At 46.1% G+C, this 64,198-nt stretch overlaps 1 protein-coding gene across 1 annotated transcript; it reads right to left on the bottom strand.

Annotated features, from left to right (window-relative positions):
* Nucleotides 1-40,396: 40,396 nt before the first annotated feature.
* Nucleotides 40,397-42,688, bottom strand: LOC126519783 (uncharacterized). The gene is made up of 2 exons (XM_050169097.3): nt 42,642-42,688; nt 40,397-41,256 (listed from the first exon to the last, which is right to left on the bottom strand). Exons 1-2 carry the CDS (start codon nt 42,651-42,653, stop codon nt 40,927-40,929), a joined length of 342 nt encoding a protein of 113 aa, XP_050025054.1. The 5' UTR covers nt 42,654-42,688; the 3' UTR covers nt 40,397-40,926.
* Nucleotides 42,689-64,198: the final 21,510 nt, after the last annotated feature.

Raw genomic sequence — 64,198 nt, 5'->3', positions numbered from 1 at the left:
GAGAAATTTTTCGCATAAGCCAGGAAAGCGCACAGGACTCCAAAGAAGAACGTCGTCGCCAGGAGAAAGAGTATCAACACGGTTATTCGAACTCTAACGATACTTGCGAGCATCCTGGGTGATGCCGGTGCTATGGCGGGCGAGGTGACGGCAGTCCGTGACGCGAGACAGAATGTGTTCCGACAAAGGAACTTTTGCAGGTACAGGAGTCGAAAGGAACGATGGTTCAAGAACGAAAGTTGGTGAGATATAGCCTGCAGATCACAGTGTCTGCCTATTGACTCATTTTGCTCGCCATTCTCACCGTTCCCCTCGTCTACCTTGAGGGACTCCCATCAAACTTCACGCATGACCGCCATGCTTGCTACGTATTGAATTTTATTTTTTCGGTTGCAAACACCAAAGCTTTCAAACCACCTACCTACAGCGAAGGCCGATGACTTTTCTAGAACGTTTTTTTCTACTGGCACGCGTGTTATTGATGTACTTTCTAGGCTTCGAAACGCTTATTCAAACTCCACGGAGTCGCTGGAGGAACCTGAGGCTATCGACCACCTTCGAAGCAATCCAGACATCGTCATTCTTCCGGCTGATAAAGAAGCGCAAGTGTTGTTGCAACATCGCAACCGGAAGCGCTTGTTTGTGGTATTTGTTTCCTTCTGTCCTTGTTTTATTCGCGCTGTTTAACCTCAGTTCAAATGTGAACCAACTAGCCCCCATCAAGATCTTATTAACCGTTTTGCTTGATTACGGCAAGTGCACCAAGACGACGCGACAACTGGTTAGTGACGCCACCACCTATACTGGCCTGACGCTTGATACCAAAGGAAAACTGCAACTTTGAGCTCATGCCTTCCCTTATGTCCCGCCCCAGCCCAAACACTTTATTACTGGCGGCGTTGCCACAACGAATCAGCTCCTGCACTTCATGGTCTACCAAATATACACAAGCCAGGTGTTACTATGCGACCCATTGTCGACTCCGCTCGCTCACTTCTGTAAAATATTTCCAGTTTCGTGCACCAGATTATTTCAGCAGTCGTTAGAAAAAGCTTCGTCCACCTGCACAACTCTAGTGACATTATTGAAAATGTACGACGCGTTCTTCCTACTTATGATGACGTCATGGTCTCATTTGATGTTAATTCGCTATTCACAATTTTCCCGGTAGAACTGGCTGTAAAGGTTTCCGCCACTGACCCCGAATCTGGCGGTTTCCTGCCGACAGGTCGCACGCTTCTTCGAGAAAAAGGGTGACAACGCTCCGTTAGTGTCCCCCGCGCGTTGCGCACGGGTATAAAATCCGGCTGAGATGTTGACCACGGCTTATGGTATCCCCGGCTTGTTTCTTTTCACCAATACCGGCGGCTGGTTCAGGTATCCTGTGAGTCTTGCAAGCGTGAGCAAGGTTTAGTCGTTTTTACGTGCACCTATATATAAAGCCGTGTAGGGTACCATGATTTCTTCTTTGCTATTTACCACATCTAGCGAACTTCTTGAACATATTTAAATTTTCAAAGGGTTGTCTCGCTCTGCTGCTAGATGCGCTGTGGTGTGATGTGCAGCGATGTGGAAATCGGGGAAGTATGTTTCAATTAAGTATCAAAAATGAAAAGTAGTTATTGTTAGACTCGGAATTAGGGCGCTGCTGCCGCCGCCTAGTAGGAACATCCACCTTATCTGATTATACTGAAACTTCATTGCTTCGAGCGTATCGTAATCCTATAACTAAGGGTACGCAAGCTTTCTGGTATTTCGAAACTCCGCCTGCCTTCTCAAAGTGCTGCGGAACCCTCCCCTTGGCTTCGGTATAGGCACCTTCTCCAATCATACCTCCTCGTGCAAATGCTATCTCTCGCATAACATTTTCGCAAAATTTGAGCATCACAAATATGGGAGGAAAGCAACTTCGCGGCCCCTTTGCGGATGACGGTTTTTATTCGCTGAGGTTTACTATAATACTTTTAGTGATAAGTTCATGACGATGTTGCGCCTGGTTGCGCGATCAAGCTACGTAGTGGATAGCGAAGAATACTTTCCAAATAACGAACAGGACACTAGCAATTTTCAATGGCAAAAAAAAAACTCGCCATATAAAAATATACGCTGCGGATATTTTACGTAAATATTCTTTGATGATTGTTCGCACATGTACAGCGCTTTCTGAGAAATTAAGACAAAGTTATCTAAAGATTCCAGGCCATGAATGGAGTTTGCGTAACGCAGCAAGAGTGCGAATATCATAAGAGGCTGGCTCCATGTACAGTGCGCAGCAACCGTCACCACTTTCACGTAAGATATAACAGATTGATGCAAAGGCACCTCGCCAACAAAGGTGTTATTTTGCTGCGCACAGTTACATTGACACGCGTCTAATCACCTAAATAGGAAAAGGGCACAAAATAAATCGCCCAAGGTGTTATTTTGCTGCGCACAGTTACATTGACACGCGTCTAATCACCTAAATAGGAAAAGGGCACAAAATAAATCGCCCACGACGTATCAAAAATGCACAAGATACGTTTCACTGGTTATGTAGCCATCATGCAAATGGGTATGTACCCCAGGAACAAACGAGCACCTGCCGGTCTTCAGTGAACCTTTTTAACGCGACAGCGTTAAGGAGCTCGTGTCGCAGAAAAGCTGGTGTCGTCGGTGTTGAGGTCAGCGTCCGCGGCGTTGGCGGTGAGCAATAAATCCCGGCAGGCGCTTCATGAATAGAAAACAACTTGCACTTCCACTCAGCTTCCACTCAGCCACGAGTTCGATGCTTCAAAGCGGTGCAAAAGCGCCTCTAGTGAATGCGGTGTTGCCTTAAAAACGAGCCGTAGAAAGGTATACTGCGGTGTATATCAGTAATTATGAACACGTAACTTACAGAAGTCGCAGTTAGACGAGTAGCGAAGTGCGTTTCCGCTACATTTCGTCAGCGCTTTCCGCACACGTAGAGCCATCTTGCGGCAAACACAGAAGACCCCCTCCTCTCAATGTACGGCGCTGCCCCGACAGGTGGCGCGCCACGCGCGCATTGGGGTTGTGCGGGGACAGGTGCGAGGCGCGTCGCGTCCCGGACTCCTCTCCCCTGACGACCTTTCTCCTTGCTCCCTCACGGGTTGCGTAATCAAGCGTCCTTCCATTCTTTAGATCACTATCTGTCTATCTCTCTGCCCGTGCCGATCACGACGTTTGGCTGGCGTGCATCGTTTCCCCGGGGCTCCGAGACACCGAGATCTTTGGTTCGTTCCGCTTGCTTAGGCGCACGTTTCGTTGCCGCGCCGAACGCTCCGTTGCTCGACGCTCACCGCGTCCGATGCGCCGGGGCGCCTCGTAAGTAATCGCTGCGCCGTAGCCCATTGTCTTACACCCCTTGGCGGGTCGAAGGGAACGCTGTCGCGTTCCACTCTTGAAGGCGAAGCTTAAACGTCCTTCAAATTTTTTTTTGTTGTCAACTTGGGTCACTGCAAGTATCACATCACACCTTCACGGTGACATTCACGTAAAGCGATTTTTCTTGCAAGTGAATGTCCTCGTCTAGGGTGGTTTATTTTCGCCTCTGAAAAAGCGCGTTTTCGCTAAATATGACTTTGAACATCGCATTTTTGATCTTTACAGCCTTTGCGTAGGAAATATAAAGAAGCTTTCGCTGCTACCGAAGCTGTTCAAGAAGGCTGTTCCGATTTTCTCTATAATCACACCATAACAAAGTATTTTTCAGAAGACTACAAAGGTTACCAGAGTGGGCGCATGGGTATGAGCGATAACACGCACGATTGTGCGTCTATTATTTGGCTCCGATATCATTGGATTCATATACCGTACCACTTCATATACGGTCGGCTCGAACCGCTGCACTACTCATGCCTACGCCAACTACACTCTAGGACCTCTATACTAAAAGTCTCTAGAACAGGATGACTTGTATAACGAAGGAATAACTCTGTCCCTGTTCTCGTGTGCGTTGTGCGCGGCAGGAACTTTACTATGTAGTGTCCGGTATAACAAAGAATTCCGGAGGACCCAAGCACTCCGTTGTAAAGGCGTTCAACTGCATTGCAGTTATCTGACCCGACTGGCACGTATACGTGACGTCCCACATAGCACGAGCTGGTGCACTTGTGTGCGTTGTAGCTTCCGTTCGGCCACTGGAATTAATGATTTTCTTCCTTGCGTGATGAGTGGGAGCTATGAGTTTGTCCAATTCTCATCTCGTGGCCGCTCACGCTTTGGGACGCTGTGTTAAACTGCAACACCGCCTTCGGGGTTGCAGTTGCAGTCGGCGCTCATTGCGCAGTCATTTCCTCGTAGCAGAATGTGACGAAGCCGCTGCGAGTCATTGAACCGCCTTCTTGTTCGGCCCTGGTTGTACCGTTCTTCTGGGGCAGAAGATTCACCGACGATTGCGGTGCTCCCTAATGCGAAGTACATGCGTGTTTTCATTTCGCAGTATATTCGCCGGCGCGGACAATCTGTCTCTTGCGGGAAATTACAAACAGAGCAAAGCCTAGCAAGACTACTCGCTAAACGGGAGATTGCGAGAGGTAGCACTTCAGTGAAGCTTAGGCGCGATACACAGCCGCCGCGCCATACAGACATTCCTTCATGCAGCACTTTGTTTCCGTATATGGTATTGGTGGACGCGCTCTCCACATGCCACCAGGAAACAGACGATAGCGCGCTATTTTAGTGCCATCTCGTAGCAGTCGTCACTGCCGAGCCCATCTTGCGCGGCACTATGATTTTTTTCGCACGCTTTCGCCATACCATCCTCCTCTGTTTTCTACCTCATGGCTTCATTGACCTCTTCTCCTCGCCCCCTCTCCGCAATCGCCGTCTTTCACACCCTGCTGTGCTTCGCGTTGGCTCTTGTATCCTTCCCTGTGCTAGGTTGCTCAGTAGCGCCGACGCTCAGCGCAGGAACGAGCGTCGATGAGCTCTGCACTAAAGTTATGGACAAAGGATCGAGAAGTACGTCTTCCTCTTTTGTTTCTTGAGCTGCTTCGCCGATCGCATATGGATTCGTAAGCTCGCGTTCGCTGCTCACTGTAATTACTTTTACCTTTATACTTCGTAATTCTTAACGTCCTAGAAACTAGCCCAATCTTCAGTCATGACACATTTCACACAGCTTAGGGCGATGACAGCCGTCGGTGGCGCCAAGTGTCAACACGCCGCTGCGTTTGTATTCACCGTCGATGCACAGCAAACAATCATGCGCCGCACGCAACTAGAGTTCGGAAGCACGGCCAAATAAAATATACCTTAAAAGGAAGCCTGCTGCTCTGATAAGATGGTGAAACGGCAACTACAAATCTGAGTCTTCGGCTTCGTAGCCCAAGCCTCGCAGCCTTTAATGATGCGTAGGGGAAGACAGCTAATTCTCACGGGACACGGAGTTGTTCCACATGAACCGCTATTTTAATATTGTTAGAATATTGTTAGTAGTTTGTCGACCAGGAGCTTAGATTCTTGCACACAATAACGGATGATTGGGGTGTTGCCTTTTCTGGCACTGAGATTATAACCTCAGTGTTTTTTTAGGTTCGTCAATGCTTAGTTCTGGCGAAAAGACAACTTCCAGTTTCGCATTCTCTACAAGACCGGCAAGTCAGCGAGCTGTAATATCCTCCGGTGTGGTCTAGTTACTAAGGTGAGTGATGATGACAGGAGTTTGATGACTGCGGTTAGTGATCACTACCATATGACGCGTCGAGGGCTTCCCATCCAACATCATTAAAAAGAGATGGTGAGCAAGAAGTTAAACCTAAACAACTAAAAATGCGGGAAATCGGTGAATAGCAGGTCGGTGTACCTGAGTTTAAAAGGCAGATTCCACTGGACAGAATAAAATGTTCAGCGAGTTGCACTCTTTGGTCAGTTTCGACACTGCCCCAAAGAGTACAATGAGCATTAAAATATCCAAGTAAAATAAATGGCTCTGGTAAATAATCTGGTAATTTTTTCTAAGTGTTTAGTCGTAAAATAGGTGTGGGGGGAAAATACAGTGAACAAATGGTGATAATCTTGTGGGACAGAATGCTGACGACTAGATATATTTAACTGGACATTTCGGGTAAGAGTGCCGCCCTGCACGACTATAGCGACTCCTCCTGAGAAGCGGCTGGAGTATTCGCGGTCCCTGGGGTCAACGGTGAAACCTTTCAAAATATTAGTATCTTTTGGACCAAGAATTGTTTCCTGAAGACACACTGCAACTGCCAAAAAATGTTGATGATGTCTTAGATGTCCCCTGTATTCTGTGTGACGTCTGCAATTCCAATCTGCAATCAAAGCCATGGTTCTATAACATTGAAGATGTACTAATGTGTGTGAACATAATACCTAAAGGTTACATGCGATAAGGACTACACCTTTGATGGACGGTAACCACTCGGGTCACCTGTCCCTTTTTCGGCGCAGTTACACGGAGCTTGTCCTTCTTAGAGCGCTCAAATGAACGATGTTCCTTTGGCGTCGACGAAGCGGGGGTTTTGTATCGACCTCCATCGCCTTCTCTGAGGCGCTGTATGATCGAAAGCCAGGCGTGGATACACGCGTCTCGGGCCTTGGTGTTCGGCTCAGTCTTGCGACCTGCGGAACAGCTGTCTGCAGGGCAATGTTGCATAATGGTGTAACATCAATAGCTGGTGCCACCCAGGGGGCGGATATAGTTGCTACGCGGCCACTGACTGCGACCTCTACAGTCGCCTGAGAGCGATGCGGTGCTGCCCTTTGCCGCACCACATTGGCACAGCTTATTTGAGGTAAGAGTGAAAGGCTCTTCTTCGGTTCAGAAATGAAATTTTCTCTTTTACTGTGAACGCAATCACCTCCTTCTCCTTCTTCCAACACGGACGTGATCTTGAATATGCTGGATCATCCCCATTGTAGTTTACACAGCGTTGGGCAGCGTTACAGTTTTCAGATGAATGGTCTTTCGTACTGCATTTTGTGCATGTTTCGTTGCCTCTATATGATTGTGATGCATGGCCGAACCTCTGTCACTTGAATCATCGCCTTGGGTTCGGCATATATGGTCTGACATTGATCTTTAGATATCCTGCATCGAGAGAGGTGGGTACAGTACAAGTACCGGATATAGGACACACGTGTTTGGTGCCAAGTTGTTCGTTTGTTTGGATTGCAATTGTTGAAACTTCGATCACATTTTGGTCTTGGAATCCCTCAAAGAGTTTCTCTTCACTCGAGAAAATCTTCCTCTGAGATAACGCCCCTACGGGTACTTAGGGAGCGATGGGCAGAAATTGTGACTGATTTTATCTTAACTGCGAGTCGGCCTAGTTGGAACAACTTCATCTTAAATCTTTCTTAAGCGCTCGTCCTTGTGTTGACCCTATTCTTCGTCCCTGTTTGTTTGCGCACAAAAAGTTTTAAGATGATTTTATCAGTACTGGTGTGTTCGGACGGCTTTCGCACTTGTTGTTTTTATTCTCAGTTCTATTAGCAGGTCTCCGCAGGTGATTTTCGAGGCTTTGTATTCTTTACCAAATTTTTCTATGAGGCAGTTCGCCACCAAGAAAGCGGATAGCTTACGCATACTTGTTGTTCCATGACTGTGCAAGGCGTGGTAACGTGCGAAGTTGTCTAGGTAGGTTCGAAGGGTAAATTGTGAAAGATGCATCGGTGCGACCTCTTTTTAGAGGCCGATATGAAAGTCAGGGGAATGCTTCTGCCAGAACATGATTTCAATATTCGGTGGCGGCGGTAGCCACCCACCGCCAAGCCGAACCACGGGACGCTACGGATTTCAAGAAACCTGCAGACGTCAGCTCTGGACCAGCGCTACAACCTAATGTATGTACCCAAGCCTGGATATATTACACGTGCTTAACCCATGCCACAAAGAAATTCCGAAGTAAGAAGAAGTGAAAAGAAGGCAGGAAAGATGAAAAGGCTAGAGAGAAAGACGAAGATTAACGAGGGGTACAGGAAAAGGCGTCTGCCTACTTCCACCGGGTGGATCGGTCTGGAGGTTCCGTCTACGTGAAGCAGACGCCAAAGAGGTGTGTTGTCCCCGCAGAAGGGCCTTCACGGTCCGAACACTCCGCGGTGGCTTAACCCTTCCGCCCATACCCCTTTCCCCGAACACGGCTAAGCCGCGCACGGCTACACGAGGGAGGGTCCAGTCCTCGTGTGCTCGGCTACGTCGTTTCGCAACGCACGAAACGCCCGCTGACGCAGACGCCCCTGCGAGGCCGATCAAGTGGAGAGGAACATAAGTAGGACTCCCCAACAGTCTTGCAATCAACGTCGACGTTTGCCCTGTTGCAGTCGTGCCACAACCAGGCTGAGGGAAAAGCACACGCGACTTCTACGGCTGGCGTTGTATGACGACTGGGACGCACAGCATCGAGACAGCACCAGAAGAATTACCGCTTTGTTTTCCTTCACTAAGGAGGCCGACTTCCTTCCTTTTACCTGATCGCTTACCCATATCCTAGGGCACTGGCCATCCTTTTGAATACTCGCCATGTTTGCTCAGTGGCTATGGTGTTGAGCTGCTGAGCACGAGGTGGCGGGATCGAATCCCGGCCACGGCGGCCGCATTTCGATGGAGGCGAAATGCGAAAACACCCGTGTGCTTAGATTTAGGTGCACGTTAAAGAACCCCAGGTGGTCGAAATTTCCGGAGTCCTCCACTACGGCATGCCTCATAATCGGAAAGTGGTTTTCGCACGTAAAACCCCATAATCTAATTTTTTAATTTATTCCTATCCAATAAAATTTGCAGTCAAATAATAAGTGAATAAATAGATTGTAAAGATTGCGTGATAATTTTATAAATGACCCTCCGATCTTTCCAACATATAGACTTAATGTATTAGACGCGTGTGCACAAGTACTACTCGTAAATGATTGTTGCTGGATAATATTTTAAATATTTTTATCATTACAAAATTGAGCCGTCGAAAAATGGCAGTTTTTTTCTTTACCATTAACGCGTTTAGCGGTAAAACCATTAGGACATAATACATTCGTTCTCTATCTAGCAACGTCGCGGATGAGGAGTAAATTTTGCAAAAATAAAAAAATAAAGAAAAACGTACAATTTTTTGCAGAAAGAGGTAATTACAGAATAAAGGCATAAGGTGCGAATATTTTAGACAAATTTGTTTTGATCGCCGTTTGCTTGTACAAACTAGCATACGAAAGATAAAGATAAAGTTATGAAGTGATGGCAGCCTATCTTTGGAGGTCTTTTTACGTAGCAAGACTGCGGTTTTCAGTGTAACTCCGGCTCCGTTGGCAGTAGCCCTTTGGCGTTCAGGGCGAATAATCTGTTCTACGGCGAGACTTGTATATATGTCTACGCAACAATACACTCCTCCCAAAAGCGAAACATTCAATTACAAATAGGTGCCACAAAGTTAAAAGGACGTCAACTGTCTATGCTATCGCTATCTCCTAGCGCTTAACCCGGCCTTATTACAAGCTTGTTTCGTATGAAGGAAAAGCATTAGGGCCCACAGCATAATACTTTTTTGGACACTTAGTGGATGAAGGGGAAAATGTGTGTGCACTCACGAAAATTTACTTAGGCCTGTATTAATAAACTGACCTAATTTTAACGCTAAAATGCGCGTTTATATAAGGGTAAGGACAGTATAAGTTTGAGGAAAATGCAAAGCGTGACACAGGAGTGTGTGATTTTTAGCGTGAAAAGGCACCCTTACGGAATGCGGCCTTATCATCATAAGAAATACGCATGTGAGAGAGGCTACGAGCTTTTCATAGCCTTAAGTTGCTCATTTATGAAGTCGAGAGTTTGACGACAGTCCGTCCGGTCCGGATGAGGCATACTTCAAAGGAAGAGGTCCGAACACCTACCAAAATGGTTCAAAATATATTTACGTTTCGGCTACCACAAAGTATGTTCCCGTCATAAGCGAGACCTTCGCACGCGTTCTGCGGTCATATGACCTGCAGTCTGCACACGTGACCTCCCCGAAACTGAGACACGAGCTCGTGCATGTGAAAGACCCTTTCGAAAAGGACAAGTTGTCAGGCGTGGCATAATTCCTTCCGTGTGGGGACTGTTGGTATGTCTACGTCGGATAAGCCGGCAACTTCAAAACAAGAATTCAACAGCACAGGAATGACGTCCACAAATGACGAGCTGCGTTAAATGCCCTGGCCGAACACTGCACAATCACGTTACATACGATTAACTGGAAAAAATTCCACTTGATCGCCAAGAAACGAAATCATTCTTCGCGTCTTTATGTTCAGTCCCTAGTCAACTAAACCAAGGCGCACAGGCTTAACCGTAACGAAGGCAGTCTGCCATCCGTGTATGCCAAATGCCTTAGTCATGTTTGGAGCCGCACATAAAAAGGCCGCCAGCCCTACCACATGTTTCATTGTGAACAAGGTTCCCGTAGGGGAGCCGAAACGTAAATATATTTTAAACCATTTTTGTCGGTGTCCAGATCTCTTCCTTTGAGGTATCGCTCATTTATAAAAAATGATCACATTGTGTTGCTCAAAATAATAAATATTAAAAAAATGCGCATTATGGCGCGTCATATGTGATTTCAGTGCTTGTAAAGAAATGTATTTTTTGACCGTTGAATTTGAATCAAGACACATTTCGTGAAGGTGCATAACCTTGAAACCATGTAGCAATTGATTACACGCGTGACTGTACACTTGCAGAGTACTTTATATATATATATTTATATATATATATATATATATATATGTGTAATACCGAGACCGACCAAGTTGTCCAGCGCTATTTATTCCCAAATAGGCAACGCCCCACCTCATGCGCGAAGAAGCCGAAGAACAGGGAAGATGATGATGGCTATGTACAAATGAAAACAACGAAGTACGCCAATAGTCTTCACACTAACTTCCCCCCGTCAGGGAAGCGGCCAGCCTGGCCGCAGATTAGAGGTTATCTAAACGGGGAGTGAAGGGCTTCATCCGCGAGACATGAAGAATTTCGGCATTCCGGCGGCGCCGGTAAGTGACGGAGTGTACTGGGTGGACGAGATAGTTCACTGCAGATGTTTCATCCGTTTCATCACGCATTTCATCCGTTTTTTCGAGCCAGAGTGACTCGTTCTCACAATACCCGTCCAAAGGTACCCCCAGGTAAGTGCTAGGTGTCGTGAGCCACCGAATATTTTCAAAAACACCGGGCGTGGCATTCCAATGGCCATGCCAGAGACCAATACTCTTTTGCTTATTGATTTCACTGCCGCTTTTCTCGCAAAACCTTTCAGTAATTCCTAATAATGAGCTAACACTCTCCCTATCTGCAGCTAATAGGGCAACGTCATCGGCATAAGCTAGAACACGTACATCACAGGACCATATCTTAAACCCCCTTGATTTCTGTACTATTAACTATATTTCTGCAGACCGGCTCCAAAAATAAAGCAAAAAGTAAAGGACTTAACGGACAACCCTGTCGAACGGAAGAGAGTACTTGCATGCGTTGTGATAGCTAACCATTAACAATTAAATTGGTACATGAGCTTTGATATGCCATCTTGATGCCTTTACACATGACGGAACCAAGCCCTACATAATTAATTACTAAAAAGAGCACACTATGTGGCACCATATCAAAAGCCTTAGCTAGATCTATTTGCAGCATCGCTACCTTGAGGAGAGCGCTATCGCAATATTCTAAGATGCTTCTAGCAGTATGAATATTTGTAAATATTTTGCTACCTCTGATGCCGCATGTCTGATGCGGCCCAACTAACTTCCGTATAACTCCCTGCAGCCTTGCTGCAAGAACTTTCATGAAAACCTTGTAGTCAACATTAGTCAATGTAATTGGCCTGTATCCCGTTACTTTACGTTGTATATTCTTTTCTTTGCCTTTTGTGATTAGTACTGTGTGCGCACGATTGAACGATGGAGGTAAAGTCCCCCGCTCGAGTGCCTCTGAAAATACTTCAGGCAGTGCTGTTGCCATGTCCGTCTTGAATGCCTTGTAAAATGCTGCGGTAATCTCATCTGGACCAGGAGATTTGCCCGAGCTTAGTTCCTCAATAGCCCTCTCAATCTCTTCCATACTAATATTCATTTCTAATCAATCGTTTCCTCTTTGCCTAGCGTCGGCATTTCTGTCAGAAAGTCATCCTCGTAGCCCGGAAACTTTGACTCACGACGAGCAAACAAATCTCCATAAATCTCTAACTTTCAAATGCTGTCATGATAACTTTCTCTTCTCTGAATATCGTACCATTATATTCTATTTCCAATATTTCATTTCCTCGAGCGTACCCCTTTTCATCTGGCAAAGCTCGCTTTGTAGGTACTCCCCCGCGAGATATTTTTCAGCTCGTGCTCGTAAATTGCACCTCTGTATTTATCCTCCTCTCAGCTTTCTAGTTTTCTTTTAATGACTTGCAGTTCTTGCGTCACCAAACCCGGATTAGCTGTTTCGATTCGCACCAAGTCTTCGAGCTCCTGCCGCAGCCCCTGTTCATGTTTTTGAGCCTGATACTTCATATGCCCCCACCTCTTTCTATTGCGTTCAATTTTACCCTTTGTTTAAATAACTCCCATTTCTATGCGGCACTGCGTAGTGCGTCATTAAAAAAATGATGTATTTTTTTTTTTGTGTCATCTATGTACACGTGCATTCAATTTCCATCTTTCCCATTCAAGTTTCCCTTTTTGTTTTTGGCCGATCTCGAAGGTCACTAAACAATGATCACTGAAAGAAACAGCCTCAACATCGCAGTTCTGACACAAAGGCGCGATCTCCGAACACACATACACTCGATCTAGTCGTGCATGGCTGGTGCCTTGAAAGTGTGTGAAATGCTGGCGACTTCCACCTCTTGCGAACTGTGCCACATCATTTAAAGAGAATTTGCTCACGCATTCCTTAAGCTACGCAGCACTTTCACCATTTAGACTAGCAGTGGTTGAATGGTCTTCCTGATTAAGGACACAATGGTAGTCACCCAACACAATCAAACACCTCTCACAATCAAAATACATACTGAATTCGCGAAAGAACAAATATCTTTCATGCGGCTTTATAGGTGCATAGACACAACTAAATCTAATTGCATTCCAGTGGATACCTGGGCACTGCAATATTCCTGGTAATACTGCAGCGGACGCAGCTGTGAATCAAGCGCACAATAACGCGGAGACAACCAATCTTCCTCTATTGCGCAGTGAAGTCCGTCTGCTCCTGAGACAGATTTCTTGTCGCCTCAGCCAAACTACCTGGTTTGATCAGCAAACTAAATACTCTGAGTTATACTTTATAGCCCCATGTATAAACTTATCAATGCCGGAAAATCTAAGAGACAGCAGAAAATTCGAAACATTGGTACACCGCCTGCGTCTTGGTACTGCATTCACTAAACACTTTATACAGGATAAAACGTGTCTCTAGTCCACAGTGTTCTTGAGGCCATCCAGACGAAGATGTACATCATCTTCTTCTCGAGTGCACAAATTACGATCCACAAAGAAGGGTACTGCAAGCAAATTTGTTGATATTAGACAGAAGACCATTCACTCTAAAAAAGATACTTGGCCCATGGCCAACTGCGGGCCTTCAAAAAAGAGCGCTTCTTGCTCTGAAATAGTTTTTGGAGGAGACCAACAGCTTGGGAAAATATTAGTTATCATATGATCCGAAGACGCTAAATGAGTAACAGAAACGTTGTTCGGGGTTCATAATTGGTTTAAGTGGTGATCGCAACTTTTACGCAATATATATAGTTCTGTACTTGCAGTGCATTACATGTGTTGTGTGTTTTGGCTGTTCGAAATATCTGACTTTATATATGCGTGCGTGGACTGAACTAATGCACAGAACTTTGCGACTCATCTACTGTTGGACTGTACACTTTTTATTCATCTAGTGTTCTACTGAGTGCCATATTTCGTGTCGCTATTCTCCCTTTTTACGCAAATTTGTTTCCTTTGCCAAGTGACAAGGACTACCCGGTGCCACCATAAAGGCGCCAACCTCTCCTAATATTCATTTCACTAAAAAAAAAGGTTGTGTAGCCCTGATAGAAAGATGGAGCAAGCTCACCCTATTGAAAGGCTTCCTCCAAAGCTGCTCAAGAAAAGGACACAGGAATTCCTGAAATTTTGTATAAAATTCAGCAATAATGCCATCAGGGCCAGGCGTCTTGTTCTTCTGCAGCGTTTCCATGGCAAAATTAATTTCTTCTCGAGTGATTGGCCCATCAACGCTGAGGCGATCGTCTTCTTCTAAGTGTGGCATAAGCGAAATAAACTGATCAGCGTTTTCTTCGTATCCATTCTGAGGCTTAACTGCAGTGAAAAGCTCTTTATAATGAACTTCAAATAGGCCTATTATTCGGGATATTTCTGTGTATATAGACCCACCAGACTCAATTTCCAATATTTGCTTGGAAAGCGCGTATCGCTTTTCATCACAGAGAGCGCTTTTTGTGGGCTGCTCTTCTGTGAAGCGAGTTGTGTGTGAACGCACCATTGCTCCTTTGTACACTTCTGTCTCATATTTCTGTATTTGTGCGCGAACTGTGGTTATTTCATCACTATACAACCCTGGTTCCTGGCTTTCGAAAGCGTGCAGCTTGTGCAGTAGATCATGAAGGTAATGCTTTTCAGCTTTTTTTTACTTTTAGACAGCTGCCATGAAATGGCAATCGCCTCATTTTTTACTCTATTTTTGAACATTTCCCATTGAGCAAACAATGGAACCTGATGACATCGTGTTATTTCTAGCCATAATTCTAGCTATAATTTATAACATGTCCTTGGGGGGGTACGTTTTGGCCATGCCAATAGTACGAATCTCTGTCTGCGCTGATGTTTACATTGGCATTTTAAGAGCGAAGATCCGCTATTACTCCACCGCGTCAACTACCGCATCTCTAGAAGAGCAAAAGTGTTGTTACCATTGACAGGTACATCGTGGAGTGCTAGAACATCGATTTTACTGTACGATATCCATATTAAATTCAGAAATAGGCAACGGTGACTGTTAGGGTTGCTACTGCTAATTTCGATAGTTGTCTCTTGCCCTTTACACTTTTCAGCGCGCATATAATTCGTGTGTTCAATGCAAAATAGCTACATAAACATTCGTGAATGAGTGTTCTTTCTGACAGCATACTGGCTTCTCAAGGCAGGGCTGTACCAGAATAATGAGACCCCAGCGAGACAGCTTTTCACTTAACTTTCTGGAACAACCCAAGACTTCCATTTCGCTTCGCAAAAGCTCATGCAATACTTCTGGGAAATTAGCTAATGTGTCAGTGTAACGGCACATGTAAGTCCACAGGCCTGTGCGCAACATCTTACTAAATAAAGCAAAACGGATACGCAGCCATTCCCGCAGATGGTATGGTTTTGATGAGGCCGGTACGTATGGCGTTGCCGGTGCCTCGTCGCCACGGCACAATTATAACAATTGGCCATGTCGACTTTATTACCGGTGTCGGTGCTATCAACATTGCCGGCATCAGGGAAGCACGACTGAAAACCGCGCAAGAGAAAAGTACAGTGTACACCACCGATGCGAAACTGACATACAATTTTAAAGCGTCGCGACGGAAAGCGCTTCTGTCGCGGCGTGAGAACTTTTGTCGCTGCGACAGAAAGTGGCACATTTCTGTGTAGTCCCAACAGAGAGTTCCTGTTGCGACGTCAGAATCGCTGTTGCGATAAAAAGTTGTTGTTGCGACTTCATAAACTCTTGTTGTCGCGACAGAACAGTTCTGTTGCGACTACAGAACTCTTGGCCGTCGCGACCGCATGTTTCTGTTGCGGAGTCAGAATTACTGTGGTAACGTCCAAGTGGCTGTCACGATACAAAGCTGGTGTTGTCACCACAGAACCTTTCTGTTGCGACTTCAGAACTCTTCGTCTTCACGACAGAATCTTTCTGTGACGACGGCAGAATTTCTGTCATGACGTCAGAATAGTTGTCACGATAGAAAGCTGTTGTTGTGACTACAGAACTCTTGTTGTCGTGACCGAACGTTTCTTTTGCGACTTCAGAACTCTTCGTCGTCGCGACAGAATCTTTCTGTGGCGACGACGGAATTTCTGTCGTAATTTCAGAAACGCTGTCGCGATAGAAAGCTGTTGTCGCGACTTCAGAACTCTTGTTGTCGCGACAGAACGTTTCGGTTGAGACTTCAGAACTCTTGGTCTTCGCGGCAGAATGTTTCTGTTGCGACATTCGAATTTCTGTCGTAACGTCAGAAATGTCTGTCGACACTACAGAAACATCCAGAACTTCTGTCATACAACAGAAATTTCTGTAGTCGCGATAGAAATTTCTGTAGTTGCGTCAAGAATTCCTGTTGTCTTTTTCTACTGGGCTGTGTTGAGGTTACAGGGTTTGCACGCAGTCATCGGAATAACTTGGGTCACGGAGTATGTGCCAGTGTGTGCATGCGTGCCTCTTTTCATCGAAGCTCTTCCACGCCGATATGCAGCCGACATATAAACTTTGGAAAGGCGATGTTCTGTAGGCGCCGCTCGCGAATCGTAGGCCAAGATTATGAATCGGATCAAGTCGTTTAATGTAGGACTGCCTAGCTGTAGCACAAAATACAATACCGTAGTCCACAGCGCTACGCAGAAGGGACCGGTATGTAGTAGGCATGTTCGGCCAAATCTCCAGTGCTTTCGCGATAATACTTCGAGAATATTTAGTGCTTTATTTTCCTTAATTTTTGTTTCGGTAATGTGGGTAAGGAAATTCAGTTTTTGTAAAATGTTGCGCCTAAAAATTGGTGGTCTTTTTTTACCGACAGCGTTGTGCCATCCAATGTCAGAACTGGATCGCAGTGACATTCCCTCTTCTGGGAGAACATAACTGTGAGAGTTTTGCGTGTTGAAAAACGAAAATCATTTTGTCAGCCCACTAAATGAGATGATATATCGTTATATGTAGTTGTATTTAGCAGGTGGGTACATCTGAGGCGCGTCAAGGCACTTGCAAATCGTCGACATATATTGTGTTCATAACAGACGATGGAATTATTTTATTTACAGAGTTCACTTCGACTATGAAGAATGGTGAGCTCAGAATGCAACCTTTTGGAACGCCATTTACTTGGGTCAATGTGCGTGAAAGTATTGTGCCGAGACGTATTCGAAATGTTCTCAGTGACATGAAATCACAGACAGTTAACATTCTGCCACGAATTCCCAAGTCAGCCAGGTCTCTCGAAATTCCATATCACCATGAGTTATTATACGCCTTTACTAGATCGAAGAAAACCGCGAGATGGTGTTGTTTGTGCGGAAACGCGCCGCTTATTTCATGTTCTAGTAGCACGAGATGATCAGTGGTTTAGCAGCCCTTTGTTATTAGCACAGGGGGGGCGGGGGCATTCTATAACAATACACCCAGTGCACTGTCCATTTCTGCTGCTACTGATCGGATGCAGCTGTCCGAGCGAGGAGGAGACGAGCGGCCCTAGCCAGTCAGCAGCGGCCGAAATCAAGAGTCCACTAGGTAGACTATTACAGTATACCCTCCTGGGTCGAGCCTATTAGGCTTCTTGATTCAAGGATGAATGTGAGTCTTGTGTTAATGATGCTCTCATACGATTTGTCTAGACAACTTATTAGTGCAATTGGTCTGTAGCTGCCTGGGGATGTTGCGTGTTTACCAGATTCTAGAAACAGCCCTATCACCGAATTTTTCCAATCTGTAGGCGTTAGCCCACACTCTCATATCTTGTTGAAAAAGTTAAGGCGTTTGAGATAGGTGGGCCAGCATTGTGTAATGGACACGGTCACGAACTGTTCCCATTTTTCTACCGGCAGAGAGAACTTTGCTCAATTCATTATTCTGAGGTGGTTCTTATAAAGTTCATATGGAACCCCAGTGGTGGGCAGTCTCTGTTTCTCCTCGGACTCTTTGCATTTTAAGAGTGTATAGGAGTAGCTTGCAGAGCTGGAGACGTTGTAAAGTGCTCACCTGATAAGTTGGCCTGGTGCTGTAGTGCTGTTTGTGTGCCTGGACATGTAAATAGTGGTATTACGAATGATGAGTACTCGTCTCTCAATTTCCTCACCAGGTCCTAAATTTGTTGTAATGGGCCTGCAGTATTTATTCAAGATGTGTTTTTCCTATTATGATTACCCCGCCTTTCTTCTAATAAATCGTGCGTTGGCTTTGGGCAGTCCAAAATTTAAAAAGTTGCTATAGGTGGGGTCATCATCATCATCATCATCAGCCTGGTCATACCGACTGCAGGGCAAAGGCCTCTCCCATACTTCTCCAACTGCCCCGGTCATGTACTAATTGTGGCCATGTTGTCCCTGCAAACTTGTTAATCTCGTCCGCCCACCTAACTTTCTGCCGCCCTCTGCTACGTTTTCCTTGCATTGGAATCCATTCCGTAACTCTTAATGACCATCGGTTATCTTCCCTCCTCATTACGTGTCCTGCCCATGCCCATTTCTTTTTCTTGATTTACACTAAAATATCATTAACTCGCGTTTGTTCCCTCACCCGATCTGCTCTTTTCTTATCCCTTAACGTTACACCTATCATTTTTCTTTCCATAGCTCGTTGCGTCGTCCTCAATTTCAGCAGAACCCTTTTCGTAAGCCTCCAGGTTTCTGCCCCGTACGTGAGTACTGGTAAGACACAGCTGTTATAAACTTTTCTCTTGAGGGATAATGGCAACCTGCTATTCATGATCTGAGAATGCCTGCCAAACGCACCCCAGCCCACTCTTATTCTTCTGATTATTTCAGTCTCATGATCCGGATCCGCAGTCACTACCTGTCCTAAGTAGATGTATTCCCTTACCACCTCGAGTGCCTTACTACCTATTGTAAACTGTTGTTCTCTTCTGACACTGTTAAACATTACTTCAGTTTTCTGCAGATTAATTTTTAGACCCACCCTTCGCCTTTGCCTCTCCAGGTCAGTGAGCATGCATTGCAGTTGGTCCCCAGAGTTACTAAGCGAGGCAATATCATCAGCGAATCGCAAGTTACTAAGGTATTCTCCATTAAATCTTATCCCCAATTCTTCCCAATCCAGGTCTCTAAATACCTCCTGTAAACACGCTGTGAATAGCATTGGGGAGATCGTATCTCGCTGCCTGACGCCTTTCTTTATTGGGATTTTGTTGCTTTCTTTATGGAGGACTGTTGTGGAGCCGCTATAGATATCTTTCAGTATTTTTACATACGGCTCGTCTACACCCTGATTCCGCAATGCCTCCATGACTGCTGAGGTTTCGACTGAATCAAACGCTTTCTCGTAATCAACGAAAGCTATATATAAAATATATAGGTGGGGTACCTACCTAGGATTCTCCAGGCTCTATATTGTTCTTTAGCTTGAATAAAGTCGTTTGTCTACCAGGGGTTTAGTTTCTTGCACACAATAGCAGATGGTTGGGGTGTTGCCTTTTCTGCCGCAGAGATTATAACCTTAGTGTTTTTGTTAAGTTCGTGAATGCTTTGTGTCAGCGAAAAAACAACTTCCAATTTCGCATTCTATATAAGACGGGCAAGTCAGCGAGCTGTAATTTCCACCGGCGTAGTCTACCTACTAAGGTACGCGATGATAGGAGTTTGATGACTGCGGTTAGTGATCACTACCATGTGACGAGTCGAGAGTTTCCCAATCAACATCATTAAAAAGAGATGGTGAGCGAAAGGTTAAACTTAAACTAAACATGCGGGACATCGGGGAAAAGCAGGTTGGTGTACCTGAGTTTAAAAGGCAGATTTCATTGGACATAATAAAATGTTCAAGGAGTTGCACTCTTTAGTCAGTTTTGGCACTGTAGTAGTACAATGAGCATTAATATCTCCTACTAAAATAAATGACTCTTCTAAAAAAATCTCTTAATTTTTTTCACGTGATTAGTCGTAAAATGGGTGTCGGGGGAATATACAGTGAACAAATGGTGATGATCTTGTGAGGGAGAATGTTGACGGCTACAACTTACAGAGATGTAATCAACTAAAGATTTCGAGTAGGAGTGCCGCCCTGCAGGACTATAGCGACTCCTCCTGCGAAGAGGCTGGAGTATTCGCGGCCCCTGGGGCAACGGTGAAACGTTTGAGAATATAACTATCTTTTGGACCAAGATTAGTTTCCTGAAGACACGCTGCTACTTCCAAAAAATGTTGATGATGTCTTTGATGCCACCTGTATTCTGTATGAGATCCCTGCAATTCCAATCTGCAATTAAAGCCACGGTTGTATAACATTGAAAATGTACTGAAGTGTGTGAAGATAAACATTAAAGGTGACATGCGATAAGGAATACACGTTTGATGGGCTGTAACCACTCAGGTTACCCGTCCCTTTTTCGGCGCAGTTGCAACGAGTTTGTCCTTCTTAGAGCGCTCAAAAGAACGCTTTTCCTTTGGCGTCAATGACACGAAGGCTTTTGTATTGACCTCCATCGCCTTCTCTGAGGCGCTGTATGATGGAAAGCCAGGCGTGGAGACACCCGTCTCGCGCCTTGGCGTTTGGCTTAGTCTTGGGACCTGCGGAACAGTTGTCTGCAGGGCAATGTTGCATAATGGTGGAGCATCAATAGCTGGTGCCACCAAGGGGGCGGATGTAGTTGCTACTAGGCCACTAACTGTGACCTCTGCAGACGCCTGAGAGCGATGCGGTGCTGCCCCTTGCAGCACCACATTTGCATAGCTTAAATCAGGTAAGAGTGAAAGGCTCTTCTTCAGTTCGAAAAATCAAATTTTCTCTTTTACTGTGAAAGCAATCACCTCCTTCTCCTTCTTCCAACAGGGACATGACCGTGAATAGCCTCGATGATCCCATTTCCACTTTACACAGCGTGGAGGAGCGTTAGAGTTTTCAGACGCCTAGTCGATGGTACTGCATCTTGCGCGTGTTTCTTTGCCTCTGTATGATTGCGATGCATGGCCGAACCTCTGGCACTTGAGTCATCGCCTTCGGTTCGGCATGTATGGTCTGACATTGATCTTTAGATATCGTGCATCGAGAGAGGTGGGGACAGTGCAAGTACCAAATATTAGACACACGTGTTTGGTGGCAAGTTATATAATTTCTTCGGATTGCAATTGTTTGAACTTCGATCACATTTTGATCTTGGAATCCCTCGAGGAGCTTCTTTTCACTCGAGAAAATCTTCCTCTGAGATAACGCCCCTTCAGATGTTTACGGAGCGATGGGGAGAAATTGTGACTGATTTTATCAATACTGGTGAGTTCGGATAGCTTTCGCACTTGTTCTTTTTATTCTCAGTTCTATTAGCAGGTCTCCGTAGGTGATTTTTGAGACTCTATTTTTTACCAATTTTTTTCTATCAGGCATTTCTCTCCCAACAAAGAGGATAGCTTACGCATACTTGTTATTCCTTAACTGTGCAAGACGTGGTAACGTGTGAAGTTATCTAGGTAGGTTCGGAGGGCAAATAGCAAAAGATGAATCGAGGAGACCTCTTTTTAGAGGCCGATCTGAATGTCAGGGGAATACTTCTGCCATAACATGGTTTCAATATTCGGTGGCGTTGGTAGCCACCTACCACCAAGCCGAACAACGGGAGGCTACAAGTTTCGAGAAACCTGCAGACGTCAGCGCCGGACCAGCGCAATAGCCTAATGTGTACACCCAATACTGGATACATCACACACTCTTAACCCTTGCCGCCAGTAAATTCCGAAGTAAGAAGAAATGCAAAGAACGCAGGAAAGATCAAAAGGCTAGAGAGAAAGACCAAGATTAACGAGGGGCACATGAAAAGGCATCTGCCTACTTCCTCCGGGTGCTTCGGTCTGGAGGTGCCGTCTACGTGAAGAAGACGACAAAGAGGTGTGTTGCCTCTACCGAGGGGCCTTCATGGTCCGAACACCCCGCGGTGGCGTAACCCCCCACATACTCCTTTCCCAAGACACGGCTGAGCCTCGCACGGCTACACGCGGGAGCGTCCAGTCCTCGTGTGCTCGGGTACGTGGTTGGAGATCTGTCAAGTGGAGAGGAACACAACTAGGACTGCCCAAAAGCCTTACAATCAACGCGGACATGAAACATTTGCCCTGTTGCAGTCATGCCACAACCAGACTGAGGGACAACCACACCCGACCTCTACGGTTGGCGTCGTATGACGAATGGGTCGCAGAGCATTGGGACGCCACCAGAAGAATTACCACTTTTCTTTCCTTCACTAACGAGGCGAACTTCCTTCCTTTTACCTGAACGTTTACTCATATCCTAGGCTATTCGCCATCCTTTCTCATAGAATTTTCAGTCAATAATAAGTCATTAAATAGATTGTAAATATTCCGTGATAATTTTATAACTCACTCTCCAATCTTCCCAACATATACACTTCATTTATTAGACGTGTGTGCACAAGTGCTGCTTGTAAAAGATTGTTGCTGGATAATATTTTAAATATTTTATTCATTACAAAATTGAGTTCTCGAAACATGGCAGTATTTTTGTGGCCCCGCTTTTCGGGACAGCTTTTCCTCTAATGTGTTTAGCAATAAATCCATTAGGATGTGATACATTCGGGTTCTATCTGGCAACGTTGCGGATAAGCAGTACATTTTGCAAAAGAAGAAAGAGAACAAAAGGGCTCAATTTTATTGGCAAAAAAAGAGATAATTTCAGAATGAAGGCATGAGCAGCGGATATTTTAACACAAATAATTTTTATCACCATTCGAATATACAAAGTAACGTTTGAAAGATTAAGCGAAAGCTACGTAGGGATTGCAGCCCATCAGTAGACGTCTTTTTACGTTCCAAGATTGCATTTTTCATTAATACTCGGCTCCATTGGCAGTGAGAAGTCTTCTGTTATTCCGAGTTGTCTGTTTTACGCCACAATGCACTCCTTACAAAAGCAAAACATTCTATTACAGATGGGTGCCACAAAGCGTCAGCTATCTATGCTATTGCTGTCTCCTCGCACTTAACCCGGCCTTATTAGTAGCTTGTTTCGAATGAAGAAAAAGCGTTAGGGCCCACAGCATAATACCTTTTCTGACACTTAGTGGATGAATGGAAAAATGTTTGTGTACTCACTAAAATTTACTTAAGCCCGTATTGACAAATTGACCTGATTTTAACGCTGAAATGCGCATTTACATAACGGTAAGGACAGTATGTATGTAGGTAATCACAAATAGAATCAGGAACACCTTAGACTTCTGTCAACCAAAGGACCAAGGCAGGCTTCCGTAAAGGCTACTCAACAATAGACCATTCACACTATCGATCAGGTCATAGAGAAATGTATGGAATATAACCAACCCTTATATATAGCTTTCATTGATTACAAGAAAACATTTGATTTAGTCGAAACCTCAGCAGTCATGCAGATATTACGGTATCAGGGTACAGACAACCCTTATATAAATATACTGAAAATATCTATAGCGGCTTCACAGCAACCGCAGTCCTCTATAAAAAAGCAACAAAATCCCAATAAAGAAAGGCGTCAGGCCGGAAGATATAATCTCTCCAATGCTATTCACTGCGTGTTTACAGGAGGAATTCAGAGACCTGGATTGGGAAGAATTGGGGATGAGATTTAATGGAGAATACCTTAGTAAGATGCGATTCGCTGATGATATTGCCTTGCATAGGAACTCAGGGGACCAATTGCAATACAAGCTCACTGATGTGGAGAGGCAAAGCAGAAGGGTGGGTCTAAAAATTAATCTGCAGAAAATTAAAGTAATGTTTAACAATCTTGGACGAGAACGGCAGTTTACGATCGGTAGCGAGGCACTGGAAGTGGTAAGGGAATGCATGTACTTAGGGCAGGCAGTGACTGCGGATCCGGATCATGAGACTGTTAATAATCAGAAGAATAAGAATGCGCTGAGTTAAGTATGGTAGGCGTTCTCAGATCATGAACGGCAGGTTGCCATTATCCCTCAAGAGGAAAGTGTACAACAGCTGTGTCTTACCAGTACTCACGTACGGGGCAGAAACCTGGAGGCTTACAAAAAAGGGTTCTACTTAAATTGAGGAAAACGCAACGAGCTATGGAAAGAACAGTGATGGGTGGAACGTTAAGGCATGAGAATAGAGTAGATTGGGTGAGCGAACAAACGCGAGGTAATGACATCTTAGTTGAAATCAAGAAAGAGAAATGGGCATGGGTAGGACACTTAATGAGGAAGGAAAATAGTCGATGGTCATTAAGGGTTACGACTGGATTTCAAGAGAAGAGAAGCGTAGCAGGGGGTGGCATAAAGTTAGATGGACGGATGAGATTAAGAAGCTTGCAGGGACAACATGGCCACAATTACCACGTGTCCGTGGCAGTTGGAGGAGTACGGCATAGGCCTTTGCCCTGTAGTGGGAGTAGCCAGGCTGACGATCATGATGATGGTGATGATGATAAGGGAGCGCGTTACCTTTGGTACAATTGGCGAACGCTAATGGGAGCATGGGAGGTGCCCCAGATAGATAGAACAACTTTATTGAAGAATAAAACACTCAATGGTTGGAGCCCCTAGACAAGGGCCCCACTGGCTTCCGCATGCCGTCTTGCTTGTCGGATGATGGCCCTTGGGACCTCTTCCTGTGAGCTGGACAGCGCCGCCTCGCATTGTGTATGATTCGTAATTTCTGTGTTTGTCTTTTTTGTATATGCCTTGCATGCCCATGAGATGTGGTCTAAGGTTGGCGTAGCTCCGCACCATGGGCATGTGTCCGCATATCTTTCAGGGTGAATTTCATGGAGAATGTGTAGGTTGTTATATGTATACGTTTGTAGCTTTCTCCATATAACCTGTTCTTCCTTACTGAGCTTCTTATCTGGGGGTGGTAGTTTCATTCTATTTCCTCTGTGGTAGTTTGAAATTGCAGAGTAGTTCTGGTCAATCGGGATCAGCTCTTCAGAGGCGTCCTGTGAGCACCCGTGGTGTGTAGCATGCGCACGAGCTACTCTGTCAGCCTCTTCGTTTCCCTTGATTCCCTCATGACTTGGTACCTATATAAGGTGAAATCTGGCACGTGGTTTTATATCTCGTATAATCCTATAGGCTGCGGTGCATACTCGTCCCCTGAGGTAGCTTCTGCATGCCGCTTGAGAGTCTGATAGGATGGTTATTTGTTCTTGGTTTGGTTCCGTCGCTTTGATAGCAAGGGCTATTCTTATTTCTTCTGCTTCCACGATAGTGGTGTTGTGAGTGGAGGCGCTAATGATTTCTCTCCCCATGTAGTCAGTGACAGCAGCTACCGTTCTTTTCTGCCTGCCTGGGTATCTTGCCGCGTCCACGAAGCGGGAGTTTGGTTTGTCGCCGTGCGTTTTTCAATGTATGCAGCTCTGGCTTCTCTTCTGCCTGCATGTAGAGTTGGGTCCATATTTCTGGGTATTGGCGCCACTTTGATGCAGTTTCTGATTATTGTGGGGATTGGCTTAGTTTGGTTGTGTTTTTCAAGGAGCTCGTGATACCCGAGTCTACGAAGGAGTTTCCTACCCGTGGTCGTTTGTGCGAGTCTGTTTTTTTTGAGTTATCAGTTGAGCTTCTGCCAGTTCCTCGAATGTATTATGAATCCCTAGAGACATGAGTTTTTCGCTTGGGGCGCACTGCGGAATTCGTTGGGCGATCTTGTAGGCTTTCTTTAAGCACGAATTGATCGCATCCCTCTCTGTTTTCGTTAGCTGGTAATACGGCAAGCTGTATATGAAGCGGCTAACCACCAGACTTCTGATTAGGCGATGGGTGTCTGATTCCTTCATCCCCGTCCTTTTCGTGGCTACCCGCTTTATCATTCTCGCGACTTGTTGTGTTGACGTCTTGATGAGGTTAAGCCCGTGTTGGCAGTGTTGATTTGATTGTAGCCACATGCCTAGTACCCGGATTGTGGTCTTCTCAGTTATTGCATTATTTCCAAGTCTGATCTCCAGTTTAAGGGCAGGGTCCGTTGGGACGTTACGATTCCCTTTCCCTCTCCAGACTCGTATAATCTCAGATTTCTCTGACGCGCATTGCAGCCCTCTGGCTCGCACGTACGTCTCGATTTCACAGGCAGCTGCTTGTAATCGTTCTTCTTTTTCACGTAGCGACCCGGTGACACACCAAACTGTAATGTCATCCGCGTATAGGGGGTGCTGGATACCCGGGATGGCTTGTAGTTTTCTTGCAAGGCCTATCATCGCCACGTTAAATAGCGTTGGCGAGATCACTGCGCCCTGGGGAGTACCCTTGTTGGGTGCCTTGAAAGTCTTGATTTGTACTGCGCCAAATTTAATCTCAGTGGTTCGTTGGTTTAAAAAGCGGCGAACATAGTTCTATATCCGCTCTCCGCAGTTTGTTTCAGCCAGGCCATCGAGTATTCCTTGGTGGCTTACGTTATCAAAAGCTCCTTTTATGTCGATGGCCATGACAACGTGTTCGCTTGATTTTGGTATATTTGTCAGGACTTCTTCCTTCAACTGTAGGAGGATGTCTTGAGCTGAGAGCTTGGGTCTGAATCCAAACATAGTGTCTGGAATGATTTCATTGTCCTCCAAGTAGTTTTGTAATCTAGAGTTTACTATTCTTTCAAATAGTTTCCCCAGAGACGAAGTTAGGGAGATTGGTCGAAGGTTACTAATTGCTAATTTCTTGCCAGGCTTGGGAATTAAAACTATTTGAGTGTGCTTCCGCTCCCTTGGAATAGTACTCTGTTGCCAATGTTCATTTATAAAGGTAGTATAGGCCTGTATCGCCTCATCGCTTAGGTTTCGAATCATGGGATTAGTTATCCGGTCTTTGCCTGCCGCTGTGTTTCGGGTCATTTTCGCTATGGCAGCTCTTAGTAACTTCTTCGATAGAGATGGGTTCATCGAGTTCAGGGTGAGGCGCCCCCCCGTATTTGGTGACACAGGGTGGGGGAGGTGGGTCTGTTCCGAAGCACTTGTTATATAATTCTTCTTTGAGTTCTTGTTCCGTCCCTGGGTACGTATGGATTAGCCGTTCCACCGCTTTACAGCCCTCGTTCTTGGTTTTTGTTGCTTCCATAATTGCTCTTGGTATGCGCCAAGTTTTTGCGGTACTCAGTGTGTCATTAAGGAAGTCACAGAAGCGTTCCCGATTGGAAGTAGTTAGTTGCGTTGCGTACTCTCCCGCTTTGCGGGTGATTTCTGCAATGCGTACTTTTAGCCTCCGGTTCTGTGTCTGTCGCTTTAATCTTTTTGTTAGTCCTCTGCGTGCCTTCCAGAGATGCAGTAAGTGAGGGTCTATCTCAGGTATCTCACATGTGCGGGCTATTTCTTTTGTGACTTTATCCTTTTGTGTTCTTAACATTCCACACCATTTACCTAAATCATCGATTGTGGTGCTTTGCTGGCTCTGCATCCGGCGGTATTTTACCCAGTCGGTAATTTCGCCTATTCCTATGTGTCGTTTGATTTTCCCAGTCCGAATTGTGGTGCTGATGGTGTAATCGTCGCTGCCTAAATCATTTAGGGTGTTTATCCATTGCGCATCTTCACAATTCTGCACTATCGTGAGGTCAGGGCTGGTGTCCATGCTCACACTGTTGCCCTGTCTAGTGGGCACTGCAGGATCCGTTATAATTCTCATGTCGAGTTGTTCTGTTTGTTCCAGATTGTTTCTGCCCTTAGCGTCCTGTTTCGGGTATCCCCAACTAGGATCTTTTGCATTGAAATCACCTACTATCACCAGTGGTCTTCCCTTTACCAGGCGGGCGGTTTCCTGCAAGAGTCTGTCAAACTTTGTCTTTCTCTGGCTTGGTGGACTGTAAATGTTTAGTATAAAGGCACTCTTTTTGTTCAGGCCTTTATATACGATTTCTATTAGTAAATGGTTAATATCCGTGTCAGTAAAAGGATCGTGTTTGATTGCTGCAATCGATTTCGCTACCAAAGTCGCTATTGCTTTCTCCGAATCCGGGTGTGTGTACACCTCGTATCCCTGAAGGGTTGGAGGGGATCCGACTTCCTGAAGGGCTACGACAGCTGCTGGCTCGCTCTGTGAGCTCACCAGCTGTGTTAAAAGTCCCTTTTTCCGCCGGAATCCACGACAGTTCCAGATTTCCTGCCAGATTTCGCAATTTTCCGTTATAGTTGATTTATGTTTAGGCATGGTTACTTTCTTGTGCAATGGCTGCCAGCCCTGGTCTGGCGTATGGCTTCTCGGCTCTCTCTCCAATGTTAGCTCCGGTAATTTGCTTACGCACCGTTTTCATGATTTCAATTTGCAGAGCCTGGAGTTTTTTGTCGGACTTCACTTCAAGCTCAGTCATTTGTTGCGTTAGTTGTTGTGTTATTTGGGCTGACACCTGTTGGGTGATCTGTTGCGCTATTGAGGGTAATAGTTGTTCGAAAGTCTCTTGGATTTGTGTCTGGAGTGTTTCGACCGACTGTATTCTAGGGCGCTTTTGGGCTGCTTGTACAGCTTGCCCCGAAGCTTGCTCTGATTGCGCCGGTTTAGCCTGTGTGTTCTGCTGCTGCGACTGCATTTGCTTTAGCATCGCATTCTCACGCTCTAAGTCGCCTAAGCGAACTCTCATGAGTTCTAGCTCTCGTTTTAGGCGCGTTATCTGTGCAGTTGTTTGAGGTGTGTGTTGGGAGGCTATTGCTGACCAGCTCACCTTGTTTTTGTCGCCTTAATTCTTTGGAGATTGTTTCTTGCTCTTCTGTTGGCTGGTGCTTTGCTTCTCCTCCTGTTTTCTGCCCCGAGAGCTGGATCGGCCTCGGAAGGTCGACCTGGTACGCGAGCGGGACCTCAGGTGCCCCAGAGATATACGGAGGTGGTCTTAACAGTATATGCCACATGGGCCCGCTCTGCGTATGCCCCGCCCAGCCACGAACATGAAGTTCAGTATAAGCTATAAATGGATATTTTACAATACAATGAATTCGTTGTAGCAACTTGTCACTATTGAGTGGTCTTCCTCCGCTAAAGCGGCTCCTAGATTTCACGTCTCTGAAGGAATGATATCGCACACGTGCTGGACAAAGTGCGGTCACACGTGCTTGACATGTATCTATAAATGAACCACAATGGTAGCAGCAAACTTGTTAAACAACAGGAAGTCAGGTACGCTTTTTTTAAATTTACACACTCGCGCATTGGCACCTAGCAGTTTCGTTTTATAAATCACTGACTGTCGATAAAACGGATGTTTCAGCGAGCGCTTTCATTTTTCTTTTATTGGCAGATAGTGGCTAGTGGCAGATAACACAATTCTAGTCCATGAGCTTGTCTACTCAAAGAGGCGGAATTACCTGCCTAAAATATTGAAATGCATAATGTACTAAATGACAAAAATTCACTAATTAGGTTTTTCAAGTATTGCCCGTATCGCGCACCGTTTAGGTCTATATGAGAGGGGATATATATATATATATATATATATATATATATATATATATATATATATATTGTGACGCTCTTAGGTGCATAGTGGGTTCACGAATGTGACGCGCTTAGGTGCATAGTGGGTTCACGCCTCAACAAACAGTATGTGGGGGCACCGAAGGGTGGTGAACGAGGACGACGACGTGTGGCTGGCTGGCTGAGTCTCGACAGGCGCTCAGTTGACCAAGGCCATCGCTTCTAACTCTACCCGGCTTCAAAGTAACGCCTTTTCTGGGCGTAACAGAGTGGTGGAGGTGCTGGGTACGACAGAACGTACCACGGAGTCGCAACATCTAGAACTTCGCCGGAGCCGTCGTCTTGCCGGTCTCTTGCCAACGACCTTCCCTATGGCTCAGGACGGAGGTGGACAAATGCCAGCTATAGTTTCACCTTCTCAAAGGTCAGCGCCAGTTGGACTTTTGCGGCACTACATGGAACCACGCTCGTTCGCGGGAAAAGTGGGCGAAGACGTCGACGAGTGGCTGATGCACTACGCAAGGGTGAGCCGCTACAACCGTTGGGATTCCGTCACTCAGCTTGAATATGTTGCACTCTTTCTGAGTGAGACAGCGTTGATGTGGTATGAAAACCACGAAGACTCCCTAACAACGTGGGAGCACTTTGTTGAGGAAATTAAGAAGTGTTTTGGCGACACCCACGCCAAACAGAAACGCGCCGAGAGAACACTTGCTCAAAGAGCTCAAGCTCCTGGAGAAACATGCACTATATACATAGAGGAAATCCTCAAGCTGTGCAAAATCGTAAATCCGCAGATGTCCGAGGAAGACCGAGTCGGACATCTCCTCAAAGGAATTGCAGAAGATGTGTACAATTTCCTCATAAGTCGGGAACACGTTGATTCCGTCTCAGATGTCGTGCGTCATTGCCGTACGTTTGAGACGTTGAAAACACGTCGCATTGTGCCAAAGTTTGGACGCCTGGCGAATGTGACAACCATTGCCAGCGTCGATGAGAGCCCGTCTGCCGATCTTTCGTCTACTATACGGCAGATCGTGCGTGAAGAACTGCTGCGGCACCAGGAACTTGCGCGCGACGTCATACGACAACCTGACGCTTATTACCCGCAACACATGGCGCCTGCGGCACCCTGCGCTTCCTGGCAACCGGCGGTATGTGTCACAGACGTCAACCACAGAGGTGCTCCATGGCCACGTGATGACACATTTACGCCCGAACACCGACCAGCAGAACACCCTCGCCCCAGCAGGTTTGCACGCAGACCGACCGTTCCTCCTGTGCAGCAGGCTCAGCCGCTCCGCTCTGCTACACGACCCCCCACGGCTGAGCGCTTCGAAGGGCAGTTCATCGATCGTCGTTTACCTGTGTGCTATAGCTGTGGCGACTTGGGTCACATTGCCAGGTACTGCAATCGCCGCCAACCACCGAGGTTCGACCGATCGACGATGTCTAGGCGGTACCGCGCTCCTCTGGGCGAAACATATTCGCCCTCGCACACATATTTAGGAAGCTTGCCTCACCAGCACCCGGAGCCGCTACGGAACCGTTCTCCAGCATCCGATCGCAGCTTGACACCACCACCCGCTCCTCGTGTAAGCCGGTCGCCCTCTCCGCGGCGTCGATACCCGTCGCCACCCCCGGAAAACTAGCCAGCGCGGCCGTTGGAGGTGAGGTCGCTGGACAATCTTCGATATCGACAGAGATACCTCCAACCATTTGTATGTTTAAGAATAAGGTGTTTGTATTAATTGACGGGGTTTCATCCATGGCCTTAGTGGACACGGGAGCAACCGTTTCAGTGATGAGTCTTGCGTTTAAAAGCCTCCTAGGACGAAAGGTGATGTTTCGCTGGGACCGTGCCGATACGTTTCGCGGAGTGAGTGGGGAGTTGTTGTATCCTGTGGGCGTGTGTAATGTAGACGTTACCTTGGGTGGTCAAATATTTAACGCGGAGTTCGCTGTTCTACCTCATTCTACGCATGACGTAATCCTGGGTCTTGATTTTTTGAAACTGTGTGGTGCCACCGTCGACTGCAAAACGGGTGAAATCAGTGTAGGTACTAGCTTTGCTGCGGCGTTTATGGAAGCCCCACCGTGTCGTGAAAGTGTGCTTTGTGTATCCCGGGATACAGTTGTGCCTCCGTTATCCGCAACGTGTGTTTCAGTCGCCTGTTTCCCCACCACCGACGGAACGTTTGACGCTACCGTGGAGCCCGTTCACCTGAGTTGCATCAAGAGGAATGTACTGATACCGTATTGCACGCTGTCAGTTGTTCAGGGACGCACCAACTTATGGGCCGTAAACTGTTCGAGTGAACCTGCAATACTACCACAGGGTCTGAAACTTGCCGCCTACCATGAAGATCACGTGCTATCGCTCGCCATTCTTACAGAGGCCCTTGATTCTGCGGATGAGCGCCATTTCGCTAATGTCTGCCCTGCGGCGCACTCCTCATTTCTGACTATGGTAAACAAGTCGCTCAGCACTAAGCAGCGTCACGAAGTGGCGAATATTCTGCTAAAACATGCCCGACTGTTTGACTTCTTCCAGCAAGAGGGACCACCATTGTTTTCTCCTTCTCGTATACACCATCGCATCGATACGGGATCTGCCCAACCGCTGCGACAGAAACCATACAGAGTCTCACCGTCGGAACGCAAGGTGATCAATGACCAAGTCCACGAAATGCTAAATAAGAATGTAATCCAAGAATCCTGTAGTCCGTGGGCAGCGCCAGTGATCCTGGTTAGAAAGAAAGATGGTACATGGCGATTTTGTGTTGACTACCGCCGCCTCAACACCATCACTAAAAAGGACGTATATACTCTTCCGCGTATTGATGATGCTATCGACTGCCTCTCATCAGCGTCTTACTTTTCGTCTGTTGACTTGAGGTCGGGGTACTGGCAGATTCCTATGCACGAGGCAGACAAGGAGAAAACGGCATTTGTAACACCAGATGGACTTTTTGAATTTAATGTGATGCCGTTCGGGCTCTGTAATGCGCCTGCAACTTTCGAGCGCTTCATGGACAACATCCTGCGTGGTTTGAAGTGGGAAGTATGCATGTGCTATCTAGATGATGTAGTGATTTTCGGGCGCACGTTCAGTGAGCACAACGCACGTCTCGATCTTGTGCTAGACTGCTTGGACAAAGCGGGTTTGGTGCTCAACTCGAAGAAGTGTCATTTTGGAGAGCGCCAAACACTCGTTCTGGGACACCTAGTGGATAAGGACGGCATACGGCCTGATCCAGCGAAGACTGCTACGGTGGAAGCCTTCAAGCAACCTCGCCATGTAAAAGAGCTACGCAGTTTCCTAGGGCTTTGCTCGTACTTCCGCCGGTTTATTCGTGGATTTGCCAATATCGCGTATCCGCTGACATGCCTCCTCCAGAAGGGCGTTCCCTTTGAGTGGACTCCTGAATGTGAAGCTAGTTTTCGTGAGCTGAAGTCTCGTCTGACGTCTCATCCCATTCTCCGACACTTCGACCATGCGGCTCCCACAGAAGTTCATACGGACGCTAGCGGTATTGGCATCGGCGCCGTTCTTATTCAACGCGTCGACACCAAAGAACACGTCGTCGCCTATGCGAGTCGTTCTTTAAGTAAGTCCGAGCGTAACTACACTGTTACAGAGCAAGAATGTCTTGCAGTTATTTTCGCAATACAGCGCTTCCGGTCGTACCTGTACGGGCGCCCCTTCACTGTGGTGACAGACCATCATTCTCTCTGCTGGCTGGTTAATCTCCGTGATCCGTCGGGCCGGCTTGCGCGTTGGACACTCCGTTTACAGGAATATAACTTTACCGTTTCTTATAAAAGCGGCCGCCGACACGCCGACGCTGACTGCCTCTCGCGCATGCCGCTTCCAACGACGGACTGCGACGCGGACAACTTCGACTGCTATATCGCATCACTAGAGCCGGGATTTCCTGATATAAATACCTTCAAGGTCGAGCAACAAAAAGACAGAACTTTAGAACCACTGCTCATTACTGCAAGGCAATCAGCACCATCCACTCGTTTCTGTGTTCGTGATGGGGTTCTTTACAAAAAGAACTATTCTACTACAGGCCCACGATATCTTCTGGTGGTCCCGGAGAGTCTCCGTGTCTCCGTCTTGCGCGCTATGCATGACGATCCAACATCTGGACATTTGGGTTCTGCGCGAACTCTCTACCGCCTCCAAGAAAGGTTCTACTGGCCTAAAATGCGCCAGACGACCGCCCAGTATGTGTCCAGCTGCAGCGAGTGTCAACGTTATAAGCGTCCGACGAGTGCTCCTCCTGGTCAACTCCATCCAGTGCCACCCCCCAGCTCTCCCTTTGAGCAAGTTGGCATCGACCTCCTCGGTCCTTTCCCGCGTTCATCCGATGGGAATCGCTGGATTATCGTGTGTGCCGATCACTTGACACGCTACTGTGAGACAGCTGCAATACCATCGGCTACTGCAACCGAAGTGTGTATTTTTCTGCTGCATTTTGTCATTCTCCGACATGGACCTCCCAGAGTCATCATCAGCGATCGTGGGCGGCAGTTCACTGCAGACGTGGTCGAAGAGATGCTTCGTCTATGTGCTTCAAGGTTTCGACATTCCACCCCGTATCATCCCCAAACAAATGGCCTTACGGAACGCACGAACAGAACTCTTACTAACATGCTGTCCATGTATGTCGAGTCAGATCATAAGAACTGGGACAGCGTGCTACCTTTCATTACGTACGCATTTAACACGTCAAAGCATGAAGTTACGGGCTACAGTCCCTTCTTTCTTCTCTACGCTCGTCCGCCTCGTTATACACTAGACACTATCTTCCCGTTTTCCAGCCACGATAATCTTTGTATATCAGAGACAGTCTGTCTTGCTGAAGAAGCCCGACGACTTGCTTCGTTACGCACTCTTGTTTCACAAGACCGGTCGAAGGCACGCTGCGACCGCCGACGCCGACACGTGATATATGACCCTGGTGATTTAGTGTTGCTCTGGAAACCAACCAGGAAACGTGGACTATGTGAAAAACTGCTGGCCCACTATGTTGGACCCTATGTTATTACGGAGCGCATCAGCGAATTAACCTACCGCATAGCACGTCTCACATCAAATGGCCGACGGTCAGCAAAGACTGAACTTTCGCATGTCGCCCGTTTAAAGCCCTTTATTTCTCGACAGCCTGTTTGACTTGCCCGGCGGGCTTCGTCTGCGCGGAGGGAAATGTGACGCTCTTAGGTGCATAGTGGGTTCACGAATGTGACGCGCTTAGGTGCATAGTGGGTTCACGCCTCAACAAACAGTATGTGGGGGCACCGAAGGGTGGTGAACGAGGACGACGACGTGTGGCTGGCTGGCTGAGTCTCGACAGGCGCTCAGTTGACCAAGGCCATCGCTTCTAACTCTACCCGGCTTCAAAGTAACGCCTTTTCTGGGCGTAACAATATATATATATGTTTGTGTATGTGTGTGTCTGTGTGTAAGTACATATATAAATATATATAACGAAATAGCACAGTTACGAAACTTTATTTATTTATTGATACTGCGGTCCTGTTTCCAGGACCTTAGAAGGGTGCATACAAAGTGAAATTCAACCAATGGAAGTACCTACTACAGCGATACTCCCATAGGTCAATCGCGATGTGCAAATGCAAGCAGCTACTGAAGCACACACAGTAAATCACTCGCTACATAAACATAGGTGCGACTCAAATAATGGCAGTGAGCATTGGGTTACAACGTCATCAGTAAGATTATTGCATTCAACAATAGTTCTAGAAAAAAAGGAAAATTTGAAGCAATTCTTTTTTGTAAATAACGGTGTTATTGTCTGTGAATGTCGATGACGTGTAGCATAACCAGTAGAGAAAGTTATAAAGCGTGACGTATCAATGTTGTAGTGCCCTTTTATGAGCTGAAATAAAAATTTTAAACGGCATGTTCGGATCCTTTGTGTCAAAGATGGCAATCCACTTCTGTTGAGAAGCTCTGTAACTGAAGTGCGGCCATACGATTTATATATGAATCGTACCGCTATTTTTTGAACTTTTTCTAGTTTAGTGATGTTTCTTTTATTAAAGGGATACCATATGACAATCGCGTATTCCAACATTGGTCAAATGATGGCATTGTAAGAAAGAAAACGCACATGAGGTGTAGCGAATTTGAGAGAGCGTCTTAGGAAATATAGTTTTCGAAGGCAGTTTGCTGTGACAATGTGAACATGTTTGTTTCACGAAAGTGTGTTAGTAATCCAGAGGCCAAGGTATTTATATGCGCTTATCTCAGGAAGCATGATATTCTCGGCATTGTAGTTGTACAATAAAGGCTTCTTTTTTAGCAATATTCTCGTAGACAGTTCTATCGAAGTTAATTTCCATTTGCCATTCATTGCACCATGTTACTATGCTTTTAAAGGCATCATTCAGTCTAATTTCATCGTCAACAGCGGAAATTTGTTTGTACAGGACACAGTCATCAACGTACAGCCTAATACCCACAGAAATCTGATCCACAATGTCATTTATGTAAAGTAAAACAGAAGCGGACCAGGAACTGATCTTTGGAGACGCCTGAATCAACGGGCACCTTAGCTTAACTGGCTGAATTTAGTGTTACAAACTGACGTCGGTTAGTCAAATAATTCTTTATCCAGGCGAGTAGTTTCTTATTTTGCAGAATGTAGCTTAGTTTATGCAGCAATTTGTTATGCGAGACTTTATCAAACGCCTTACGGAAATCCATGAAAATTACGTCGGTTTGTTTACCCTCGTTTATGGCTGCTGCAAAGTCATGAATGATTTCTACAAGTTGGGTATTAGTTGAAAATCCTCGCCTAAAGCCGTGCTGTATACAGGTAAGTAGCTTATGTTCTTCAATAAAAGCAGATATATGTTTGTGAATAATATGCTCTAACATGTTACAAGCTGTTGAGGTTATCGAAATAGGACGGTAATTCTGAATGAGTGTTTTGTCACCAGATTTGTGCAAAGGCAGGATTCTGGCATTCCGCCAATCATAAGGTACTGCAGCTCAGTATAGCGTTTCACACCACTCAGCACACCACTCAGCATAAAGTTTCAAGAAAGCATTTGGGATATTGTCTGGTCCAGGAGATATTTTACCTCACGGTTCAACAGCAGATTTAAAATGCCATGTTCACTTACTACCACATCAGGAATAGGAGGTACGGACACTTCAAAAGGCGGAAGACGGCCGTCATCTTGCGTAAATACGTCTTTGAAATTTTTATTGAATGCCGATGAAGCCCCTGCATCATCCTGCACGCAATCACCATAAACTACACATCCGTCGTTAGAACGAGACTTTGGGCTCACCAATCTCCAAAATGTTTCGGGTGACCTTTCGACAATGGATGGCAGTGTTATATCGAAATAGTTTTTCTTATCATGCGCAATCTTGTTCTTCACCTCTTGCGATATATGTTCGATCATTAGTTTCAAGTCAGACCTGTTTGTCGTTCTCGCTCTCTTCTTTAGGCGTTTCAATTTTCGCTGCAATTGCAGCGTTACTCGACTTATCCATGGACTTCGAGAGTTATGTTTTATTGCTATCCTTGGCACGAAGCGCTGAATGCATTCGTGAATTACCCCCTAGAAAAAAAGTCACAAGTCATTCACCGAACAAGTGTTGTTTCTGAAAGAGTCATAATTAAAACTGAGAGCATCAAGAATAGACTCATCTTCTGCTTTAGAAAAATTTGGAAACCACTTGACATCGCCTCGCTGTTCCCATGCGACGCCCTCTAACGTCAAGGCTACTGCTTTGTGATCGGAAATGCCGGAGGTGACGCCTCAGATCACTTTGTCTTTATTATTCCCACTTATAAGGAACAGATCAAGGATTCACTCAGATCCGTTTTGAATTCTGGTTGCCTCATTTACAACTTGTAAGAGGTCGAAATTGAACACAATGTTTAACATGTCATTCACGAAACCTTTGGCACTGGTTATCGAAAAGGTGCTGCAGAGCAGATTGGGAAGGTTAAAATCACCTGTCGGAATCAGTTTGTCTTCAGGCTTGATGTGGCGATGCATATACTCGTTAAGCTTTTCAAATATAGTGGCAGATGAATCGTAAAGATGAATACTAAAGAATAATTGCATCTTTACTAAGTAACTACCTATGCACCTTTATCAGCATTTTGAAAAACAATAAAAGATGCGATTTTCGTAAGTGTGCTCCTTGGTTTCTTCAACTACCTATGCACCGGACCTACAGAAATTGTCCTTTAATCATATATATATATATCTGTTTCTTCATTTGTGTGTTTGAAGAGAGGTAGCGGCAAAGAAATCTCTGATTTTATAAACGATGCTGAGAGAGAGAGAGTGAGGATGTTTTTAATAAATCCTTGACTATCGCAATATGGGAATGATTAGAAATAAAATTAGACGCACCGCGCATCTCACCGACGCACAAAATACACAAAACGGAGAAAACATACGAAAACACGTAACATACAAACTAATGAAGTGTCAGTGATAACCAGTGTCTCCAATGAAAGCTAAAAAGTGCAGTCGATACAATTGGACAGGCAGCGCTGGTCTATGTGAAAAATATGTGTCGTAGCTGAACGTGTGGTAGTGCTTTATGTAAATTCTTTGCGGACAATACGGCTGTACTTTGTGTCGTGAATAGGGGGTAAGATTAACTTAAGTAGACTATGTCTTTATTCTTTACTTTGCAGGCAACAAGGCCACAATGGCGACCTCATTCGCTTAATATAAATGTGCCGTACTTCAAATAGCCAGTAACTAAGGTACAACGTGGAGTAACAGGCGATGCACGCCGCTGCTAGAGTTTGAAAGGTACTTAGCTCGCCATACGTACGCAATGACCTATTCACGAAGGCCGAACATGACAAGCGTATTTTCATTTCTAGTTAAACCTTTATCGGAGGGAGTCAGGGCAACAGGAAAAGGCCGAAAAACAAACAAGAAATCATATAAACGACTCCAATAAAACATTAATAGTAAGGAGGCGAAGACAACACCAAAAAGGAGAAAATACGAAATATGGACCACAGACAGCAGGTTATCATATTTTCATATTTAACTAAATTTCACTGAAAACAACATGTAGTTTAGCAGGTGGCACACTTGAGGCATTTGCATACTGCAGTTTGTTTCGCGTTAGTTTAGAATGCCGTTTTGGGTTTATTTTGACTTCTCGCTTTACCTCTGTCGGGTACTGTCTGTAAAAAGGCCAGCCAAACAACAACAATGAGAGAGAGAGAGAGAAACAACTTTATTCGGTCTACTATAGACGTAAGAAAGCTCCACGTCACCTGGCTAGGCCCACTCGGGGAACATCAGGTGAAACCTGACGGCCCTCTCGCGAGCCCTCTGGACTGCCAGGATTTGAGAGGTCTGATCCTGGGCCTTAATTAGTTTCATCATTTCCTCTTGAGTGAAAGGGGGACCGGCAGAGGCGCAGCCCCACAGGACATGTTCGAAGTCCGCATAATCACCACACAGAGGGCAGTCCGGGCTTGGGAACCGTTCGGGGTACATTGTGTGCAGCGCCGCGGGGCTCGGGTAAGTGCTTGTTTGCGGAAGCCTTAGAGTGACTGCCTGGGCCCTGCACAGCGAGGAGTGCAATGAGAGAATGTATCTGAAATATGTATTGTACTTAAGGCACATAACTCCAAGCTAAACGGATGAGTTCGTTTCTCAGAACTGAAAGCTTCTGCAAAGTTTTCGCTCATTTCGATTCCTGAAACAAGAAATGTGTAATAAATACAGGAATATATTACTCCTTGATACACATGCACACCCCCAGGCGTTTAATGTGCATGGTCTGACCATTCCTCGCAACTCTACTCTAGACACCCGCAAGGGATTGAAACAAATGCTGTGAAATTTTTTTTCGTTGGTAATATTCATGAAATAAACATTTGCGTATTAGTTGCCCTCTATTCGTTCCTGAAAACTTGTATGAAATGCAATGTGCTACTCAAACGGAGTTCACCGCATCATTGCTTTCCCTTGAATAAAATTTCCAAATCTTGCAGCAACATTTATAATACAAGTTATTTCATCCACAACTCCATCCCACACTCCAGACCACTTTTCAAAAAATTGTGAATATTTTTGAAGATCGGCCGCCAATATAATCATTGAACGCCTCGATTGAACGCCTCGCTAATCAAAAAGCTTAGTCTCTAACCCTCCCCGGTAGCCTAGAGGCTATGGCGTTTGTTACCGCCCGTGGTGGCCGCATTTTGATGTCAGCGAAATCTAAAAACGTTCGTGTGCTTAGAACTTGGCGCATGTTAAAGAACCCCAGGTGGCCAAAATTATTCCGAAGTCCCCACTACGACGTGCCTTATAATAATATTGTTATTGTAGCACGCAAAAACACTAAATTTGGATAATTCATCTTAAGACCACTTTTTAGAGCATTCAATGTTGGCTGGCCCAGTCTACATCACTAACAAGATTGGTCGTCAGTCAGTCAGCCCATCGGCGTACAAGAATGTATTAAACTAGTAAAACACCCGGCCCTATGTAATAAACTTCTAGGTGTATCTACAAGCGCCTACGCACACCTTTTCTTTCTTTCGTATATTTTTTGCCATGGCACGCCATCTTAATGGCACAACGATCCTATTTTGGTTTCCTGGCAGTGATATAATTTTGCGTGATAGCTACATTATCACGATGACCAGGTGTGTTTGTTGTATCAGTGTCAGGACCGGCATAGTGTAACGATTCTATCAGGAAACAGCACTGACAAGGAGAGACTACGCGGTAGGCCTGCCACAAAAAAGGCATAACATATTTAACGATAACAGACACGCACTTTTATTGATGTTTGCTTTACGCCGATGCATACAGCATGCATTGCCCATGGTCATATGCTTTACGAGGTGCGCATACGCTCCTATACGTTGTAGCACACCGCCGCCCAGTAATATCTGAAGCTGGACACATGTGGCCTCAGTATGAGCAGTATATTTGTTGTAAACTCTAAATCACAGCATGTACTAACGAGAATGGTCTCCTTTGCTCAATGTAGACTGTCTTACGGTACTGCTGTTGACACGCCAAGTTTCAGTGCTGGTTGTCCATTCCAATTGTTTTCTTTTTTTTCTCGGTTCGTCAGTGTTCCAGAAGGCGCTCGGCCCGCGTAATCACCTATACCGGTGGGTCGTTATTTGTGGATGATAAAAAAAGCAATTGATTCAAGCGAAAGGAATTCATAAATTATACCGGCCCAGTATACGCTTGAACCCCGGATATATACCATGACGAAGAGGCCAACCACAGTCACTGAAATCACTTACAAAGTTTCATAACTGTGAATGAAATCGTTTATTTTTTCATTCCGTCTGTACAGTTAACATCTACCGCTGTCGCCGGTCCTGTCAGATTTGAGGTTTTGTTGGTATACGTGAGCTTCCGTCGTCGTGCAGCGCGATGTCTTTGCCGCTCGAGACTAGTTCATCTGACGTGTACAGGCGAGCGATATAGGAAAGCATGGCGTTAGAGCAGCTTAGTAACCACCAATGCCGCCATATTGGCTGAGGTATCTCTGGCTTCCGAATCATCCGTTAGCGCCGGACGCACGCCTGTCGAAGCCGGTGCTGCCCTGCCCGAACCCAGTTCAGTGTCCATCCTGGTTGATAAGGCCCTGGACATTCCAGTAGGCGTCGCCCCAGTCAAAGTCTCCGCTTCCCTGGTTGTGTCCAGATGCGCCGTCATTGAAGTCCTCCTGCCAGGCGCTAGCCTGCTGGTTGTAGCCCGCACCTAAGCCGCCCCACAAGGTCCTAGCCTGCTGGCCCAGAATAAAGCCGCCCTGCCAGGCGCTAGCCTGCTGGTTGTAGCCCGCACCTAAGCCGCCACCGTATCCGCCGTAACCCAGGCCGGTGCCCAGGCCAGCGCCAGCACCGTAGCGACCGGCGAAGCAGGCGCTCACGCCCAGAAGGACGAGGACCTGCGTGGTTGGTTTAAAAAGGCTGCGAAACTAAGCGGAAACACAGTGAGAGGCCAATCAACAACATGGAAGTCTGTGTTATTGTTCAAAGCCAACATGGTTCAAATCCAGCACGACTTGTTGGAGTCAGCAAAAAGAAAGTGCAATAAAAATGCACAGAAACAAGACATGCTTCAAACTCTCAAGCTTCAATGTGCCGATAGCTTTGCACGCTCTTAATACCTGGTTCTCAATACAATATCATATTTCGGCGAGGGCGGTGATGTGGGCGTGTTGGTCAGACATATTGGATTGCAGCGATGGGTAGCGCAATAGCAGGACATTAAAACGAGAAGGATGGACAGCCACACAAAGCGCTGTTTGTCCACGCGCCAGCGCTTTTTGTGCTCGTGAACTGGTGTACCACTATACTTCGTCTTGAGTATCCGGAAAGTCTCTAGTTAAATTACACCATTTTACTTTTTAGTCGCAGATAATAAATAATACGACCTTGAAATAAAACCCACAGTCTCTGTATGTTGTGTTCCGCAATGAAAGGGTAGCTACCATTTCAAATAAATGTGTTATGCAAAGTTAAACAAGGAAATCGTTTAATATGTTAAGCTTTACCATCAATAACGCTGTCTGTGTTTTTTTTTCCTTAACATATACGGTGATGAGTGCATTTTGATAGTTTTCTTATTATCAACGCAAGACAATATAGAAAGTTTTGTTATGCTGTATGTACTGTTAGCTATTGGTGTTCCTTTGTACTGAACTAGATGTTGCAATGCTTGCGATCACCTTTACAAAAATTGCTTATTGGATTACTGGATGATTTAGGGCTTTCTGTAGAAAGACGGTACTTTCTATAAAAAACAGTCCTTCTATCATGGAAAACTTCCGAGAGTACGACGCAGACTTCGAGAAAGAAGCAGCCTTGAACTTTTGTAAGGACATATGAATGTGCTACTGATGGATCAACATGCTAATGTGGTATGCAGATAAAACCACTCAGCGCTAACGAAGAACGTAATTATTATAATACAGCGCAAGACGACTGTATAGAAAAAGACAACACTTAGCAGGTAGGTGATAACTTCTACTTGCCGAACAAATTATCACATCAGGTCCTACGCATGCAATGCTCCTAGCGCTTGTTGCGAATGACGGCGATTTGCGTCGGAGAACATTTTAACACTTGTCAAATTTTCGAGTAAAGCGCAGGTTGCAGGCTCATAAACTAAATAACGGACGTCGCGAAAGAGAAACGATATTATTTTTCCCATGGCCTGACAACTGTCGATGAATATGTACTCAGGCTTCCCAAGAAAATTAAGCCTAACGAAAACAGCAGGCCTAAGATGGCGACGCCTTCGAACGCCAGGCTGGAAGACGTAACTTACGAGGGACAGCATCTTGGTCGGAGGTTGAATGCACAGAAGAGCGGCTCGGTAGATGAAAAGAAGTGATGGCTCCACAATAGACGGCCGCGCTTTTTTATACCCCAGCGTGTGCGCCAGCTCATTCGTGCGGAGCGCTATCTCACCAATGAGCGCTGTTCTGCATAGCTTCCTGGTAGAGCACAGCGTGCATCCGGGAGCGGGTCGCGTATCGTCTGCCGCCTGCCATCCTGTCGGAGGGTTTGCACCCCGATTACGCCAAGAGGGCCGTCTATCTCTTCGGCCCCAACATACGCAGCCAGAGTGGGACGATGCGCATCCGACGAACAGACGTGCGAACAGACGGCGAACAGACGTGCGCATCCTGTCGGGTTTGCACCGAGACAGTCGCGCATGTCTTGGGGCTCACGGTGCACCGCATTGTAGCCCGGTCGACTTGAGCGGGACCCGGAATCACACAAAAGCCCTTACGCTATAATTGTTCGTAAGCGGAAACTCTAGTCAGTCCTGGCGCCGGACATCTGATAAGCGAAGGTGACTGGACAGCGACAATGAAAAGTTGCAAATGAAAAAATTCGTGAATTCGGACCCAGTCTCTAGCGACGTGTATTTTACGGGTGTCCGATGTTCATGAGCATACGGGATATGTATATTTACAGACAGGTTGTCCCGGCTAGCTTTAGCCCGAGCTTAAATATATGTAAGTGTCACGTAGCTCTACAGGACAAAGGTAACGTTGTTTGTCATCGCTTGGAGATACTCAAACTATCTTTCTTTTTCATTCTGCTTAATTAGTCTTAACTAAATAATCAACTTCCCAAGTATTATAATTAGATGAAAAGTGTCACTGACCAAATTGTAAAGCGACATGAAAACTTCCCATACAGCTTTCTGTTGCTCACTACGTGCTACATAAACGTGTTTTTTGAGCGGGAAAGACGCCTGCAAATGCACGCAAAATTACCGTGCGACTGGCCGCTCGAGGCACTTTGCCTCTATTCGCGGGCTTCTTTCACGCTCGGAAAAACACTTATACAGCACGTATTAAGCAACAAAAACCTGTATCGGGAGTAGGCGCCATCCAATCCTGAAGTTAGACTTGTAATTATGCAGCCAGCCAATGGCCAACAGCAGATGCGAACGAATACCTTTATGGATTCGGCCACCTCAAACACATATGACACGCTTCATGGTACTTTTTTTATATATCCGCGCTGTATACTAATCAAACATCGCTTATTTTTAGGCGACTGTAAAACCAGCTAGTATATTGAAGTTGGGTATATTTTGGGCCTGTTTTCTTTGATAGTGGCTTACCTCAAATGAATAACAAGATGCACTCATATAGAAACTAACTTCCTGCAATACAAACCCGCACTACTTTTTTGCGTTAGCAATAATTATTAAGTTACTTCAGGCACTTTGTGGGGGTTGTCTGTCTGTCTGTCTGTCTGTCTGTCTGTCTGTCTGTCTGTCTGTCTGTCTGTCTGTCTGTCTGTCTGTCTGTCTGTCTGTCTGTCTGTCTGTCTGTCTGTCTGTCTGTCTGTCTCTGTCTGTCTGTCTGTCTGTCTGTCTGTGTGTCTGTCTGTCTGTCTGTCTGTCTGTCTGTCTGTCTGTCTGTCTGTCTGTCTGTCTGTCTGTCTGTCTGTCTGTCTGTCTGTCTGTCTGTGTTTGTAGTTAACCATCTTCCAGCCTACTTGGGCTGCTGAGTAGTCCGTGGTCGAATGGTTAGCACATCGGGTTCCTGTGTTGAGGTTAACATGAGACACTGAGTATGTGCCAGTGTGTGCACGCGTACCTCTCTTCAACGAAGCTCTCTCACGCCGACGTGGGTCACTGTAAATGCGGGTCTAGGTTCACACCGCCATTCGTTGAAACATTTTGACGCCGACTCAGAGAACAGGGTATTTGCCACTTGGTCCGCGCTGGTTCCCAATGAATCTCTTTGACAACAGCTCGAGTCATTGTGTGCGTCCCAGTAGGTGTTCGCGGCTCTTCAATGAACGTCTTTGACACCAACTTGCGTAACTATAGGTATGTGCCGCTGGAAGTGTGTCACCCTAGAGTGAGGGCAAAGATATCTTAACTTTCTCCAATGCTGAGCGGAATCGACGCCGTCACAAGGGTTCCTCAAGGACATCAACCCGACCCATCTGCACGCTGCGCCGTAAATTCCCTGCGTATGGGCTCCATTAACGTCTCGCCAACTTGGGTCACCGAGTACGTGCCACTGAGCGTGCTTGAAGCGAGGGAAGAATCCCCAGTGTTTGCACGAACCAGCGCGCTGCACTTCACGTCTCGTAGTCCACGCGTGGCTTTCTCGGCGGCGCGACGAGATGGCACAGCGTGCTCAGGAAGAAGCGCGCGAGAGGAGCCCCGTTGTCGCATGACGCATTTCTCAGCGTTCGCATGCACTACTACCTACAACGCAGACAATATAGCACGCCACACCGCACGCTCACTCGAGCTCAAGCCGTTACACTCAGAATGCTACAAACAGACACATACCCCACGCAAAACAGATTACGCCACTACATGCCCGAGCTCTACGACAAGTCTTACTGCACCAATTGCAATAGATCCCTGAACGCATATCATTTACTCTGGCCGTGCTCGCAAGCTCACATAAACTACGAACAGGACAGGCGCAAGTTTGAAGAAGCAATCCGGAGCGATGAACTCGCTCCCCAACTCTGGGCCGTCCAGCAGGTCCACGACGCCGCCAGGAAACTCAACCTCCCGGTTCCGTCGTGGGAGACGCCCACTCCATGAGAGCCCAAAGCTCTCGTGGCCTGCAGGACCTGAACAAAGTTGATTTCCTTCCTTCCTTCCATGCACCGATGCGGCGTGCATTTCGGATGCCGCGCGCAGGCTTTGCGGCGGTGTCATTACATGGAAACGCTTGTTCTTAAGCGCGAAAGACGAGTGTCGCTGCAGTTGTGTGGCTATATTGAATAAATGCTAACTCATTGCCGTCGACGCTCATCGTGAGAAGGGTTCTAGCGCAATTTCTTTGAAAATGCCGCGAACAAAGTCACGACATTCACCCGCGAGGCGCCTTAGTAGCTACGGCGTTGCGCTGATGACCTCGAGGTCGGGGGTTCGATACAGGCCGTGGTGGGCGCACTTCGATGGGCACTAAATGCAAAAAGGCCCGTACACTTTGATTTCACGTACATCAAAAACCTCGGTTTGCCAAAATTATTCCGGAATCCCTACGTAAGGCGTAACTTTGGCTCATAACACCCCATAACTTCAGCTTTCTCATGACATGCAATAAAGAAATTCAGTGAAACTAAAGGCTTACGCAGGGTCACAATCCTCCAACACCTTTAGTGCAACAGGATCTCGAAACAGCATTGTAAAGGTGACGGCGAGGCGAATACACATCATTCAGCTCATTTGCTTTATTCGTGAAAAATTGGCGGAAAGAGGCATCTCAGAAAGTGTGTATTTGGTAACTGTATGAGTAAACCTGCATTTATTTTTCGTACTCCATCTGTTTTGCAAGTTGCGGTAAAAAAAAAATAAAACTGTAAAGTTATCTTTGCGCGACCAAATACAATTCCTTGTCACAAAACCTATTCTGTGCCATTCTATAAACTCCAAAAAAATGCGCTGCCACTATGACTTCCCGAGTTGGCACAGTGATTGTTGGGCTTTGTTTATGGTAATTTTTTCGTTATACTTCATATATTGAGATATATATGAAGAATACAACCAAAACACAAACCTCGAGAGACCACAAACTTGGAAATACTAAACGCAAGAAACAAAAACCATCGTCTAGTGTACAGCTGTCACAGAAGCTGCACTGACATTTAAAATGTTTCTCGGCTATAAGAACTTATGAAAGAACAATCACACCGGTGCATAAACACCACATCACCACGTTCCTCGTCGTTGCGTTCGCCTCTGCTCGCTTCGACAGCTGCGTCGCATGCCTGATAACATGTCGGAGGATAGAAAAGGAGAGGTCGCGTGCACCGCAACCCCAGTTGAGGCGGCAGTATGGACGGCGACAATTCTGATAAGCAGGAGGAGGCCTGGAATCGACATCGGAACGAGATGAAGAGGAAACTAATCGCCCAGGAAACAGACGAACAGCGCGCCGAACGACTGGCTAAACGCGGCAGCATAGCTAGACAACCAGACAAACCTGCACTTGCAATCAAGAATAACTAAGGCTAACCATGCTATGTCTTAGCTGTCGCTACGTATATCCTGGCATAGCCGAGCTAAAGCACTGCCAATTTTTTTTTAATTATGGGTTCGGAAGGAAGGCTTCGGATTAATTTTGATCCCCTGGGGGTTATTTAACGTACAGCCATTGCACTTTAAACGAGTGTTCTTGCATTAAACCCACATAAATATGCCCCCTCCGTTGTCGGGATTGAATCCGCAACCTCGGGCTCAGCAGCACAATACACTGAGCCACCACGGTGAGTATCTAGAATCTTTAGCGTTATTATACATGTCGCCAGTGCTCCGCCAAGTGTGTCTTCGCTTGAGCTGACGCTAGCGATCCCTCTCGCAGCTTCGACGCAAGCCGATGCGTTATTTCGCCTTTGAGATTAGAGCCTCGCGCACCACGCCTTCTGTACATATGACTTAAGGCCTTCACCCGGCTGTCCCCTACCTCAAAGCTATTTGAGAGAGAGTGCAGCTGGACGCAATGTGTCAGTGCGAAGCTATGCCAATAAATAAATTTTCGTAAATAGGCTTGTAGAAGAACTTGAGTTGTAGGCTTGTAGAAGAACTTGAGTTTGGCCATTTGGCGTTTAATCTTTATCATGCTGACCGCTAATAAAGACGAGTACGGGAGAAGACAACACAAAGCGACTACACGGGTGGTATCCAGATGTTCTCTTCCCCTGTCCCCGTATTATTAGGGGTCAATATGATATACAGCATGATCGTAGGCGTCATATACCCTTGTCATCTGCAGGCACCTACAGCTCCTTAAACACGGAGGATAAAATAAATACAGCCAAATAAACTCAAATTACTGTTTAAAACTTGAGATATGGATTCCCTCAAGGTTAGTGCTCCCTCATAAGTCAAGTTTTATTTATTATTATTTTTTTATTTTCGAATACTGTTGGCCGTCTTGGCCGTAACAGGGCGGGCACAGCAAGTTTGCGCATAGCGTAAAAAATGTAAACACCTTACAAACGTAAATAGGACATGAAGCAATGAATCTTGGAAATACAATGCAAAACAAATAATGACAAACAAATACAATAGTTTGGCTAAGAAATACACGTTTGTAACATTGTGACCGTGATATCGGAAGCAGCATAAAAGAAAGACTATTGTATGTATTTCTAGATTAGTGTGACAATGTTTGCACGGCACTGCTAAGATTCAATTTCATAAAAGGTTTTCAACGCGTTCCTCAAATATTTTAATGCTACTCGACTGCAATACAGACGCCGGTACACTGTTCCATTCCTTAATCGTTCGCGGAAATAATGAATAACGTACATGTCCAGATATGCCTTTGGAATTGAGAACATGCAATGATTGCTTGACCTGACGTTTCTAGCCTGCGTGGGAGGAAGATAGGGTGTGGTTTCAATATTGAAGTGGCCTTTTGATAAGAAAAAAAGAAATTTAAGTCTAGCCAACTTCCGCCGTTGAGCCAGTGGAGGCAAATCAAGCAACCATTCGAAGCAATAAGTTCGACGTCATTTTCTAATTTGTAGCCATCCATGTTCTATACAAGTGGCTCGGCTGCGTATTTGTTCCCGAGAAGTACATATTTTGTAGTGGTTTAAAAATAATTCTAATGAGTACACGCTTGGTCGCCTGCGCAGCCACGAGGAAGAGTGCCTTTTACGGGTCACCCTCCTCTCGGACACCGTTGAGCGTGCTTGACTCGATTATTCTTCAAAGTTCTGAATCCTCATTCAGAAGAAAGTTTATTTTTCTTCCACATCCTTCTCTTTGTTATGAATTGTTTCCACAGCAATATAATGGCCGATTAGAACGTGCAACCCACCATGCGACGGGCCACAAAAGTGGTCATCTCTTTGTTTTTGAGCCATTTTCGTTTCAGATTACCGTTTCATCCATTGAAGGTTTGCATTCTTTGCCACTCTCATTGAAAATGGAACCTGAACTGTTCATCACGGACCCCAGTCAACAATAGCTCGCATTGTGCACAGCCATTTTGCCAGTTACACCCAAGTCCTCTGTTAGATCCATCGAACATTCAGTGTAATAGTATGTACTTATGGTAAGCAGTGAATATCCTTAGCCCCTGTTTATTCCTCGGTGTTTTTCTCTACACTAGGTTACGTGTGCGACGCGAGACACCGTCAAGCCTACCAACACTCGAGCAGCGTCGCCGGCGGTCGCGTATACCCCGTTTCATGCACCAGGTGCAGCGCTGTCGAAGCTACGCAAGAAGTGCGGTCAGCAAAATTTATCACTCCGCGCGCTCCCGCCTACGCTTCGCTGTGCGCCAGGAGGCGTTTGCTCGCGCGAGCATGCACGTGAGGCTGCTACGACGGCTAACGAAAAGAAACAACGAAACGCACATTGATTTAAAACAACGTGTTATCAGCCGTATTAGTACATGATCTGCTTGTTTCTTAGGGTAAATTCTTACTTTTTTCATTCAAAACAGCTTATATAAAAAAATTTAAAAAAATCGGGGCAAGAAACACGGAGCTATTTCTAAGTGCGAACACAGCCGCTGCAAAAAGTATCTCTAGCTTCCACAGCGTTGCACCGGATGTATGAAACGGAGCATAGTTGCGCTCTGCGCGATATGCACAGCCCGACAGAATGGGTGGGTGAAGAGTTCTCAATAGCTACCACCTTTCTTTTTTTCATCTTTGTCTTCATTTCGTCGCGACGAATGATGGCGAAAAAGAAAGGGAGAAAGCTCATTGCCTCGTTACGCGATTCATTCTGCAAGAGATGGCTGTGTTAAAAAGCGCTACTTCACCAAATAATTTAACATCTCTCTCCAAGCAAGGGCACCTCGATCAACCAAAACAAGATTGATGTTGGTGTTTTTTGGGTCAAATGAACTATCCCTAGGGAGACATGCGACGCATTCACTTCTGAAGAAGACTAGCGAATTCTCGAGAGCGAAGACAAACATTTGTATTTTTGAGGAGATTGCTTCCTGGTCATGGTTATACAAAACTGGGATTTTTAATAAGCGTGGCAATACTTTTGGATCGAGTCGGGTTCATTTTTACGCAAGTCATTACCGGATCCTCACCTGTACTTTGCGTAAGGTATATTTATTTAAGCGTGCTAGCGTGCATCACACGGTCAAACAATGTCGACCACACTTCGCAGTGCACGTGTGATATATTGTTTCCTTGGCTATGCACTTTCGAACTCCGGAAAAGGGAGCAGAACAAAAGGCCACACTGACTCTATCTACGATAGAGGGGGGCTGAAACGCAGCAATTGTAGGGTTGTACCCTAAAAAAACGCAGGGTTGTACTTTAAATGTACAACCCTCCCCACTATTTCGTCATTTCCATGTGCACTATACGCATTGACCATGTGGAACGGGTGGTTGGCCGTTTGTATCTGTTCAGCACAGATATAAGCGGCGGCCGGCTGCTACCGTGCCCGATGGAAAATTACGGGAGATATTGTGTAGCGACCGTCCGTCACTTTGTTGTTTCGTTGCTTCGTCCCACATCGTGTTTCAGGCGAACCATTACATCCTGTGTGGACATTCCACCACGATAACGATAGAAGTGTCGTCAAGCGCGCATGTGTCAAATAAATTTGTGTAGGTGGAACCGCTCCATGTTTTTGAGCACGTTGCGGAAGCACGAGGTGAGAGAAACGGGGCGCATGTTCTCTAAAGAGAGTTGCTTTGCGGTCTTGGGAATCGGAAAGACTGTGGTCTCTTTCTACTCTTTCGATAAGGTATCGGATTGCTATACTTTAAGCAGGGGAGTCGTAAGTTGACTGGTTTCATAATCAGAGACTTTAGAGTAACGAATACCGGATCCGATCCGGACCAGGGGATGTGTTACAGCGAATGAGGGTGAGTCCAGCGAGAATCTCGCTTGCAGTCAGATGCGCTGTAAGATAAGCCAGTGATTTCCGAGGACACGTGTAGTACGCGTAACCTGGTGTATCTTGTGGTGGGATATAGCGCTGTCGTAACTAATCAAGGCATTCTCGGCACGTGTCCCGAGAAACGCTTGTGCCAAGATAAGCTGGCACCGATGGATCAGTAAGCAGAGCGAGATTCTGCTGCTGTATCAAAGTGTGCAGCTTGCAGCCATTGGGTGTGTTATGAAGTATCCCGAAGTGCTATGTGTGACATTGAAATCACCCACAATAAATGTGGCTCTGCCCTTACACCGGCGTACTTCAATGTATGGAAACGTGCATGGTGTTCTTGCGAGCGGCTATAGACATTAAGCAGACGGAGACGTTGTGTGCGCTGCTTGCGGGCGCTGCTGGGAAGCAGCTAAAGCAGGACACGTGGAATGTCTTGGTTATTTAATGTAAAGTCGACCACCACATGGAAACCTCTGACAAACGCAGCCACGAGGTGGTCTGATTGTGATGTTTATGTGCATATCCGGGTAGCCTTGGAAGTGTGCGAGGTTTCTGAAGAAATATGACGTGTGGTGGGGAAATGTGTGCTTGAAGATACTGTATAAGGCTGCCGCGCTTCTTACTGAAGCTACTGCAATTCCACTGCCAGATCCTGAGTTTCGAACAGGCGCTTGGTTTCGGCGCTCTACGTTTCGCCATCACTGCGACTTGGACTAACCTGACGGGATGAAGTTCAGCTTCATTCAGCTTAAAGGGGCACTATAGGTTACCATAAAGTAAAGTTAAAGTGATAAAGCAATGCTCTAGAACGTCTAAGGCGTCAATATAATCCCGAACAGAGCTTTAGTAACCGAGAAATTGAGGTAAATGCATGATACGATTTGAGACCCCCCAGCGATATTCCGGTACTAGCCCGATGATGAAAACACTCCTCATCATAATTTATGTCGCTAGTACTCAACTACTCGGATTGAAAAGATCATTTCATTAGATTATAAGACGGAAGAAAATGCTAATTGTCTACTCCTATTCAATTCTAAGAAAAAATAACATTTTGACGTTACCCTTCAGTAGTATGGGTGATCAAAATGTATCGTTCTCGCTCGACTCTGCGGGCTCGACTTTGCGCAGTGCGCGTTTTGGAGTTTCAGTTATTTCTTTATCGCGTCGTGCTGCGGTGGTCCTGCTGGCTCGCGAAACTTGCATTCGGAACGAGCAGCGAGAATGCCACGTCCATGTGATGTCGTGGGATGGTGAACGGTCCGCTGAACTTGGCCAAGGGCAGTTGCAGCGGCGAATCCAACGGCGAATCCCTGTGTGCCAGCGAGTGAACCTCTCCGTTCGAAGTGGTTAAGTGCCATACCTCTGCCACAGCGCGTTGGCAAAGAGCCGAAAAATCACGTAGCGTGCTCGCTGCACTTTCGTCCAGAGGATTAGGAGTTCAACGCCGACTTACTGAAGTCGCGTGGAGTGCCTTTCAAAGCAGGCCGCCGTCGTAGTAGTACGCAACAACGCCGGCAGCGCGAGCCCTCAGCAGCAGGTCACGTTCAGCAGTGCTTAAATCGCTGAACTCGAGCCCAGCATCGCGAGCCTATGTGTCGTTGTCACGGTCGTCCATTGCAACGAGCGTCGAAGTTGGCGTCATAAAATAATGAACCAGCTTATCGTGGTGCGCTTTCCCTTCCGCTAGCCACAATAGTTCCGCTTTCGCGCTGCTGTCGGCTTTGTCTTGGCTCTGTTTCTGGACGCGCGTTTGCGTTTTGTGCAGAAAAGCCGTAGCGCCGTCTGCGGGAGCCATTTTATTCACCGACGGCGCAACGTCACTATGAGACCATGACGTCAACACTCCTCGATCGGAGGGCGGGTGATTTGAACTGCGCTAGAGGTACGCGGACGCTTCAGAACGCATTTTCTCTAAAAATAAGTATCTTCTTCGCACGAAACAAGCGTTTCGAGGTTTCTGGGATGGTATTTCAACAGTCCACGTTGACTTAATATTAACCTTTAGTGTCTCTTTAAGGAAGGTGGCACGCCCGTTTTGGTCGGCATGCTACAAGTTCGGCTACAGTGTCTGTCAGTTTGGAAATGGCAACTTCAATGCGTGTAGGCAATACTTCGTAGAAGCCGGGGGCACAATCCGTTGCTCAAGTAATGTGGTGACATAAGTCCCAGCTACTCCAGCAAACGCACCAACACCATCATCTTCGCCTAACCTCAACACTGTAACGCCGATTTCACAGCCATCCCCCATGGAGATACCAGAGCCTACTGACGCTAATCCTATGTCGAGTTTAGCGAGGTGCGTCGCCCGGCTTGGACTCTGCCTTGCTTGCCATCAAAGGGGTTCATTGAAGACCAGCACAGACCGAGTGCCACTTACGCAGTGCTCTTAGCCGGCGTCAAAGAGTTCCTTAAAACATGGGTACCTAGTCAGTTCCGCGGCTACAGGGTTCGTTGTAAAACAGGTTCGTTGTAGAGCGGCACGTATGAAACATTGCCACACATCCTGTGGCCCAACCTGGTCCGATGGTTTGCTTCGAACTCTGTTTCCTGCTCCCAGCAGCCCGATGCTCTACAGATTCGTCCACGAACTACCCAGTGATCCAGGAAGGCGCTGAGGTGATTCGTGCTAACATGCCCGGTACCGGCTAGATAATGTCTCTTGAAACCGGTATTTTGTCCCCACTGCACAGCGCCTTCAATGGAGCGCCGTGGTAGGTTGACTAACATTGCCACATACTGGGGATAAAGCTTGGTCTGGCAGCTCGTTTCGAAACCTGCTACCTTTGCACAGCATGTTGAAGCGCTACGCACTGTACCGCTGACTAAACAGTGACTCATGTAGGCGGAAAAAAAGTTAGATAAAAACAGAGATGGATACAAAAGGCAAATAGTCTCTGGAAAGTGTGCGTAGTACCCAAAGAATGCTGACGCTATAATAAAACGTGTAACTCGGACGTCAGCGCTTTTTACAGCGAAGCTGTATACCCTCTACCGTCCAAGGAAATTTTCGATATCATTGTTGTAAGCTTAAAAGTCCCCATACGTGGGCCGATCCCGGACATAGTGCAACGCCGGGCTGACCCGCGGTGGAAGTGAAACAGGCGTTAAGCACTCCCCATAGGTGGGCCAATCCCGAAGATAGTGCAATGCCGGGCAGACCCGCAATGGAAGTGCAGCTCACCATTAAGGGGCCCACATGCAGAGCTTAGCTGGTCATCCTTCATCGCAGAGTGGACGGGCACTGAATTTTTTTCTGCCGTTTGTCACTCTTTCGATCCGTGTCCGCGAAAGCGCTACCTTTAAGGATTAAAAAAAATCTATTTTTTATTAAAGCTTTCATGGCGCACACTTCGAAGAAGGAAATGAAACAAACTTGTTAGAATGTCCGTTTACTTCCGACAAATACAAGGTATCACGAAGTGGTTCAAGAAACACAGATTTTTTCGTCTGATCAAATTTTTTTGCGGCTTAACTGCTGTTCAAACTGTCACCTTACATGTTTGCTGGACCGTGAGGCAAAATTAGGGCAGAACTCATTTCACGATGAGTATCGACGATAATCCACATAGCGCTTAAACACTGTAGCGACACGGCCTATTGCTGAACCCAATGCACGTCATCTAGGTATTAAGAGTGAATGTATCTGGACTCCACTTTCGTGATTCCCACGGAACATGCTGCGTCATCTTCAAGCGCCAGCGCAAAGTACCCACGTGGTGCATGTGTAAATACAGCGTGTTTCAGCAAGCACTTTCAAAAATTCTTAAAGGTTGCCTATGCCAGATAGCACAGCTCTAGTTCATGCGGTCATCTACTCGAAGACGCGGACATTATATGTAAAAAAAATTGAAATGCAGTATCAACGAATTAACAAAAAATGCTTACTAAGTTTTTAGCTAGCTACCTAGTGGGCCATATTGCAATATACAAATTCTAGTCGTGGAGCTCGCAAGGCGGATCCGCTTGGAATGAATTTTCAGGATGACACCAGTTACGAGAGAATAATTCCCGTAGTTCACGGAGAAATGCATTGACGTTTCACTTACTTTCATAATAAAACGTCTCTTTGTGCATTGAAGTACAAAAGTGCCTTACAAACTCCACGGCTACAAATTGTAAATTAGTTAAAAATTTCTTTAGTGATTCTTTTTTTAATTAGTCGATTACGCATTTCAATTGCTTGTGAAAGTAATGTCCTCCTCGTCGAGTGGACGAGCTCATGAACTAGAATCGTACTCTCTGTCACAGGTAACCTTTAAAGATTTTCGAAAGTGTTCGCTGAAACACCCGCTATATGGTCAGGCCATTTCGTCTTAATGTATATTACGCGGATTCAATTCGGCCAGTGCCGGATGACTTTTAGTAAATCTTTATTGTTCTCATTGAAGAGCAGCACATAGACAGTGCCGCATATGTTATAAGTCTATGTGAAAGGAAAAAGTGGCACATGCCATGTGTCCTACGCAGGGACAGAACTTGGCACGAAAGGTATTCGTTCAAGACTGGCACATACACCGGGCCACCCACTGAGTGACTTAATTTATAGTAGAAAAAACATATTCTTTGAAGGAAACTCACATTTTCATCACGAAAGAAGTGGAACAGCTCGTAGTACCGAGACCCCATATATTGACAGTGCTCAAGCTAAGACATGAAGGTCTCCTGGCGGGTTGTCAAGGAATTAGAAGGACTACAGACAAAGTGACGGCCGAGTTCTACTGGCCAGGCATCAGGGACGAAATAAAGACATTTGTCAAGTCCTCCGAAATATGGCAGAGAACCATTCCAAAATGCCTTGTCCCATAGGCACCTCTGGGCAACATATCTATTATTCAGACCCCGTTTCAGCGTGTTTTATTGGACATTGTGGGGCTGTAGCACTCTCGTTCTTAGAGAGAGAACAAATATATTCGCACGATGGTGGATTTTGCTACACGGTATGCTGATGCTGTGGTTTTGCCAAATATAGAAACCAAAGTGGTAGCTGAAGCACTGCTACAAATCTTTTCGAAGGTTAACTTATTTCGTGAGATATTGAGTGGCTGGGGCGAACATTTGCGTCAGAATTATTGGTAGAGATCAGGCGCCAACTCCCCAACGATCAGGTTACTGGAACCCCATATCATGCTATGTACAATGGCCTCGTTGAGAGAACCAATGGTACCCTGAAGCGAATGCTGCTTCGGATGTGTCAAGAGCAGCCAAAGCACTGGGACAGATATCTGATTACTCTGCTTTTCACACATCAAGTTCCAAACGCGAACTCAGGCTTCTCTCCCTTTGAGTTGTTATATGGCCGCCATGCTCGAGGTCCGATGACAGTGCTGAAAAACTCTGTACAAAAGACACGCTTGGCATGGAAAGAAGAACTATTTACGAATATGTTGTGTACTTAAGAAATCGCCTTGAGGAGACCTGTAAAACATCTTGTGAAGAGCCGAGGCAAGAGAAAACAGCCAGAATATCCTCCAAGGTGCGAAAAGCTATCCTCGAGAGCTGAAAACCGGCGACGAAGTTCACATCCTATTGCCGACTGAAAAATCTAAGCTTTTACTTGAATGAAAATGACCTTCCACAATCAAGGAACGGAAAAGTAAGTGGATTACGCGGTTGACCCTGGTATAAAGAAACGCTTGTTTCATATAAACCTGTTACGACAATACGAAGATCGTGACATCATCCTTGAACGAAGAATTTCAACAGCGTGTTCAGCAAAGGTAGCGGAAGAAAAAGATCGGAAAGCAAGGAGGTTTCATTTGGGCCTTTAGCTAAAACAGAAAGCTAATCTCATGTATAGAATTCTGCCAAGTAATACCACTTGAACCAGCTGGAGCGCTGAGGTAGCTCATCTCATATTTTGTATGCATCTTATCGTGATAGCATTAAGGGCGCCATGCCACAGAAGATCCGGCGTCGGCGTCCGGCCTCGAGCACTGGACATCTTTCCGAGAGAAATAATTTCGAACCATGGATGTCGTCTCACCAAAAAAAAAAAAAAAAAAAAAAATTCGAGCCACGCATATCCACGCATATCCACGCTCTCCGTGTGGCGCAAGCAAGTTACTGAACTATTTGAACTTCTGAAGCTAAAATACGCAGAAAAATTGTACGGGATGACTTACACACAGCCTACAGGCATGATAACGTCGTATTGTTATTTGAATATACAAGAAAACATAATTCTGCTACACGAAAACTCATATAAACCCGTTTTCCATAGGCCGGCCATGGTGTCCGCCATTAGCGTGCGCCGCTGCGTGAAAGCATCGGAGGCCACGGAGCGGCCAGACCGGTTCCAGTAGGCGCAGTAGGCGCTCACCTCAGCCGCATCGCAGGCCACGCTGGAGGCCGCGTTTCAACCAGAAAGCTTTCCTCCGTGCATACGTTCGCCATCAGCTTTTCCTGATAAGCATTACGGTTACAAATTCTGCTGCACCCGAAGAGCGTGAGAAGCACTCAGGAATCTGAATTCTATCGTGTTCGACTCTAAAAGGCGAAGCTTAAGCGTTCTCCAAAATTTCTTTTTCACATCATCCGAGCCGAACTAAACTTGAAGAATGTCATATACAATTGGCCACTCAAACACCTATTCAATTAAAACAATATCCTACACCATTTGCTCACGGAAGTCTGGGGATAAAGAGATACGTGCAATGTCTCAGCAAAGAATTATGAAAAAGTCCGTGTCACAATATTCGTCAGCAATCCTTGTGTTTAAATAGCCAGACGACAGAATCCGACTTAGTGTCGATTTCATCAATTGAACAGAATGCTACGAGACAACTGTGAGCCAATAGCCCGAATAGACGCCAGGTTTGAGAACGCGTCCGGAAAGACATACTTTTCAAAAAGAGATTCTTCCAAAGAGTATTCTCAAATCCCCATGTCGGAAGACTCTAAGTTCATCATGCCATTTTCGACACCATCAGGCCTATGGCAAATTAGGCATATGCCCATCGCGCGGAAAACAGCACCAGCAGTCTTCACTAGACTTCACGAGACCGGACATATTCTGTTACTTTGATGATGTACTAGTGACGGCCGACTTATTTACAACGACATTTTATATGGTACTGTAGTAGTAATTGCGCTATACCATATTTTACCGCTTTTATCACTCATGCAGCGGAAAAGTTTACCATGGAGACGAGTGGTGTGTCATTTCAAAGACGTGTTCCGTGGTGGCACGAAGACGGCAGAGAAGCGCGAGAGGCAGAATAAAACAAGGCGTATGCTGCGTAGATCATTAAATGCTGAAAATTTCATTGCGCTTGAGCCCACTGAGCCTCAGGTAAGGCGGACACAGCGTCAGACAAAGAGAGAAAGACGGATGAGGTTCCTCGCAGATAGAAATTGAAACACAAACGAGTGAAAAGTGTCGAATAGCTTAAGATAGCTAAAGCTTCAACAAGTACATCCGTTGACTCTGGCGAACGACCAAGGGCATACCTTACAAGACCAAGCAGGCCCTCTTGGGGAGCACTTTGATCGTCCGCAAAACTCAATCCGTATTCACAGTTATTCCTGAAATGCAAAACTAGAAGAATATAAATACCGGTCGTACATAAATACCGGTCGAACCAACCATATAACCATACTTTCACATTCAATAGCTGCATGCGAACATGCAGCTCTTGACCACATGCAAGATCACGTGCAAGAGATTGATCACATGCCCTGATACAGGCAAAAGCTCTGCACCGAGACCTGACAAAATCATCTGTGACATGATTTAAAAAAATACAGACTGATACACAACAGACAGTACTCGCACTTTTCAACAATATTTGGGCTGTCGGACGCCATCCATCCGCATAGAAAGAAGCGAATGTGGTCCCTGTATTCCTACGAGGAAACGTCTCTAGTTTAGGCTCAAGTCACCGCCCCTATAGCGCTTACATGTCGCCCTAGGAAACTGTTCGAGAAAGGGATCAACCATTGTCTTCCATATTTTCTTGAGTGTGAACAAATGAATAAACAATATGTATGCGATTTCCGTGAGGGCCGTTCTACAAGCGATAATCTCGCGAGCATCGAAACGAACGCTCTAGACGCGGTCACGAATTACCAATTTTTCTTATTCGTATTTCTCGATATAGAAAACGCGCAAGACAGAATGTGGCGTTACGGGATCTTGCAGCACATGCCGGAATTGGGCATCCGCAAGAACAAGCTGAATATTTGAGAAAACTGCTTGGTAAACGGTACTCTTTGCATGAAAATCGTCAATCTGTTGTGTCGACCCCTTACGCAAGACACTGGTGTGAAACAGGCAGGCGTGCTGAGGTGCACGCTTTTCATCGTGAAGATGAACACGCTCCTGGATTCTCTACCACCAGCCATATTTCATTTCGTCTAAATCGATGATGTACAAAAATTTTATTCAAATCCTGTAACCTTAAAGTGCGCGAGATGCATGTAAAGCATGGCTTGGTCAAGACCTCTAAGTGGACAGACGACAATGTGTTCAAAGATAGCCCTCAGAAAGTTCCAGTGTTCGTTTCACAAAAAAAGAGCGGGCTTGTCCAAGAACCTAATCTTCAAATGCATAGACAGCAAATACCTGTCACTACTGAGCGTCACTTCGTAGGCATAATACTTGATTCCAAACTAACCTTTCATCCCATCATAAAGCAACTCATCATCAAGTGCTTAATGACAATAAATCTACTGAAACTTTTTACGCACAGAACAAGGGGCAGTGACGTCTAGAAAACGTGTACAAAAGCCTTGTATGCTAGCGCTTGGACCGCGGCGCCCTAGTTTACCCAGTCCGTTACAGCAAGTGCTCTAAAAATGCTCGACCCTGTGCATACTTTAAAGGAGTACTGACGCAAAAACTCGAAGTCAAATTAACGTGTGAGATCAATTTATGTGCGCACAAACACATCGTCTGCAAAATATAAACGGCGAATTAATCTTACAACATATCTAAAAGCAATTTCAAAGTACGCGTGCGCGCAGCCAACCGCAAAACGTAACACCTCGCGACATCGACATCAAAAAAGGAATTAACAACCGAGAAAACGCTACGTCACGAGTTTTCACTTTCATCGGCGTGGGCCCCATCGTCTCATCAATCCCCACCCTTTACCTTCATGTCCCTGCCGTCCAATTACTGCGACAGACTCGAGATCCAGCGACTCAACCGCAGGATTTATACTCCGCCTCACAGAAAGCTCAGCACTGAAGTCGCCGTAGCTCTCCGACTTATTCAGACCAACACATTTCCAAACCTACACAGATACAGTAAAATGTTCCCACATACATATAGCGGCATCTGCCTCTGGTGCGGCGACACACGCCCTACACTTTTTCACATCTCGTGGGGGTGCGGGGGCAAACCTCAACACTTTAACGCCGAGCACGTCATTTGTGCGGTGGGAGGTACAGCTGACCGGCGATACCCTGGCGGGACAAGAAGCTCTCGTCGAGCAAGTACGTCGAGCAGCCATGGCCAGTAGAGTCCTGGAATGAGGACACCACCCACTCGGCCTCAAGAGCAACCACCTCGATGGTTCGAATAAATTTTCTCTCTCTCTCTCTCTCTCTCTCAAAAATTGGCAACAGGAAACACGTCACGCCTAGTTTCAACTCCATCCGTTCGTTGACGCGAGCATCAGAAAAAAAGAATGTGAAATAAGCTTACGGACAACGTTTTATTTTTTTTATTCTTTCCCACTAAAACTAAAAAAGTTTTGTGTGTAAATGAACCTGTACTTTGCGACTTATTTTTCTTGCGTCGCCTAGCAATAAGCTAGCGGCACGCCAGACCCGCGTGCCTACGTCATGCGCCAGATAAGCCGCAGGAGTGAGCGACGCCAGCTGCGCATGTGAAGCTCGCGTGCTCGGCGACCCGTCTCTTTTGGATGTGGCCCGTTTTTTAGGCTCCCGGCGTTCTCTTGTGTTCCGTCTGCATTTCGAGACTGCACCGCTGCACTACTGGACTACACCAAGGTGAGGAATTTTGTTTGACAGTCTGCGACGCACTTCAAGCATATTTAGGCTCGCTGCACAAAACTGAACCTATGTCGTGACCCAGTTAGCGAAAAACAGCTCCGCCGGCCAAGCCTAGTTTTTTGAGTTAATTACTCGTACTGGGAGATGTTTGCGACGCTTTCTATGACCACAAGCATAATTATAACTTATTTCGGTAGTTTTTGGGCACGCTCGCCGCACCTGGCTTTGTGACGAAAAGCACCTTGGCCGTGTGACGCAGTTTCGCGTGTACTGAATCTTACCGGGACACGTTTTGGCGCTTTCTCTGACCCCAGACATTATTGTAACTAATTTCGCTACTTTCTTGGGTTGCTTTTCAAGCAGAGGCCGCGCTCGGCGTAGTGGCGCAGTTAGCGAAAAGCAGCTCGGCTGCGTGCCGCAGTTTCGCGTGTACTGAATCTTACTGGTAGAAGTTCGTCACGCATTCTCTGACCCCAAAAAGTATTGTAATTCATTTCGTAACTTTTTGGGATACTTTTGAGGCATGCTTGCCGCGCCTGGGGTTGTGAAGCTGTTAGCAAGAAAGCAAGCCTGCCCTACCCGTACAAAAATGACTGGTGATTAACCATTGATGTATTGTTGGGCATTTGTTTAAACAACGGCCTTCAACAAATTTTGAAGCGCAGTTGGGTTCACTCAGCTCTTGCACCACAATATTACCGTTAAGTGTTCTCAATAAACGATTTATTGGGTAATTTGTGTTGATTTTTCTAGTTGTTTTTTTGTTATGTAGCAGTTGAGTTCAGTATACAATAATTAGTACTCGCATATGAAGACATTCCAAACATTTATTGCGAAGCGTTCCAACCTCATTCCTGTCACTTTGCGGCAGGTAGGTTCTTCTTTCGCCTCGCTTTCATTAAAAGAAAATAATGTGTGACCGATTGGGGAGGAATCGAACGTCGGCCATCGATCCCGGTACTCTAACCAATAGGCCACGAGAGCGCGCATACTCCTCTCATTCGAAAGCCAGTAAGCTCTGAAATGCTTGGCGCGTGCGCCGCGTGCCACTTCCTCCTGCTGTCGCTACAGCTGGCGCTTTGAATCGCCTATCTCCGGAACCGCCCCACTTTCGTAGCCGTTTTCAATACGTAAAAACTGCAACGTTAGACTAGATTCATGTCCACCCAAGTTCATAACGATTTATTTCTTCATCGGTGTACAAATGCCATCGTCGTTTTAACATACACTAGATGACATAGCCATTGGTACGGTCCAAAATGAGCACGTTTCGGGGAGCAGAAGAATGCGAAATTCACTTGCAAACACGGTGACTACGCGCATGTGGTTGTTCCCCAACAGTAGTCACGGCGGCAGCGCGGCCGGCGATAAGACAGGCGCCGACACGCGACTACGCTACCTTCCAGCATCGGACGCGCTGTGGGAACCGCAGGATGCAAGTGCGCACACGCTACAAACATACACGTATGAGGTCTTCGAATTTCCTGCGACGTATACTCTGTCCGTAAAGCAAATATAGTTTTGTTATCTAATGTCCGTGGTACTAGAGATCAAAGAACGAACGCGCTTTGATATCGCAACGCGCAGCCGCTATAACCATCGACTTCAAAGAGCTTCGGATTCAGCAACAGCCGCAACAGAACCACAGCTAATCGCTGTATCTGCGGCTGCTCCCGACTCTCGCCTTGCAAGAAGCACGTGATTTATTTGAGCTTCGCTGAACTGTCGTCCTGTCATCTCCCAAGCCTGCAGGTCTCGTATGTTCAGTTAAATGGATGAACACCAAAAGGATATGAAAGAAACACAGGTAACGGACTTATATAACACCTTACTTGTCACCTCGTCATCTTCAAAGGCGTTACAAACTATTTTAGAAATGTTACTTTTGTAAAAATAGCAAAATTAATAGTAATTTTTATTTCTAGATGGCAATACAAACGTCAAGGAAGCGTTCGGGTGTGTGCGCGCGCACGCGGTTGCAACCGTTGCGGCTTCGTTTTGCACAAACTCTTGCAACAGTACACATGGTTGCCGCTAGTTTCGTAGTCGCAGTTTTTGGTCGTATTGTTTATTGTTTACGCTACAAATTAGGTTGTGCTTAAAAATTTATGAAGGTTAGTGGATGAAAAATTATTGCAGATAATTAGCGGTTTTTCAGTGTCGTTATATTGTGTTTGAAAGGTTTTTATAACTCAATACGATAGTGAAGCTGTGAACGGCTTTCGGCCTCAGTTACATGGTTGCAGTTGTGGCGTGTGGTGGTTCCCGCCTCGTGCTTTTTGATGAAAGTATTTTTTTTTTCTTTTCGGACATCATGACGCACATTTTAGTGAAATGCTTTAACGACGATAAGTGGGACGTTTATCCGTTGAAGTCGTTGGCTGACCCAGCTACTAGTCTTCGATTGATGTGCGAGCCTGGCTGTTTTGATGAGCTGCGCGGCAGAGGTCATGATGCCTGAAGAGAAGGCACCCCGAAACAGTCGCAGCCGAACTTCTGCAGATATGTAAGTAATCTCGTTTTCTTGAGCACGTAGCCTTTTTTTCTATTATGAAATTGACAAGCGTGAGATGTTAAGCACACCGTTCACTTTCTTCAAAAGTGCGCGATACCAACGGTCGCTGCCGCCGTCACTTCCTTTGAAACAATGGTAGGCGAAGAGGCAGCGGCGCCCGACGTGCGTAAAATTGCATTGCTTCATTTGTTCCTGTCTAATACCGTTTCCTTAATTTGTATGAGAGAACACAATTAGAACATAACGATGGGCTTCTCTGCGCAGTGATAATTTTGTACAGTGGCCATGTCATCTTTCACAGGGGCTCACGTATGCCGTCTAAGCGCTTGTTATCGCGTTCCGATACGTGAGAGGCGCGCTGCCTTTCAAGGTATTTAGGCAGGCACTACGAGCTCAGGAGAACCGCGACAAATAATTGTGCAGCAGGTGTGCAGCTGTGCTACGCTTGTACCACACTCGTAGCGGAAGGCAGTGTTGCACTTCACGCTTACGCATTTCGTAACTATGGCGGCCGCCGTGGCAATTTGGGGCTCGAGGTCGTGGATACGATCCCTGCAGCGGCCGCATTACAAAGGAACGGAATGCAAAAACGCTCGGGCATTGTGTATTGTATGCACGTATAAATTTCCAGCAAGTCAAAATTAACACGGAGTCCGCAACTACGACCTGCCTCATAATCAGATCGTTCATTTGGCACGTAGGATATCAGACTTTTTTTTTATCTGTAGTGGCTCATCGTATGCCATACGGTTAATGTGATCACCTTTTGTGCCGTAGCGGTTAAGCACGCCTCGATTTAGGTTGCGCCTAATGATGCGGCGCACCGCAATATATATTTAGCCTCTGGGATTTGTGGAGAACGGCCAACCGATCAGTCACAGCTTCCGTGCGGTGACTGTACACGGATACAGAGCGCAAATGAACAGGGGTGTGGTGACGACATCGGCAATGAACACAGCCGCCGACGGGCTCGCCTTATCGCCTATCACCGCCAAAACTGCCGCAGTAAGCATCTTCATCTAGCGCGGCG

Source organism: Dermacentor andersoni, chromosome 11, assembly GCF_023375885.2.
Source record: "Dermacentor andersoni chromosome 11, qqDerAnde1_hic_scaffold, whole genome shotgun sequence".
NCBI classification, from domain to species: Eukaryota; Metazoa; Arthropoda; class Arachnida; order Ixodida; family Ixodidae; genus Dermacentor; species Dermacentor andersoni.
Note: the sequence above shows the minus strand (reverse complement) of the source record. Positions and strands in the feature narration are given on the sequence as shown.